At 36.7% G+C, this 72,089-nt stretch overlaps 1 pseudogene; it reads left to right on the top strand.

Annotated features, from left to right (window-relative positions):
* The first annotated feature begins 20,185 nt into the window (after positions 1-20,185).
* LOC126608928 (probable folate-biopterin transporter 8, chloroplastic) lies at positions 20,186-52,707 on the top strand (annotated as a pseudogene).
* Positions 52,708-72,089: the final 19,382 nt, after the last annotated feature.

Below are 72,089 nucleotides of genomic sequence, written 5' to 3'. Positions count from 1 at the left end.
CATAGGCTTCGTTCCGTATCTCCTCAAGTTCATTCAATTGGAGCTTCCTATTCATTCCAGCAGCATCTAAGTCCAAATTGAATGTTTTCAAGCCCAGTGCGCTTTGTGCTCCAGTTCCACAGATAGGTGACACGGCTTGCCGTAGATTAGTCGAAATGGAGACATCCCTAGAGGTGTTTTGTAGGCAGTGCGATATGCCCATAGTGCATTATCTAAACACAAGCTCCAATCCTTTCGGTTTGGCCCAACAGTCTTCTCCAAGATTTGCTTGATTTCTCTATTCGAGACTTCGGCTTGACCACTTGTTTGAGGGTTGTATGGCGTGGAAACCCGATGCTTCACATTGTACTTTTTAAACAGCGCCTCAATGGTGCGATTGCAAAAGTGGGAGCCTCCATGGCTTATGAACACCCTCGGCATGCCAAATCTGGAAAAAATGTTAGTCTTGATAAAATCTACCACCACTCTAGAATCGTTAGTATGGGTGGCTTTGGCTTTCACCCATTTCGACACATAATCAATGGCTAGCAAAATATAAGTAAAACCATATGAGGGCAGAAAGGGTCCCATGAAATCCATACCCCATACATCAAAGATCTCCACATTAAAGATGGGGGTTTGCGGCATTTGGTTTTTGGCACAGATTGTACCTATTCTTTGGCATCTATCACAAGTTATACAAAATTTTCTAGCATCCTTAAACAATGTAGGCCAATAAAAACCACTCTCTAAAACCTTAAGGGTTGTCATTTGGGTGCCAAAATGACCCTCACATGCATAACTATGGCAAAATGCAAGAATTGAATTAAACTCGGAATTGTGCACACATCTACGAATAATCTGGTCAGGACAATACTTCCACAAATATGGATCATCCCACACATAAATTCGTGCATCATTTCTGAGTTTATCACTCTTGTATTTATCTAGAGTTCTAGGAACTTGTTTTATGACCAAATAATTGACCAAATCAGCATACCAGGGCTTACTTACCTCTAGGGACAGCAATTGCTCGTCAGGGAAGGTTTCTAGAATGGGTAAGGAGTTCTCCTCGTGCACCAAACGGCTGAGATGGTCAGCCACCACGTTTTCACTCCCCTTTTTGTCTCTTATTTCAATGTTGAACTCTTGAAGTAGGAGCATCCAACGAATCAGCCTTGGTTTGGCCTCCTTCTTGGTGAGGAGGTACTTCAACGCTGCATGGTCAGAATATACAATCACTTTAGTGCCAAGTAAGTATGAACGAAATTTATCTAAAGAAAATACAACTGCAAGAAGTTCTTTCTCAGTGGTAGAATAATTCAATTGACCATCATTTAGTGTCCGGGAAGCGTAGTGGATGACGTGGGGCTGTTTGTTCCTCATTTAGCCTAAAACAGCACCAATGGCATAATCGGATGCATCACACATTAGCTCAAATGGAAGACTCCAACCTGGTGGCATGATGATGGGGGCCGAAGTCAACATGTCCTTGAGGGTTTTGAAAGTAGTCTCACACTCCTTGTTGAACTCGAAAGCTACTTCATTTTGGAGTAAACGGCAAAGGGGTTGGGCAATTTTTGAGAAATCCTTGATGAATCTCCTATAAAATCCTGCATGGCCGAGAAAAGAACGAACCTCCCTCACAGAAGTGGGAGAGGGTAAGTGACGTACAAGATCTATTTTAGATTTATCAACCTCAATCTCTTTTTCTGATATGATATGCCCCAAAACTATACCTTGTTTTACCATAAAATGACACTTTTCCCAATTCAAGACAAGATTAGTTTCGATGCATCGTTGTAAGATCAGAGTAAGATTATTCAAGCATGCATCAAATGAGTCACAAAAGACACTAAAGTCATCCATAAACACTTCAATGATCTTTTCCACAAATTCTGAGAAAATACTTACCATACACCTTTGGAATGTGGCTGGTGCGTTGCATAGCCCAAATGGCATGCGTCGATAAGCAAAGGTACCAAAGGGACATGTGAAGGTAGTCTTTTCTTGGTCATCGGGAGCTATCACAATCTGATTATAATCCAAATATCCATCAAGAAAACAATAAAATGAATGACTGGCTAACCTTTCCAGCATTTGATCAATAAAGGGCAGCGAGAAGTGATCTTTTCTTGTCGTAGCGTTGAGCTTCCAATAGTCAATACAAACTTTCCATCTGGTTTGGATTCAGGTAGGCACAAGCTCATTATCTTCATTTTTTACCACAATGACTCCGGACTTCTTAGGAACAACTTGGACCGGCAAGACCCAATGGCTATGAGAAATTGGGTAAATCACTCCACAATCTAGTAGCTTGATGATTTCCTTCTTCACAACGTCCATCATGGGTGGATTGAGCCGGCGTTGTGCTTCTCTAGATGGTTTGGCTCATTCTTCCAAGAGTATTCAATGCATGCAAGTGGTAGGGCTAATTCCCTTGATATCGGCCAATGTCCACCCAATGGCAGTTTTGTATTCCCGAAGCACCCTCACCAACTTGTCCTCCTCTTGTGCAGTGAGTGAAGAAGAGATGATGACGGGCATCATCTTTTGCTCTCCCAAAAACACATATTTCAAATGGCTAGGCAATGGTTTAAGCTATAGGGAATAGGGCTGGATTACAAAAGGAAGCAACTTGTTAGTCGAAATGGGAATTGAAATTAGGTTAGGAGACTTACCAATATGCCTTGGATTTGACTTTAGGGCAGCAACCATCTCTACCAGTTCTTCTTGAATAGGCACGGCAAGATGTTCCTTGTTGTTGCCGTGTGCATGCCTAAATGATAACCCTTCGTTTTTTAGTCCAATGCTTTGCGTGAGAGTCTTTTCAAGTGCATCCTCATTCAAATCATCAAGGAATTCCTGCACCCAAGAGTCAATCACATCAATAGAGAAACAAGAGTGACCATCATGAGGATATCTCATAGCATCAGAAGTATTGAAATCAATAACTTCCCCATCAAATTCCATGGTCAATGTTCCCTTGAATACATCTATCTTTGTACGGGTAGTCTTCATGAATGGTCGGCCAAGTAATATTGGTAATTGAGAGGAATGGTTCGAGTCTTCCATTTCAAGCACGTAGAAGTCCGCCGGAAAGACTAGGTGATTCACCTGCACTAAAACATCCTCCAAAACACCTTTTGGATACGCATTAGATCTATCGGCCAGTTGAATGATCACTCTACCATTTTTTAATTCTCCCAAGTTCATAGATGCATATATTGAATAAGGCATGACATTTATTGATGCACCTAGATCTAACATGGTAGATTCAAAGCAAGTATTTCCTATAACACAAGGAATTGTAAAACTGCCTGGATCTTTGCACTTAGGAGGTAGTTTTCGTTGCAACACAGCTGAGACATTCTCACTTACCCTTACCACTTCTTTGTTTGAAGCCCTCTTCCTTGTAGTGCACAGCTCATTCAGGAACTTAGCATACTTGGGGACTTGTTTAATTGCATCTAGAAGTGGAATGTTGACTTGCACCTTTCTAAATGTGTCAAGGATGTCTTTGTCACTCTCATCCTTCTTTGATTGCATAAACCTGCGAGGAAAGGGTGCATTGGTTGGAATGGAATTAGAAGTCATGGAATTTGAACCCAACTTACCTTTGGTGGTCGAATTAGGGTGTGTAGGTGGCTGCAGCAAAGATTGCTCAATCCTTGCTGAGGGTAGACCTTGCTCCTTCTCCTCAGATTGCATCTTTTCGTCCTCATTTTGATTGGATTTAGATGGGTTGGGATCAGATCCAACTTATTGTCCACTTCGTAAGGTGATGGCTTTGGCAGATTCGAAGCCTCCATTTGGATTCACATCCGTCGAACTAGGTAACTTACCTGGCTCTCTACTAAATTGCCCCATGAACTCAGCCATTTGTCCCATCTGTCTCTTCAATTCAGTCACCTCTCGAGCTTGATTTTGCACTTCCTTGGCGTAATTGTGCATATCTTTGGCTTGATTTTCCTGACCCTTCGCCAATGTAGTTAGTAACTGAATAACTTGAGCATTATCAAAAGACGAACCTGAGTTATTTTGGGCAGGTTGTGTTTGGGGTTGTGCGGGTGCATACGACCTTTGATAGAATCCCGAAGGTTGTTGTTTGAATGCACTTTGTTGTTGGGTTTGTTGGGGCTCCCTCAATTTGAAATTTGGATGATCTCTTCAACCTGGATTGTATGTATTCGAGAACGGATCATTCCTTGGTTGGTTTTGACTCCCAAAACCCACGGCGTTGGCAGATTCCCACCCTCCGTTCTCGATCAATTGAGGGCATTTATCCCTGAGATGTCCATTCATTGAGCACATGCCACAAGCAGCTACACTTTGTTCTTTTGGTTTTTCAAGCACCTGTGAAAGAAGAGTAGTAAGATTAGCCATTTGATTTTGAAGTTCGGAAATAACACTTACCTCATTAACTTGTTGCTACCGTGGGTTGTCTCTTTGACCAACGCCTTCATATTGTTGAGCATTCAATGCTCGATTAGCAATTAAGGTCTTGGCAGCCATGGGTGTTTTGTCTACCAAAGCTCTTCCCGCTGAGGCGTCTAACATTTGGCGTTCAATTGGTAGAAGCCCTTCATAGAAATATTGAAGAAGAAGCTCCTCCTTCATCTGGTGCTGTGGACATGAAGCAACAAGGGTTTTAAAACGCTCATAGTAAGTGGGAAAGGATTCACCTTGGTTTTGCTGAATACCACTAATCCTTTTGCGTAGTAGAATGACTCGAGAAGTTGGGAAAAATTTCTTCAAAAATGCTCGTTTCATACTCTCACATGATGTGACCGTTCCGGGGGCTAGCTCATACAACCAATCTTTAGCCTTTTCCAAGAGAGAAAAGGGAAAAACATTCATTTTCAGAATGCTCCCATCAACATTCACAGGGGTCATGCTCGAACAAACAACCTCGAACTCCTTCAAATGTTTATTAGGATCTTCCATGGACAACCCATGGAACTTAGGAATATGATGCAATAAACTGGACTTTAATTCGAACTCGTTGGTCTTATTTTGGGCCGCCCTTGGATATTGAATGCATAAAGGCAGAGCATTGTCCAATCCCGAAGCAGAAAGCTCCTTGATTGTTCGATTGTCTACTGTCATATCTTGGACTTCTTCAAAAGTCCTTGCCGTGGCCTCCTCTTGCTTTTCTACTTTGTCTTTTTCAAGATCTGGTGCAGGCGGAGATGGTTGGGGATCTTGTTGATTGCTTGCTGGTCTCAAAGTTCGTTCAAAATCGTCGTCAAAGTCAAAGATGTGCTTATGAACAGGTTGAGAACTTCGAGTCATAAACCACCTAAAACAAGAAAACAAGTAAAATCAGCAACTAGGAACAAAAACACATGAAAATAAACAAAAAGAAATAACAAGGGATGAGCAAAGTTGCTAATCCCTAGCAATGGCGCCAAAAACTTGATGCGAAAATTAACTTAATACACAAATTTAACCCTCTTTTGACAATTGTAGTATAAGTATAAGTAGGGATCGTTCTGGACCGGGGATTAGGAGGGCTTGCTAATAACCTCTAAACTAACTCAAAAACATAAAACTAAACTTAAAAACACTTAACCAGACTCACAAGACTCAAAGCAAACTTAAAATAATCAAAACAGCTTAAAACAACTAAATAAACGTAAACTAGACACTAGGAATGACTTTGGTTACTTGAATCAAAACACTTAAAAACACAAACTAAAACAGATTTGAAACACTTTGAAACAAGAAACTAAAAGGGGGGTTTTGATTTGGATGAAGTTGAAACAAACAAACAAGTATGAAAAATTAGACAGATTGTAAAATAAATTTGAGAAATAAGATGATGGATAGGATAGCTAGAGGCTTTTTCTCCACACATGACATGTATGCAAATAACTCGATTTCCAGTTACTACTTCATTGGATTATGAACGACAATGCTCCAAATTAACCGTGACATCACTAGTTAACTCTAAGATTTTCCTTGTTTTATTGGATTGGATGACATCATTCGACAACCCAAAACATTCTTCAAAAGTTCCCTACATGACATCATAATAGAGATACAATAAAAGATCATTACGTTTAATGAAAATCATAAGCATTGACAAAGCACTTGCAACTATGACATCATGTCACTTATGCTAGGAATTGAACTTAACGCGATCGTTTATAAGCGACCTTCACTACATGTGAATATAAGTTTGTAACGATTATGTGAAACTTCCTTATATTCTAGCAATGGATTTATGCATGCCAATTAAGTGTCGACCCTTAATTAACAAATACAAATAAGTTATCAATCAAATAGTTAAGCCAATTGCATTTACGATTCAAGAGTTCATAACTGGAATTTATCAAATCATATTACACACATAATCATGGCTTTGAAATCACCCCTAGCCAAGAGGGGTTTAGCCACTCATATTCACAACAAAACAAAAGAAAATGAATGTAAACATTGGAAACAAAAGAAAGAAAACACCTAAACGCTCCAACAATCCAAGTTGGACAGCGAGCATGTCCAAGCACTTTCCTTCCCTTCCTTTGCTACAGCACAAGGTGTTGGTAAGTGTTTGAAGGTTTGTTTGTATGGAGGAATGGATGTGAAGATGAATGGATGTATTTGGATGAAGGTTGTATTGAATGCGGCAAAGAGTGGAAAATTGTGTAGATGATGTGTGTGTGTGTTTTGGATTGATCTATCTCCCATGATGAAGGGTGGATGAATGTATTTATAGGCTAGGGAGAGGATGTAGTGGGTGGTGGTAATGAGTGGATGTAGTGGTAGGTGAATGTGTTGGGTGGTTGTAATGAGTGGATGTAGTGGTAGGTGAATGGATGTGTTGGGTGAAATGAGTGGATGTAGTGGTAGGTGAATGTGTTGGGTGGTTGTAATAAGTGGATGTGTTGGGTGAAATGAGTGAATGTAGTAGTAGGTGAATGTGTTGGGTGAAATGAGTGTGCTAAAATGGTTATTTATAGGGAGAGGATGATGCACAAACTTCAAATTTCGTCCATTCCTTTTGCTCCAAGCATATGCTATCCATTCCATGCCCAAAAATGCTCCAAAATGCTCCAAAATGCACTTCTTTGCCACGTTAACCCTTTGGACCTACAAACACACGAAAATAGCTTAAAATACTAAAATGACCATGAACTAACAACGTAAATGCCAATAAACAAGCTAACTAAGTCTTATAAATATGCTCCTATCAACCATCCAAATGCAAGGGTTGCATTCCACTCCTGCATCAGGGGACAAATACTACAAGAGAAGATGCCACACATGCATGGGGGAAAACCATGGAAAATACCACTTATGCAAGGGGAACAGATAAGGCAAGTGAAAAATGATACATTGAAACATGTGGAGACATACGCAACAAATATGTGCTGATTCATCCCTAACAAAGCCGAAGATTACTTGCCATGTGAAGCTCATCATGGTCCAATTTCATTCAAGCTCAAGCCTCAAAGGTCCTTGAAGAAATCACAAGTTTGATTCAAGATCAAGTGTCCACACCCTTGAATCAAATTCCACTTCAGATAAAAGGAGTAAATTCAAACATTTGATGCAAGTCTAGCAGAAAGCTGAAGGATGATTTTGTGAAAACCTGTTCATTTGAGCAACATCTATAAGCATGCAATTAACAATTAAAGGCGGAATCATGCTAGCATGCACTCAAAAACAAAACATTACCCATGAAATTCAAAGCCTAGTAGATTGGTGAGCCAAGACTCAACTCAAAACAAAGTGAGTTGAGAAATTTATACCTTTGTAGATTCCTCTTTGCATAAGCAAAGGCTAATCACCCAACGAGAGGGCCTTCATTCCTTGCATCTTAAATCTATGGATTTGGATGGATGAAAAGGTTTCTCCAAGTTCTCAAAATAGAGAACCTCTAAGTCTCCACACCAAGGTTAGATTGGAGAAGAAATGAGTGACCTTGGAGGAGTGGGATTGCTAGATAATCCCTCCAGGGGGGCCGGCGTCCTAGAGAGAAAAGGAGAGACTTGTTCTCTCCAATTTTCTCCAAAAGAACCCTTAATGAATTTAGGCTATAAAGTCCTTTATATAGTCCCTTCAAATAAGTGACCTAAAGAACCAAAAAGCCATTCTCTCTAACATGGCCGGCCATAAGGGTTTTATTGGGCTTTTGAGCCTTTGTGAATTAAGTTGTCATACAACTTAAGTCAATGGGCTTGACGTTCGAAGCCCATTGGGCCTTGAGGCCCAAAACTAACCCGTGGTCTTTTACGAACTTATTCGTTTGATTAATTAACATATTAATTAATCCTTGCCATAAATAATTAAACCATTTAATTATTCTTACTCATCTCCATTGTTTCTTCAATCTCCACCTTACACGGTGTACCATCCATTAGGTTCCTTTTAGCGAGGCAGTGGGCAATTAAAACCATTTCAAATCGATTGTGAATTGAAACCTTCTTTCAATTCTCCCTTTAGTGATTATACACGTTTAGGGCTTCCACAAACCATGAGTGACACCTAGCAGCATATCATGGTTACCCAAGCTAATCAGAAGAGGTGGATAACCTATTCAGTTTAGGATTACAAATGCAATACGGTCTTTCTCTAATACAATACTCTTGACCACATTGTTTGGTTTGATAGTTTATTCATGTCTACTATCCAATGTGATTCGTTTACTTATATGATTACCTTGAATGTGATTTGGAACGCCTTCCTAAATCTCATTCATACTCTGATCAAAGATTTTCAATCATATCATAGAGTATTCTCCCCCAAACGGTTTGAAGGTTAGAGATCCCTTGTTGCGCATTCAATTGTCTCCATGGCTAAGTGGCTTAACCACAACGATGCCGTGGACACCCGCGGATGGGGTGACTTTGACATAATCAAAGATCAAGGACTTAACCACAAGACAACTGTGATGCCTCAGGTCAAAGGACTACTTTGCATTATCCCAACCATGAGTTCTCATGTGACATGAATATGAGAACTCTTCGTTGATCGTGTTCAGTGAACTCATTCTCTATTGAGCACCTACGTACTTGTCTTGATGTCACACACACCAATGACTCGAGACTAGTCACTCTTCCTGAGAGAAGACACAGCACGTATTGATCTTAACGGACTGTCAATGCCCAATTGGCAATCCTATGATCAGGAACGTTTAGGATGTGTCTACGAAAGAATGGTCTCATGAATCTAACTTCTTTAGATTGCATTCTCCCAATCACATATTCCTTGGACTTATCGTTTAAACATATAACATTTATATGAGACGGCTCAAACAATAATCTTTGCCCTTTATATTTAAACTACATTAGTTTAACATGTGAAATGTTCGTAAAGTATCATCATATGATTGGTTTTAGGGCACATTTCCAACAATCTCCCACTTGCACTAGAGCCAATCAGCTTGGTCATCAATGATGATACCTCTTCTATAGTCATTTCATAAATGGCTGAGTAGTAGGCCTAGACAATGGATATCTATATGTTATCCATAGAAGCAACCTTGAGAATAACGACGTCACCATTATACATGATTCTCAATCATGTGGTTCAGTCTCTCATATGAGTTCGGATCTTGATGAGACCTTGATTCTCTGGCTTGAGCTATCGCCCCATTAGTGTCATAGTGTCTGTACACTAGATACACTTTCTGGTTGGAACCGAATAGAGAGTTCATAAATGAACTTTCCCATCCAAACAACATTGTTGTAAGCTTCTATATTGCAATATATTTTGCATTCATAATGGAACATACTAAAGTCATTACTTTTAATGTTTCCATCCAAATATCTCTTTAGTCATAATAAAGAGATATCTTATTATCTCTTCATTCATAATGAAGAAACATCCAATGATGGATTAGATTCATAATCTAATACATTTACGCTTCCTTTACGTTACTTTAATTCTTCCTCATTCTTTGAGGAATCTATCATTTAGTATTTCTTAAATACTTAAGGACTTACTTGACAGTTGCCATGGTTCTGATCTGGGCTTGCACTGATATCGTCTTGTACCGTTCTAGGTACAACTCATATCAATGTTTTTCATACAATATGAAATACATAAATCACCTTTATGCGTATGCATAAAGGATTCTATATACGCATTATTTCTTTGGGAGTCAAATAGTACGTTCTCTTTGAGAAGAGCAACTTCTTAGTCTCACTAGAGTTGTCCTTCTAATTGAAGTTTATCATCATATGAGAAACTTCCTAGCATCTATTGTCTATTATTAGGGATTGATATAATCCAATTATATCATGAAATATATCATTATAGATTTCCATCCCATGTATATAGACTATATCTCCCATATACATTCTATCTTCATATAATGTTTTGAAGTCATAACTTTAACGAAGAAGAATTCTTTTCATTTCCAAAATTAATATATCATATATATGTTAAATTTTAGGAATATGATTAACTCCCACTAATCTTTTGTAAACCTAGTAAACAAAAGATTCATTTACATCTTTATGAGAAATCAAACGATTTGATCCTTTTCTCATAAATGCTCATAGCTCCCACTAGCTTGCTTAGATTCATGATGGATGGATCTCTACAAATTACATGTCTTGTGATTCATAGTTTTAGACATATATTATTAAGACTATCTTAATAATGGTTTCGGAAACCCATATTATGTTCAAACATTGAATCACCATTTAGTTGTAGCTAGCTATCTTCGAATTAATTGAAACCAAGACTACGTCAAAGATGGTTTCTTCAAAGTCAACCATTCTCTTTGATTGTAGTCACCTTAAGCTACCAATTAGCTTATGAAGGTTTCATTATTTCGGGTCAAATGGTACTTTACCATTTCCTTGAGTATATATCGTATATACACTCAATGTAGTCATAAGGATTTTCATTCTTATTTCTTTCGAATTAAGAGGTGCAACTCTATGACATAGTCATAAAGTTCAAACCATTCAACTGAGACGGTTTATAAATCCTTCTTGACTACCTTGGAGCTTTTGGTATAGGAACTAGGTTGTTATATTTGTTGATTATTATCTTGTCTCTCAAAGAACCCATTCTTTGAGTTCTATCTCTCGTTCATTTGCTCTTAGGCAAATCACATTGTAGGATTACAATGAACTACCCAACAAAACAACATTTGTTAGTTGGTTTATAGAAGTGATATCCAAAAGTTAATTTAAGGATATCCCACAAGATTGTTATCAAACAAATATTGCTTATTAGCACACAACCCCAAATCTTAACATGCTTAAGATTTGTCTTTCTTTCCAACTACATCTTATGGAGTTATGAAAATTTTGGAAGATCTTCTAATTGACAATCATATTGTTTTAGAAGTATATATATATATCATATTTATGGGTAATAGATAACATCCAACGAACTAAATCTTATTCGAGTTCGTTCTTCTCCTAATGGAGAAATTCATTATCTTATGATGCTTCTTTCCTTGATATCTTTCAAGAAAACTATTCTAAAGTGTTACCATTCCTTGGATCAAATCTAAGGATGTAAATACTTTAGACATCTTACTCATCAACTTACATTTCTTGAATTCTTTGAAACCTTTTGCAAAGTATTCGGACTTGTGTTTATTTAAAATAAACTATAGTCCAACCGAGGGTGATCTTCGGTGAATGTCATACAACATGAGTAGTATTATGTTGTGGACAAGTGCCACTAACATCTAAGTGAATTAACCTCAACAACATTGTGATTCTTTATTCTTTCCAAAAGAATAAAGATTCGAACATTTCGCCTCTATACAATTTTAACAAGAAGGTATTGGATCCGGATCTAACGATCCAAAGCATCCATCTATGACCAACTCGTAATTTATGCTTTAGAGGTATCACAACTCAGTTGGGATTAGTCACTACCTTGCAACCTTTTGGGTTTTAAGCATCATTATGTTCTAAACAGTTAACACTACCATATCATCTCTACTATAGAGACAATCAATTAGATTATAATAATCCAATCATTGACTAATAAAGAACAATGTTTTGTCAAACAAAACATTCATCCATCTCTACTATAGTGACGGAATTACGTTCCTTAAAATTGGAATGTAAAGACAATCTTTGGTTTTTCCAATTTCTTTGGTAGTTCATATGAGGAAGTAAGTACTATCTGCTTTTGTAGAGATCTATATTTTATTCACGTTCCGAATGTGAAGCACCTTTTCTTCTCTCACATTTCTTCTACTTCTTATTAGTCACACTTTTACAACGATTGTAAAACATAGTTACTAATACGGAATCAAGCATTCAAGTAGAAGAACCAACTATTTTGAACTATTCAAGAACAATTTACAACACCTTCGAAAGGTGTGTTCTTGACACTTGCAAGACATTTCTTGCAAATACCCCTTCCAATGTCCATCCTTTCATAAAGAAAGTTTGTTCCCTTGGAGTTAATTTTATCTTCTTCATTTGACTTTTCCTTTGACTACAATAGTCATGGTCCCTAAACTCCCACTATCTCTCTTGAAACTTATTTCAATTGTGTTATACACATCAAACATTTTGGAGAGCATGTGTTTATTGTTCACTATATAGTTTACAATAAACTTAGTGAACCAATAGGATAGGGACACAAAGGTGACGTCCTTGCCTAGTTTCTGTCTCTTGAAGTGGTCTAACACTTCAACACTCAATGATTCAAAATCATCATAAGTCCATGTTGATGGACTATTTTTGTCAACCAACCATTATGTTCTAAACATAATTACAAACTTTCAAGAGTTGTTCAAGGCAACTCTCATTTCTTCATACAACAATTTGTAAGTGAAGAATCATGGCACATAAAGTGTCCATGCCATTGTGCTTTCTTCTCAAGTTCTTTGTTCATTTAACAAAGAAAACAAGCACTAGTGTTTACATTGACTAAGGGTTGTTCAAAACAACTCTTATTTCTTCATACAACAATTTGTAATTGAAGAATTATGACATTAAAAGTGTTGTCCTCTTTATGATAGACTTTTTCTAACATATTCTTCTAATGATACATTATCAATAGGAAGATTGTGAGGATGAGACTACTTAGGTACATTTACAAGCCATTAAAGACAATCTATGGTTTTGTAGTACCAAGTCCGGAAACTAAAGCTTTCGGCTTTTATTTGTCAAGTGTTGGATAGCGTTTGCAAATATATTGGTAAATAAATACATAACGAATATAAATTGATTGATTTTAAGCCATTTGATCCGGGTCTTTAAATCAAATAGCACCACCCACTATTTTTGGCAAATTCCATATCCCTCATTGGAATTCGAGAGTTTTGGAGGAAACTCTTAGTAGGGTATGGGAGACTCACTACTACCAAGCCCACCTCACAATGATATGATGTTGGCTAGCATTAATAATAATGAGAGAGTATGCTTACTCATTTGCATCTCTTGCAAGTACCCATCTTATTTGGCCTCTAGAGAATGTTAAGTTCTTTCCCACCATGCCGGTTTAGAAAGGGGTTCAAGTATGACCTCATGATGATACGATGTTGGCCACACTCGTTGCCTACCTTAACCTCATCAAATGCTTTAAATAAACTCCTCCTGAGTATAAGCATGCACTTTGCACTCCCCCATGATAGGGTGAAGGCGGTGTACAAGTCATAAACGATTGGAGCCTACCACGGTGGAAGGCCACGAAAGAGTGTTCAAAGCACTCTCACGCTTATCAAACTTAATAATGGTTTGGTTTGAGGGTTTTAGGTCTCATCACATATAAATATTCATTTTAATCTTTATTAAAACAATTTTGGTCCTATTACAACTATTGGTCCATTTGATTGAATTTAGTTGTATATAATACTCCCACTATGCTTATAAAACGGTTTTTAAAGCAAGAGTATATGATACTACTAACATAAACTTTGCATTCATTTGATGGACTATATAGTTGCCTTAGGGCCTTAGGATGACTATGAACCTTTGTTTAGATTCAACACGAGCCTAGTGTTGAATCTCGGTCTAGGGATGATGATTGATTTTAGTTACGAGTTTAATCACATTAAGGCGTGTTGTCTTAGGGGCGTTGGACCCAACTACTTCATTTTCATGCATATAAAATAAAGCAAGAAAGAAGTACTTCAAAGTAAAGGTGAGCTTATGCTCATTACAACATTTGAACAATTCAAATTACTTTAAAGTAAAGAAAAGCTTAAGCTCTTTTACAACATTTGATCAAATCAAATTACAACCAAAATCTAATCTACACATTCCCATGGTTCAAACAAATTTGAAACGGCCTTTCACATAGCTCAATTATTGTAGGCTGAGGTTCATAATCACCCTTTAATTAATTAACGCTTTAACTAATTAAACTTGAATGCAACATTTTCATTTGGTTTTTGTATCCATAAAATTGATTTAAATGGAGCTAAATAAAATGAAAATCCAATTCTCATTTAAAGAGACAAAACAATTTTGTTCTCAACCTAATTTGGGCCAAAATGCAATTACCACAACTTTTGGGCTATATTGCAAAAACACAAACTTTTGGGGTCACTTTGTAAAAACACGAAAGTCCACTACTTCATGTAATTACAACTAGAACCCAAAAATTTCAATAAATTCAAAACTTCATTAAAGGAGCAAAACAATTTGTCCTTTAGCGTTTTTAGGCCTTAACGTCAAAACGTAAACTTTCGGGTCAAAATACAAATACACAAAAGTATCAAAACTTTATGTAATTGCATAAAAGCCCCAAAAATACCCTATTTAATAGGGTGGCTGGTTTTAGGGAGAAAAAAGGAGTTGAGTGATAGGAGCATATTTATGCGACTTAGTTGGCTTGTTTTTGTGCATTTATGTCGTGTTTCCTTAGTTATTTTAATGTTTAAAGTCATTTTCGTGTGTTTTCAGATTTTATGGACAAAGTAGGCAAGAAGATGCATTTTGGAGTATTTTGGAGCAAAATGGAGCTTGGAATGCATGTCACATATTTGGGCCAAAGTGGATGGACGAATTTGAGAACTAAAGAGGCCAAGAATGTGAAGAATTATGGTCCAAAAGATGAAGAACTCAGCCCAAAAATTTGTCACCCCAACTTGCCTTCATTGCCATGCAAAACAACATAGAATTCCCTTTGGATTCCCATGCCATGCTTGATCACTCTTGTCCCCTACATAATTTCTGATTTCATGCTTCAATTCATTTAATTATTACACTTAATTGCTTGATACCTCTTGTTCCCTTCACCCACAAAATTTTATACAACTTTCACAACCATAACATGCACCAATTGATGCTCCATCATTCACATTTGGAATCCCATGCCTTGTGTACCACATGTTGCTGCACCTTTGACCCATTTATTGACACATTTTCACCTCCCTTTCCATCTCTATGCAATGTACACAATCATTCATGCCCCCTAGCTACAAGACCACTCCATTTTACCCTTCACACTTTGCATCATCACTTCATTTTCACCCTTGGACCATTGCACACCACATACACTCTTTGCCGTGCATTCTCCCTAGCCTAACCTGATTCTCTAAGGTTTTTGGGGCCTATATATACATGTTTACACCCCTTGGCAAAGGGTTCACACTCTCATATTCACCATTCATCACAGAAATTCGTCCATACTCACCCTAGGTAGCAAAACACCCCAAAAACACCATTCTAGTGCCTAGAAAACATAACAGCCACTCCACCTTCTTCCATCCTCTTTGCCTAGCTCTCCACCACCCTCCAACCCTCAAACACTCCTCCACACTTACCCTAAACCTTTCCATACCATTCCCCATCCATTCTACACCATAAAAACCACCCAAAACCGTCCAAAACCTCTAGTGCCGCTGCTTGCAAGGAAGGAAAGAGAAGGAACATCTTGTGCCGTGCCTATGCCCAAGCCTTGGGAGTGTTGGAGCGTTTCTAGGTGTTTTCTATCTTTGTTTTTAATGTCTAAATTTATGCATCTTTGCTTTGTAAGTATGAGGAACTAAACCCCTCTTAGTTAGGGGGTGATTCGAAACTATGTTCATGCTTGCAATATGATTTGATTACATCCAGTTGTGATTCATAAGTTGTGAATTCAATTTACTTATCCGTTCGTATAAAAACTGATTTGTGTATGTTGGTTGAGAGTGCACGCTTAATTTTTATGCATGAATTTGACGCTAGAATATAAGGGAGTTTCACCTAATTGTTATGAACTTATATTCACAAGTAGTGAAGGTTGCTAGTCACAATCACGTTAAGTAAATTCTTGGCATAAGTTTCATGCAAATCATAGTAACGAGTGCCTCGTCAATGCTTATGTTTTTCATAGAACTTAATGATTCTTGCTTGTATCTCTATTATGCAATTCATGTAGGGAACTTGTAGGGAATGTTTTGGGTTGTCGTATGCAATCATCCAACCTAATAACTTGTGGAAAAACTGAGGGTTAATTAGTGCAATTCACGGTTAATTTGGGGTGTTGAGTATTCATAGTTTATCGAAAAGCAACTGGAAATCGTTTTGTATGCAAGTGTGACATGTGTGGAGAAGAACCTCCTAGCTAGCCTTCCATCGATAAGTTTCATTCAAATTCATTTACAATCTGTTTTGTTTTACAAAGTTTGTTTTGTTTTCAAATTCGTCAAGAACCAATCTCCCATTTATTTCAAAGTGTTAGATTAGTTAGTAATCACTTTAGTTTGTGTTTTTAAGTGTCTTGAGTCAAGTCATAACCCAATTTTGTCCAATTTAGTGTTAGGTGTTCAAAACTGCCCAGAAAGTGTTTTTAAGGCAGTTTTGAGTGTTTATTTGCTGTTTTGAATCTTTTTGTTTATCTTAGTATTTTAAAGTATAGTTTTGCATTCTTTGAGTCTAATTTAGCGTTTTAAACTTTGTTTTTACGTTTTCAAGTCAGTTTTCAAGTGATTTAGCAATCCCTCCTAATCCCCGGCCTAGAACGATCCCTACTTACATACTTTACTACATTTGATAAAAAGAGGGTTTAATTTGTGTGCTTATATATTTCGCATCATGGAGATAAGTCCACAAAAATTTGGAAATTTTTTAACAAAGTCATAAAGCCTTGCAAGATATTTGTGACATAAATTCATGCAAGTGGTGTGTGTGAAAGGAAATTAATCCTTTCACACCCACCAATATTTCTTACACCTTTTAAATAAATATCTAACACATTTAAATATAAGATAAATCACTAAACAAAGACTTTATGAAATGAATCAAAACATCAAACCTTTTTGTTCTTGGCAAGAACATCAAGAACAATGAAGAACATCCATGAAAACCCATAAGAGCTCCATGAATGTTTTCAAGCAATAAAACTCAAATTTTCACCATTCAAAATGGGGCTAACATCCTAGGGTACTTAGGGGTTCCAAAAGTCACTTTAAAACATTTTTAACAAGTCAAACAAGAACCCAAAAAATCACCCTTTAGATTTGGCCGAAAATCCCCAAAAACTTGGCACCAAATTTTAGCTCTAATATTCATGCTCATATGAACTACATCTACAACATTTGAGATGGAAAATTTTCTAACAAAATTTACATTCAAAGAAACAAGAATAAAGCTTGTAACATATTACAACTTTTAAATCAAAACTATGAAATACAAAACCCAAAAGGATTCACCAACTACTAGACCTAGGCTCTGATACCACTTGAAGGATGATTTTGTGAAAACATGTTCATTTGAGCAACATCTATAAGCATGCAATTAACAATTAAAGGCGGAATCATGCTAGCATGCACTCAAAAATAAAACATTACCCATGAAATTCAAAGCCTAGTAGATTGGTGAACCAAGACTCAACTCAAAACAAAGTGAGTTGAGAAATTTATACCTTTGTAGATTCCTCTTTGCATAAGCAAAGGCTAATCACCCAAAGAGAGGGCCTTCATTCCTTGCATCTTAAATCTATGGATTTGGATGGATGAAAAGGTTTCTCCAAGTTCTCAAAATAGAGAACCTCTAAGTCTCCACACCAAGGTTAGATTGGAGAAGAAATGAGTGACCTTGGAGGAGTGGGATTGCTAGCTAATCCCTCCAAGGGGGCTGGCCTCCTAGAGAGAAAAGGAGAGACATGTTCTCTCCAATTTTCTCCAAAAGAACCCTTAATGAATTTAGGCTATAAAGTCCTTTGTATAGTCCCTTCAAATAAGTGACCTAAAGAACCAAAAAGCCATTCTCTCTAACATGGCCGGCCATAAGGGTTTTATTGGGCTTTTGGGCCTTTGTGAATTAAGTTGTCATACAACTTAAGTCAATGGGTTTGACGTTCGAAGCCCATTGGGCCTTGAGGCCCAAAACTAACCCGTGGTCTTTTACGAACTTATTCGTTTGATTAATTAACATATTAATTAATCCTTGCCATAAATAATTAAACCATTTAATTATTCTTACTCATCTCCATTGTTTCTTCAATCTCCACCTTACACGGTGTACGATCCATTAGGTTCCTTTTAGTGAGGCAGTGAGCGATTAAAACCATTTCAAATCGATTATGAATTCAAACTTACTTTCAATTCTCCCTTTAGTGATTATACACGTTTAGGGCTTCCACAAACCATGAGTGACACCTAGCAGCATATCATGGTTACCCAAGCTAATCAGAAGAGGTGGAGAACCTATTCAGTTTAGGATTACAAATGCAATACGGTCTTTCTCTAATACAATACTCTTGACCACATTGTTTGGTTTGATAGTTTATTCATGTCTACTATCCAATGTGATTCGTTTACTTATATGATTACCTTGAATGTGATTTGGAACGCCTTCCTAAATCTCATTCATACTCTGATCAAAGATTTTCAATCATATCATAGAGTATTCTCCCCCAAACGGTTTGAAGGTTAGAGATCCCTTGTTGCGCATTCAATTGTCTCCATGGCTAAGTGGCTTAACCCCAACGATGCCGTGGACACCCGCGGATGGGGTGACTTTGACATAATCAAAGATCAAGGACTTAACCACAAGACAACTGTGATGCCTCAGGTCAAATGACTACTTTGCATTATCCCAACCATGAGTTCTCATGTGACATGAATATGAGAACTCTTCGTTGATCGTGTTCAGTGAACTCATTCTCTATTGAGCACCTACGTACTTGTCTTGATGTCACACACACCAATGACTCGAGACTAGTCACTCTCCTTGAGAGAAGACACAGCACGTACTGATCTTAACGGACTGTCAATGCCCAATTGGTAATCCTATGATCAGGAACGTTTAGGATGTGTCTACGAAAGAATGGTCTCATGAATCTAACTTCTTTAGATTGCATTCTCCCAATCACATATTCCTTGGACTTATCGTTTAAGCATATAACATTTATATGAGACGGCTCAAACAATAATCTTTGCCCTTTATATTTAAACTACATTAGTTTAACATGTGAAATGTTCGTAAAGTATCATCATATGATTGGTTTTAGGGCACATTTCCAACAAAAGCCCTCCAGCCTAGTTCAAGAAATAGCCTGTAGAAAGTCAACAAGTACAACATATGTGTTACTACTCATGAGGGGGAGCATCTAAAAATAGATCAAGGTTTTAACGAGTCAATCGAAGACTTATGGCCATCAAAGGGGGAATGTTATAATATTATGAGCCATTCAATGTGTGGATGGCCAACCCATTACATCTCATTCATCCCACTCTACATGTCCTTCCATTAGGAGCTGCTACTGCTTGCTTTTGGTGCTCCTGCTTTGCCTATAAATCAAAGGAGATACGAAGAGAATAAAGAATAGACAAGAACGGAAGAGAGAAGCCAGAAGGCTCATGGCAGAAAGAGAGAGGAAAAAGAGAGGAGAGAATAAAGAGTTATCTTTGTAATCTTATTATTTCAGATTATAAATGAAAGCATCACTACTACCCCGAGGATGTACTCCAGTCACATTGACTATAGAGGAACCTCGTAAATTTTGTGTCTTGTTTATTTATTCTACTACACACACCGTCGATTTTACAATACATGATCTGTATAGACAGAGATTTTTCAGTGTGATCGAACTATGAGGTAGTACATCACATGTCACTATATAAATAGTGAGATATATGTATTCAAAAGTTAATAACTTAAGAAATACAAACCACTTATATAAAAACATGTGATGTACCACTCATATTCCCGTCACAGGTAGCCACACTCCTCCGTTTCCTCCTCATTGTTTCAATCAAAACTCCATACGATCATAGGAACTTTCATTCCATTTATTTTTTATTTTCCAAGTGCCCAATTAATATTAATTTGTAATTACCATGATTTCTTCATAATTTTCTTCTGAAAATCCATGGATATCACCACTTTCAATCTCTTCAAAAACCCCCACAATAAAAGCAACCACCTTTCCCCTCAGAACGCATCCTTTGTTTTCATCGCCAAAACTAGCAGGACCCTGTTGGAGATATGCCCTGAAAGTCAATCTTTGGAAGAAACCTTTCAGGACAATGTCTATATGTATGGAAAACTCTAATACATCAAAAGGCAAAGTCACTCATTAGGACTATCTCAATAAACGATATACGTCCTAAAAGGTGAATCCATGGACAATGGATCAATAGAAGAAGTAATCTAATGATGTTAGATTGCAGAGACCTTCTTCACATAACCATGATGTCCAAAAAGGTTCTTGGTCATAGGATTGTTAGAGGGACACTGACAATACATAGACCAGTACATATTATGTCCCCTTCCAATGGGAATGATGGAAAGTCTCATGCCATTCGTGTAGTGACACTAAGACAAGGATGTAGGTGCTCATTATGGGAATGAGTTCACTAAACACAATCAAATGAGAGTACTTGCATGGAGGTCTACTCACATGTCAATCAAGTAACTCTACTGGGTTGGAATAATGTAAGTAATTCTTTGACCTGAGACATCATAGTTGTCTTGGGGATACGTTGCTGATCATTTGATAATGAGACGTGACCACATCTCATCTTGGATGTGTTCTATGCATTGTTGGGGTCAGTGATTTATTCTCAGAGGCATGTGAATGATCAACAAGAGATCTCTAATCCTCGTTATGAGAGGATGGATACTCTAAGATATGATTCAAGAATCTTCGGCCGAAGTATCGAGCGTAATGATGGAAAGCGTTCCTATACGACTTAATAGAATCATATAACTTGATATAATCACATTAGGGGTTTGACATTAAATATCCATACCCTAGTAATGTGATTGTGAGTATTGTATTAGAGAAGGATCAAATTACATTGTAATTCCAACTGAATAGGTTATCCGAACAAATTCTACATTAGCTTGGGTAGCCATGATATATGGTTAGATGTCACTCATGGCTTGTGAGTTCTTATAGATGATTAAATAAGTAGTCATCAAAGAAGAAGGAGAATTGAAAGTAAGTTTTAATTCACTAAGTGATTGGATTAATACAAATCAATTGGATTGGTGCCAATCACCTCACTGCCTTGCTAATTAGAACCTAAAATGATTGTACACCGAAACACTCTTGTGGTGAGACAACTAAAGGATGATGGAATAAATTAATTGGATTAATTAAGTGTTATGATTAATTAGAAAGTCTAAAGAAATCATAGAAGTGATGAAAGATTGTTTTGGACTTAAAGAAAAGTTTGGGTTCATATGGGCCCATTAAGCCCAAACCCATTGGGCTTTTATGTAAGCATATGATGACTTGAATTGATAAAAGCCCAAAAAACACAAAGGGGCTGACCAAAGAGAGAGAGAGAGAGAGTCAAGTTGTTCACTCACTTCTTTGACATTTATAAAGAAAGTTTAATGAAAAGTTTCATTAGGGTTTTGTGTGTTCTTTTTCACAAAAGAGAAAAACAAGTCTCTCTCTCTCAACACACTTATAGCCAGCCACCAAAAAGAGGGAAAGCTAATCATCTCTCATCCTTTTGGTTATTCCATTATCCATCTCACTACACTAGTGGGTGTGGATCTTTAGGGGTCTTCTACTTTGGAGACTAAAGGAGAAATGAGCTCTAAATCTTTCAAGGTGGAGGAAGCTAGGAGGGAGGCTAGACTCAAGGAGTTCCAAGAACAAAGAGCTTGAAGGTGGTCCATCCTTGGTCTCAAGTCTAGATCAAGAGGTATAAAACTAAACCTTCACTTTGTTGTTCAATATTTTCTTAGATGCATCATATATGAACCTATGCTTCTTGAAGGGGATTTGCATGACTATAGCTTTGATATTATGTGATAACATGCTTCTGTTGCTAATGTATATAAATTTTGAATTGTATATGCATGCTAGTCACTAGAAATCCCACATAAATCTCATTATTTCCCTTCAGACCCATCCAACCCAAAACCTAGCTTAGAAACCCCATATCCCTAAACCCAGCAACCCAAGTTATTTACTTAAAAACCAGGAGAAGCAGCAACCGGACGATGACGATCCATCAGGAAATGAGTGGGTTTCGATTTCCCCAACTGGGTAGGCAGCAAATGTTGTTTCTGTGTGGATTTGGGTATTGGATGCAGGGTTTCAGGTGCTTTCCATGGCTGGCTCTGAACTTCCACATGGCTCACAATCTCCAAATGCATCCCTCCACATTACAGCTCGTGCAACATTCTACTAACCTTCCCATGGCGGCCAAGCCCTTGTATGGAGTCCTCTCTGATGCTCTTTATATTTCTGGTGCTCATAGAGTTCCTTACATTTCCATTGGAGGTCAATTACAATTTTCTTGCCTTATCGCCTTCGTGGTTTTCGGTCTGATTTGATTATATTTCCTAGTTTTATTGTGTTCGTATGTTAAATTTGAAGATGCATTGGAGATGTAAAGTTATATTATTTATGCATTTTAATTCATATCCAAAAAGATGAAGGCTTTGTTTTGGTGGTTTATATTGGTATCGTTCTTTTTGTTCTTTCCTTTGCTTGGTTTGATTATGGTGTAGATTTGTTGGAGGGAAATTTCCTACACGAACAAATACCTCCATAGATTTGTTGACCGTAATCCTCACGTTCACTAAATTCCTCGTAATAGGCGTCCACGAACAATCTTTCTTCGAAGCTTCGTCTAGGCGGGGTACCTGCAATAGATACTTCGATGCTCAAGTTAGTCAATTGAATTTCCGGTCTGTAGTTTGGGGTTTTGATTGCGTACCTTGCTCTTTGACTAGCTCATCTCCATATTTACAGGGCTATGACGCTTGAAGAACAAGTACCACGACATGTCCCTCCCTCCCTCTTCCTTAGTGGTCCTCCATAGTAGAGGTAGTTATCTATCTCCTTCTCCCTTTTCCGAACTCTTCATGCAACGTTTGACACGTTTCCATTCTCGTGCGCGAGTGAGAAACGAGTAAGGAGTCAACATGTTTCTTGTGGGCTTTCCTATTTAATTTGCCTTTCACGACTTTGCTTACACAACATCATCTCTTTGAATGATTGGTATTGGTCCATGAGTCGAAACTAGATTTTATCTTCCCACATTGCCCCTTTTTCCCTTTTTTTTTTTACGTATGTAAAATAGGGGAAAACTAAATTTTTTGATCGCATGAGGCCATGAAATTATTTTCTCTAAACCAAGCTAAAACTTTAAGCTCCTCTTGCTAAGGCCAAATTTATTAAAGGTAAATTTACCAAAACTTCCATTTCGTTTGCTTATGAATGTTCTACTAGCTTTCTTCCCGTAATTTGCGAAAGCACTCTTCGTATACCTTGCAAAAGTCTATTGACACTAATGGCATAACTTGCCTTCGCATAATTTACACGGTTGGCATAACTTACAAACGACACTCTTCACATAACTTGTTGACACTATTCACATAATTTACGAATGCCAGCTGATATCTTCGCATAATTAACGAAAGTCGATTGACACTCTTCGCATAATTTACGAAAGTCGAATGACACTCTTCACATAACTTGTGAAAGCCAACTGACTCTTCGCATAATTTACGAACATCAACTAACATCTTCGCATAATTTACGAACGTGGACTGACATCTTCGCATAGTTTACGAACATGGACTGACACCTTCGCATAGTTTACGAAAATTGATTGACGAAAATGGACTAAGAAAATTGTCTGACACTTATATATATTATATAAATCTCTATCCCCGTGTGCATACATATATATTTATATACCATATATGTTTCCTCCACACACATATAATTCATAATATTAGTCTACACACCTAGTCAACATGTCTAGTTTGCACACCTACATCTATATATATAGAACGAGACTTGGCTGCTGAAGATTTAGCAGCACCTCCTGCTGCTAACCAATCACGATTAGAAACGTGTCCAAGTTGTGAATTTTTTAATCACAACTTGGACACATGTCCAACAATGATTGGTTGGCAGTAAGAGGTGCTACTGAATCTTTCGGCAACCAAGTCTTTTCCATATATATGTATGTATGTATGTATGTATGTATGTATGTATGTATATAGGCACACCGACACTTAACACACACACACACACATATGTTAGAATAAATGTAGAAATATAGAGAATAATCCAAATGATGACTTTGAGGTACGACTTGAATCGTTTCCTTAAAGTGTTATTTGCCCTCACTCGAATGAGCTTGCTAAAGAGTTCTTGGCAAATCACTTCTAGGATACAACAAAGTATGGAATATGCAATAGCAAAATTGAATTATATTCTCTTAGAAATAACTAGAAAGAAATTGTATGAATGTGATGGAGAGAGAAGAGAGCAAGGAATATAGAAATAAATTTCTGAAATTGTGTCTCTTCTACTAATGTTACCAATACATATAGAGAGATTTACACCCATTAGACACATCCTTTGGTTTGAGTATGTCTTTTCACCATGGGATACAACTCATTGCAGTATGTCCAATAGACATATTTGATACAAAACACCAATTACCCAAAGGTCATATATGTTGTAAAACATGCGGTTAGATGCCCAATGGGTATCTCTATTAGCAAAAAGCTGCAATGCTTCGAAAAGATATAATTGTTGGGTCAATAACCCAACTTCCCGTCAAACAGCCCTGTATATATATTAATGATCCTTCCCAATTTCAATAATGTGATAAATAATATACTAACAATTCTCTCCTTATAATTAACACAAGCATACTGATATAATCATGCATACAATAAAGGTGTCTTTCGAATTAAACCTTTAATTAGTGTAAGTAATTCAAAGTTATAACGAATGCGATGGTGACCTAAGTTTAAACCAACTATTCTTATGTTAAAACCGGAATCACTACACACATGACTATGTCTTATTTCCTTAAAGAAATTTCTAAACTAATTAAGCACTATTATGGCTTTGTGCTTCATCCTAGCTTATAAACATTTACAAGAGAAAACCCAACTCTTGATAGAAGTGGCACCACTTCTTATGTTCATATAGGTGAGGTTCCTTCCCATGTCCCTGCTATTATAGACATAACTACAAATAACCTCATTAAGAGATTAACTCATCCTCCTAAACGTAGCAGTTTTGCACTGATCATCCTGGAATGAGCTATATATATTAATTTTCAATGCTTTCACAACCACTTATCGATAACTTGTTATAACCCATTAAGCTTTTAAACTAGTGATGTTCTAGAGAAAGTCGGGTTACCATTATTGGTGGCTAATTTTTAGTAAAGGGTTTTAGCCCCATTCCACTAGATGTACTAACTACCAAAGCTCTTGAAAGTACTTTCGTTAACGGATCCGCCAAGTTATTACTTGATTTAACATAAATAATATTAATAACTCCATCAGTTATTAATTGCTTGACATATTCATGTCTCAAACTAATATGTCTAGAGTTTTCATTATATACCTTATTGTATGCTTTAGACAAAGTAGCCTCACTATCACAGTATAAAGAAATGGATGGCATTGGTTGTGGCCACAACTCTATTTCCAATAATAAATTTCTAATCCATTTTGCTTCTTTACCTGCTGCCGCTAATGCTATAAATTTAGATTCCATAGTTGAATATGCTATACATGTTTACTTCTTCGAAGCCCAAGAAATTGCTCCTCCGACAATTGTAAAAATCCACCTTGATGTAGACTTATTATCATTAGCACTTGTTATCCAACTTGCATCTGAATAACCTTCAAGTACTGCTGGAAACTCAGAGTAAGTTAAACTCAGGTTAATAGTTCTTTTAAGATAACCAAAAATTCTATTTATTGCTTTCCAATGAGCAATACTTGGATGACTAGTGTATCTAGAAAGTTTGCTTACTGCAAATGCGATATCTGGCCTGGTACAATGCATGGCATACATTAAACTTCCGATTACACTAGCATACTCAAGCTGTGCAACAAACCTACCAGAATTATTAAGCAAAGCTTCACTAAGGTCATAAGGGGTATTTGCTTCTTTTATTTGTAGATACTGAAACTTAAGAAGCAAATTTTCTATATAATGTGACTGACACAAAGCGTAACCCCTACTATGCTTCTTTACTTTAATTCCCAAGATAGTTTCTACTTCATTCAAGTCTTTCATCTTAAATTTTGAATTTAGATACTCTTTAGTTTCAGATACACCTTTCATGTTTGTACCAAAAATTAGCAAGTCGTCGACATATAAACATACAACAACACCATAATCATTTGTGAATTTAAAGTATATGCATTTATCAGCACTGTTATGTCTAAATCCATATAATAAAATGACAAAATCAAACTTTTCATGCCATTGTTTTGATGCTTGCTTCAATCCATATAATGACTTTACTAATTTACAAACCTTCTTTTCATTCCCAGGGAGAACAAACCCTTTTGGTTGTTCCATATAGACTTCTTCATCTAAATCACCATTTAAAAAAGTCGTTTTCACATCCATTTGATGCACATGCAAATTATATAAAAATGCCAATGCAAACAATATTCTAATTGATGTGAGCCTAGCTACTGGTGCATATGTATCGAAATAATCTAGTCCATTTTTTTGCTTATAACCTTTGGCAACCAGGCAGCTTTAAATGTCTGAATAGACCCATCTGTATTGTATTTTCTTTTAAATACCCACTTACAACCTATTGCTTTTGATGATTGGGGAAAGTCCACTAAAACCCATGTCTGATTAGATATTACTGATTCAAATTCATCATCTATAGCCTCTTTCCAAAAGGCTGCATCTCTTAAAGTCAATGCTTCACTTAGACTTTTAGGAACCTTTGTTCTATTTCCTTAAGAACAATATGGGTATTTTCTTAAGAACCTTTGTTCTATTTTCATTCGACTAAAAATACAATAGATTGAGATGAAATAAAATCAGAGCCTAGAGTCTTTTCTTTTCTTACCCTTTGGCTTTTCTTTGGTTCATCAACAATTTCATATTGTTTTGTTTTCTCACCTTGTGAATGATTAGTAGACGGATTAGAGAAAGGTGTTTGATCATTCTCTTTTCCAGACACTGAGTAGTAGTTATAAAATTTATTTTCTATAAATTCAACATCTCTAGACTCAACTATTGTATTTGAGTCTAAATTAAGCAACCTATATGCCTTTGAATTTTCTGTATATCCTACAAATATGTTTTTAATTCCTCTTGGACCCAACTTGGATCTCTTAGGATCCAGTGCCTTATAAAAGGATACATAACCCCATACTCTCAAATATGACAAATTTGGTTTTCTTCATTTCCAAATTTCATATGGTGAGACATGTGTCTTCGTAGATGTAATTCTATTGTGTATATGGCATGCAATAAATAATGCTTCTCCCCATAAATATTTAGGAGTATTAGCATTAATCATCATAGAATTAATCATTTTAGTGAGTGTCCTATTTTTTCTTTTTGCCAAACCATTTTGTTGTGGTGTATAGGGTGCAGTTCTTTGATGTACAACACCATGCTCTTCACAAAAGATATCAAATTCATGTGAACAATATTCACCACCTCTATCACTACGAAGGCATTTAATTTTCCTTCCCTTTTGGTTTTCAACTTCAGCCTTATAGCTCTTAAAACACTCAAAAGCTTCATCTTTATTAGACAATAAGTAAACATAAGTGAACTTAGAACAATCATCTATAAATGTGATAAAATATCTTTTTCCTCCTCTTGTTAAAACCCCATTAAATCCACATATGTCAGAAAGTATTAAATCGAATAAATTTGTATTTCTTTCAGCAGTTGGAAAAGGTTTATTAATTATTTTCGCTTGAATACATGTTTCACATTTATCATTGTAATCATCATTGCAAGCAATTAAACCAAGTGTTCGCATGTATTTTAAAGATCTAAAATTTACATGTGCTAAATGTAAATGCTATAAATGAGAGGAAGATTCAACAATATAAGCAGAAGAATTCACTTTATTATTAATACTTAGTTTGAACATCCCATCACAAGAATATCCCTTCCCAACAAACATTCCATTTTTCGACATTATTAACTTGTTGGACTCTAGAACAGTCTTTATACTGTTCTTACATAATAAATTTGCAGACACAAGATTCTTTCTAATTTCTGGAATATGTAGTACATTAAGCAACATCAATTTCTTCCCAGAAGAAAACTGAAGTACAACTGTTCCTTTTCCTAGAACTTTGGCAGAATTATGATTCCCCATTAAAACCTCTTCATTGTCCGTTGATGCTTCATATATCTTGAATTATGCCTTATCATTGCACACATGTACAGTAACCCCTGAGTCGAGCCACCAATCAGATGATTTTATTGCCGTTGCCATATTTAGTTCGGTAATCATGCCAATATGCATCATTGATACCATTGCAACGATGTTATCAATTCCATAATTTTCCACCATATTGTGCTATTGGTCTTATTGGCATATTCCTCACTTGCTTTTCTGTGTCTACAATCACGAATGTAATGGCCTTTCTTTCCACAATGGTAGCAGACACCATTTGCATTCTTTTGATTGTTGTTGGAATTGGTTTTCTTAAACTTCCCTTTGTCGATTTTGACTTTGAAGTTCTTTTTGTATTTGTTTCCTTCGACAATGTGATCTTTGGAGAAATCTTGATTTGCAAAATTCTTATCATGATTTCGAGTTTCTTCTTCAATTTGAATACCCTTTTGCAAATCCTCCAAACTAATTTCTTCCACCATGTGTAGAAGTTTCTTTCTATAATTATTCCATGTTTGGGGTAATTTTACCATAATAGCCCCAACTATCATAGGATCCGGAATAACTATTTTAAATTCACGAAGCTTTGAGACCAAAACCAATAACTCATGAACTTGGTCTAGGATGGGTTTGTTATCAAACATAGTGAACTCATAATATTTGAACATTAAAAATTTATCAATACCTATTTTCTCCGTTGTGTACTTGTGTTCAAGAGCTTCCCAAATTTCCTTTGGAGATTGAATGTATGCGTACAGGTCATATAAGCGATTAGATAATGTGCCCAAGATGTGTCCTCGACATACCATTTCATCTTCTTCACGCTTCTTTCAATCGGCAACTATTTTGTCCGAGTCTTTGTCACTTGGTTCACGAATAGGCTCCAATTTCGGGTCCAACACATATATGACATTTAGAACAGTAAGCATGAAACGCATCTTTTCCTTCTATCGGGTGAAGTTTGATCCATCAAATTTGTCTAACTTGTAAACATCTTGATTGATAATCTTCAAAATGATGTTATTAGACTTGTTCTCCATGATGAAAATAACACTTTAAGGTTGTTAGAATAAATGTAGAAATATAGAGAATAATCCAAATGATGACTTTGAGGTATGACTTTAATCGTTTCCTTAAAGTGTTATTTGCCCCCACTTGATTGAGTTTGCCATAGGGTTCTTGGCAAATCACTTCCAGAATACAACAAAGTATGGAATATTCGAGTAGCAAAACCGAATTATATTCCTGTAGAAATAACTAGAAAGAAATTGTATGAAAACGGCTCGATATGGAGGATTCAGGCCACTCTCCACCATCACCACTCTTACTTGGACAACCTTTCATGAAAACGGCTCAAACCAAGATTGATGTGGCCAAAGGAGAGGTCACTATGGCATTTGGTGGTGACATGATTAGTTTTAAAGTTTCTGAATTTATTGAGACTCCTAATGTTGTTCGTTCTTGTTGTGCCATTAATGTAATTGAATATATAGGGCATGAATGTTCAACACTAATCAAGAAGAATGTACCTCGAACCACCATCGAGGAAGGAATTGGAGTGAACAACAAGGGGTGCACGGCCCCAACCTTGAAATCACCAAATCTGGCCGAAAGCACCCCTTGTGCATCTATTCATTGTGCTACCACTTCTTTGCCGTACATAGGTAAGCCACCTATTCCAATTTCGATTCCCATTTCAACTAATAAGTTGTTACCTTGTATGGTGTAGATACCTAATCGTATTCGACGTGGTGGAAGAGTTCATGCTGATTTAAGGAAGCAAAACATCAAAATCAGGAAGGATCATTATCCCCTTCCATTCAAAGATCTAAAGCAGGAACTGGTTCATAGGACAGGTTGTAAAGGAAGCACCCCTCCCTGCCGTGGGGTTCCATAAAGCTTCAATGGAGCATCGTCCGGCTACAAGACGTTAAAGAAAGCGCTTCTTGGGAGGCAACCCATGCATTCAACAAAGGAAGACCTAGGAATCACTCCAATTCCAGATTTGCGTTCCTAAACCCTTCTCTTTGTTGTTTATTTCATTTCTGCCATGTTTATTATGTTAGTTACTGTTTGTTTGTTGGTTTGTTATTTGTGTTAGTTTATGCTTGAAACATTGAGGACAATGTTTAATTTAAGTGTGGGGGGGTAACCAATGTGTTTTGATGCAAATTTGTAGGGTTGTATCACCCATAATTTCCAATGTTGTTCCTTGTTGTTTTTAGGCATTTTAGTGTGGTTTACATAAAAATCCGAAAATCCCAGAAAAAATTTGAAAAATTGTTTTGAAAAAAAAACCAAAAAGAGTCGTTTTAAAGTTGTTTTGTGTAGTTGTTTGTGTCTTAGGGTACCTTCTAACACAATGATGAGGATTCGGTTTTTAATTGCATGACTGTTAAAAAGAGTTATAAACATGGATGGAAGTTTGATTTACTCTTTGGTTTATGCTTGGTTGTGGTTATAACTTATGAATTCACATGTAATCATAAAGGAAAAAAATTAGCTTTTGTAACATGCTTGAAGGAAGGAACTCAAACTAACGCTACAACCTTGTGAGACTTGAGCCTAAACGTTTATTTGGAGAGTTAAAATCTGTGCATTATTGTTTTCTAAAGTCGTTGCATGATCTCATTATTCTTTGCTTGGTTGCTACTTAGAAGGCGTTTCATCATTTAGTTCCAAACACTAGAACTCGTGCCCATTTCATTCAAAGCATGCTATTGATTTGCATAACACATATTCAAGATGAAGTTGTGTAGTAACCACCACTTAAGCCAAATTGCCGTGTCCCCCATGTTCAATTGTTTTGTAGGTTTTAACCCCGTTGAGCCTTGTGTAGCCTATGTTCTTTGTTAAACCATATTATCCTCACCTAGCCTAGATTAGGACCATCCATACCCTTGTTCTTGAAGCATAGTTAAGCATGACTCAAGATGAATTCCTTTTGATCATGGTATTGCAGAAAACAAGTGTGGGGGAATTTGATGTGTGTGTGTGCCAAAATCTCTAATGAGGCACGAGTTAGAAAAGAAAAAGAAAAAAAAATTCGTGGAAAATAGAAAGAAAAAAAAAGAAAAGTTGTGAAAAGTATGAAAAAGAGTTGAAAAAGATGTGAAAAGAGCTTTAAAGTGTTGGTTGTTGAAGAAAGGGTCCAAAACATTGTATTTGACCCTAAGTATTTCATGAATCTTCCCTTGTGTTTAAGAGTTGATTTCTGCATTCTAAAGTGAATTCTAAGCTTCGATTTCATTGCTTTGCTTGCTATTGCTTAAAGAACCTTTGTTTATCCCTATCCGTTCTTTGTTAGCCAATACCCCAAGCCCCGTTACAACCCTTGACTTTAATCTTGAGTGTTGTGTGTTTCAATTTGTGGAGTTTAGAATTGGTATAAGCATATGGTGTCCATGGTTCTCGTATCTAAGTAGTAGCATTCCATTCATGAGATCATATTTATATACATGTTATTAACTCCGGAAATTGCTTTCTTTGTTATACATATATGTGAGCGTTCGTTTTCATGTTTACATCAATCTTCTCACATATAACTAGTATAGGGTGTGTACTTAGAAAATCTAAGTGAAAATTGAGTGCATATCTTGTAAGGAATTGAGCAAATTCTCTAAGGCATGTTATTACATTCAAAACATCGTTTTAATGGGTTAAATGTGAACTAATATGTGGTGACTATGATTAAGTATGTGCTTAAGTGTGAAGATGACTAAAATCTGTGGGAATGATGATTTTTAATATGTCATGTGCATTGGAAATCCCTAAGGCAAACGTTAGAAGGTTTAGGTTATGTTTTGATTATTGTGTTTCGTTTCGTTTTTCTCTTGTTTCTTTGTTTTGCTCGAGGACTAGCAAAAGCTAAGTGTGGGGGAATTTGATAGGAGCATATTTATGCGCCGTAGTTAGCTAGTTCTTATGCATTTTCGTTATGTTTTCTTAGTTAAAGTAGTCTTTTAAGCTAGTTTTATGTGTTTTCAGGTTTTAAGGGCAAAAGATATAAAAAGATGCAATTTGGAGCCTTTTGGAGCAAAATGGAGCTTGGAATGAATGTCACATATTTGGAGCCAAAGGTTTGGACGAATTTGAAGATTTGAAGATGATGATTCCTACTTGAACAAGGTTTCCTAGTTGAAGTAGGAAAGTGCTTACATGAAGAAGGTTTCCTACTTGAAGTAGGAAAGTTAAACCTAAGTGGCCTTAAGTTCCAGCAACAAAGAAGTAATCCAAGTCAAAGAAGGAAAAGGAATCCAAGAAGAAGAAGGATTGACCAAGACAAGCTTTCCTAATCCTAATGCATAAAGATTTCAGCTACAAAAGGGATTTCTTTTCCTATTTGGAGACTTAAAACTTGATTTCTAGAAGCCTTATCCCTTCCTACAAAGGTGCCACACCTTATCCCTTATTTTTCTAGAAATCAGCCACAAAACAACCTTTCTAGAAGGCCTTATCCCTTGTCCTACAAAAGTGACGCCCCAAACCTTTCTAGAACTTCTAGAAACCTGATTATTCCTTTCCCCCTTGGTTTCTAAAAGCCTTAGCCTTTTCCTTCAAGGATTGTGTGTTATTATCCTATACAAATTAGGCCTTTAAATCCTTTTCCTTTGCTACATAGGGGCTGCGAATTTCAGCCTATAAATACCATCCTTTGCTGCACCATTTAGTCACCATCCTCTACCATATTTTTCTACATTCGTACATCCCTCAAACACACTCATCCCTCTAGTGCCGCAGATTGCAAGGAAGGAGAAAGAAGGAATAACCTGGTGCCGTGCCTATGCCCAAGCCTTGGGAGTGTTGGAGCGTTTCTAGGTGTTTTCTATCTTTGATTTCAATGTTTAATTTAAGTTATCTTTGTGTAATTGCGATTATGAGGAACTAAACCCCCCTTGGCTAGGGGGGATTCGAAACCATGTTTATGCTTGCTATATGATTTGATTACTTCTAATTGCGTTTCATAAGTTGTGGATTCAATTTGCTTATCTATTCGAATTAAACTGATTTGTGTGTGTTGGTTGAGAGTGCACACTTAATTTTCATGCATAAATCTAATGCTAGGATGTAAGGGATTTTCACCTAATCGTTATGAACTTATATTCACAAGTAGTAAAGGTTGTTGATCACAATCGTGTTAAGTAAATTCTTGGCATAAGTATCATGCGCTTTCATAGTTACGAGTGCCTTGTCAATACTTATGATTTCCATTGAACGTAATGATCTTTAATTGTATCTCTATTATGCGCTTTCATGCAGGGAACTTTTGAGGAATAATTTGGTTGCGATGCGCTTTTTCCATCCAATTCATTGACTTAAGGGAAATCTGAAAGTTAATTTAAGCGTATCTAATTAACTTGGGGTGTTGGGGATTCAATGTTTATTGAGAAGCAATTGGAAATCGTTTTGTATGCAAGTGTGACATGTGTGGAGAAGAACCCCTTAGCTAGCTAAGGGGGGTTTAGTTCCTAATAATCGCAATTACACAAAGATAACTTAAATTAAACATTGAAATCAAAGATAGAAAACACCTAGAAACGCTCCAACACTCCCAAGGCTTGGGCATAGGCACGGCACCAGGTTATTCCTTCTTTCTCCTTCCTTGCAATCTGCGGCACTAGAAGGATGAGTGTGTTTGAGGGATGTACGAATGTAGAAAAATATGGTAGAGGATGGTGACTAAATGGTGCAGCAAAGGATGGTATTTATAGGTTGAAATTCACAGCCCCTATGTAGCAAAGGAAAAGGATTTAAAGGCCTAATTTGTATAGGATAATAACACACAATCCTTGAAGGAAAAGGCTAAGGCTTTTAGAAACCAAGGGGGAAAGGAATAATCAGGTTTCTAGAAGTTCTAGAAAGGTTTGGGGAGTCACTTTTGTAGGACAAGGGATAAGGCCTTCTAGAAAGGTTGTTTTGTGGCTGATTTCTAGAAAAACAAGGGATAAGGTGTGGCACCTTTGTAGGAAGGGATAAGGCTTCTAGAAATCAAGTTTTAAGTCTCCAAATAGGAAAAGAAATCCCTTTTGTAGCTGAAATCTTTATGCATTAGGATTAGGAAAGCTTGTCTTGGTCAATCCTTCTTCTTCTTGGATTCCTTTTCCTTCTTTGACTTGGATTACTTCTTTGTTGCTGGAACTTAAGGCCACTTAGGTTTAACTTTCCTACTTCAAGTATGAAACCTTCTTCATGTAAGCACTTTCCTACTTCAACTAGGAAACCTTGTTCAAGTAGGAATCATCATCTTCAAATCTTCAAATTCGTCCAAACCTTTGGCTCCAAATATGTGACATTCATTCCAAGCTCCATTTTGCTCTAAAATACTCCAAATTGCATATTTTTATATGCTTTGCCCTTAAAACCTGAAAACACATAAAACTAGCTTAAAAGACAACTTTAACTAAGAAAACATAACGAAAATGCATAAGAACTAGCTAACTACGGCGCATAAATATGCTCCTATCATTAGAATAAATGTAGAAATATAGAGAATAATCCAAATGATGACTTTGAGGTATGACTTGAATCGTTTCCTTAAAGTGTTATTTGCCCCCACTCGATTGAGTTTGCTATAGGGTTCTTGGCAAATCACTTCCATAATACAACAAAGTATGAAATATTCGAGTAGCAAAACCGAATTATATTCTTGTAGAAATAACTAGAAAGAAATTGTATGAATATGATGGAGAGAGAGAGAGAGAGCAAGAAATGTAGAAATAAATTTCTGAAATTGTATCTCTTCTACTAATGTTACCAATATATATAAAGAGATTTACACCCGTTAGACACATCCTTTGGTTTGAGTATGTCTTTTCATCATGCGATACAACTCATTGCAATAGTATCTGATACAAAACACCAATTACCCAAACATCATATATGTTGTAAAACATGCGGTCAGATGCCCAATGGGTATCTTTGTTAGCAAAAAGTTGCAATGCTTCGAAAAGATATAATTGTTGGGTCAATAACCCAACTTCCCTTCAAACAGCCCCATATATATTATTGAAATCTCTAACAATATATGTGCATATCTTTTCACACCGACATGAGTATCTCTGCACACACTTTTTCCATACATATATATGTATATATATATATATATATATATATATATATATATATATATCTCTCTATGCACATGCATATATACATATGGCTTTTTAGCCAAAATGGTCCGAAGATTTGCATAACGCATCACTTTGGTCCATGAGATTGAAAATCAATAGAAATGGTCCCTGAGATTGTCCACCATCAATTATTTTGGTCATTTCATTAAAAACTCCGTTAAGTGTCTCGAAGCTCTTGGCCGAAAATTTGGGCAAATTTCAAAGCTTTGTAACTCAATCGTTTCTTAAACAAATTCGACCCATAATATATCAAAATGAAGATAAGAAAGTGTAGAACAAGATTATAGCTATTTGAAAGCCCAATGGTTACCAGAGATGGTCGGACAATAGTCTGAAATGTGACTGGTTCGCGGGAAAACTGGAAAACTCGTCGGAAACTGGGTAAATTTTAAACGTTCATAACTTCTTCAATACTCAACGAAATTGAGTGATTCAAAAATGAAAATCATACTTATTGAGAATGGTAACTTTATTGATGACTAAATCGCCATGGTTTGGCCGAAAAATGCTCGAAAGTGGTTGTCTTGATCTCGAGTTAGCCAATTTTGAGCCATTTTTCAGCCAAACCACTGCGAATTAGCCATAAAAAAGGTACCATTCTCTTCGTCTCATTGAGAAGTATGATTTTTGTTTTTCAATCACTCGATTTTGTTAAGTATTGAATAAGTTATGAACGTTTAAAGTTTGCCCAGTTTTCGGCGAGTGATCCAGTTTTCTCTCGGACCAGTCATATTTCAGGCTATTTTCCGGCCATCTCCGGAAACCATTGGGCTTCCAAATAGTTATAATCTTATTCTACACTTTTCTATCTTCGTTGTGATACATTATGGGTCGAATTTGGTTAAGAAACGATTGAGTTACGAAGTTTTGAAAGTTGCCCAAGCTTCTGGCCAAAAGCTCTGGGACACTTAACGGAGTTTTTAACGAATGACCAAAATAATGGATGGTGGACAATCTTAGGGACCATTTATATTGATTTTCAATCTCAGGGATGAAAGTGATGTGTTATGCAAATCTTAGGGACCATTTTGGCTAAAAAGCCTATACATATTTATGTGTCAATTACCTTGGTTTCAACATGTTTCATAATTTCCTGCCCAGTTAAATTCTGTCATCACTTGCACTTCTCCAACTTTGGAACATCTGCTCCAAATTCTGTCATCTCATTGTTAAATTGTCATCTCTAATAGGTCGGACTTTAGTTCCTTCAAACACATAAATGAGAGTTGTATTTGGCCTTATCTCTTTCTCGTCCAATTTCATCATCCTAAAGGTGCTCTAGAATAGAACATCAATGATGCTCCCCCCATCAATGATTATTCTTTTCACTTTTGATTAGCAACGCGTAGGGTCACGACCAATGCATCATTGTAAGGGAATTGAATCCCTTCAAGGTCTTTTTGGCTAAAGGAGATGACTCTAGATTCTTTAATGCTTTGGAAGCTTCAGGGGCTGATGTTATGTTGTGCACTCATCTAGACTTCTTGGCTTCTTGCCTTTATGACTAAGAGCATGCCTCGCGTCCTTTAAGGGGTTGGGGTCCACCATGTATAGCATTGATATCCAATAGCCTTTCTTCTGCTCCGATGTTTCCTATTATTGCTTTAAGTCCTTAGTTGCTCTTATGTTCGTCTCTCGACTGTGAGTCTGTGACAACATCCCTTTCTTCAGCATAGCTTCCATTTGGTTCCTCAGGCTTCGACAATCGTTAATGGTATGACCAAAGTCGTCGTGATGAGCACACATCTTGTTCCTGTCTCGCTTCTCTAACAACACTCAAATCGATGCTGGTGCACAAGAGATTCCCATTCCCTTGTTGTAATGGAAAATTTTGGCCAAGCTCATCGTCATCTTGGTGTGTGGGCAATCTTTCACCAAACCCATCTTTCGAATCATGTGACAATCTTTCTTCTTGCCTTGATTAAGTTGTGGGTTTCAAGATAGGCATGGTAGTACTCGTTGGGGATGCAACAATAGTGGCGGTGGCTTACTTTGATTGAATAAGTTCTTCTTCTTCTAGTCTGATGATTCCATCAGCTTGGGCCATCACCTCCCTCATGTCAAGGGGCGAAGTTTCGATTAATGACCTACGCATCTTCGTTCTAGGCAACACCCGTTCTCGGATTGCCAAAAATGCAGTGTGAAAATTACATTCTTCTAGGGTTGACATTTCTTCCATGAACCTAGTCATGTAGCTTTTAAGGCTTTCGCCAATATTTTGTTTGGTGTTGAACAAGATTGTAGTATCTTTTCTTGGCTTTCAATTGCAGATATTTTGAGATATAAATGCTTCACAAAGCTTCGTGAAACTTCCAATAGACTTCGGTTTCAGTTGTTTAAACCATGTTAAAGATGATCCCAAAAGGCTTGAGGGGAACAACTTACATTAGAGGACCTCATCGTCTCTTTCAAGTGCCATCTGCTATTGGAAGTGGTAAATGTGCTTGACGGGGTCAGTTGTGCCTTCAAATAGCTTGAACTTTAGTTAGGTAAACTTGCTAGGTTTCTTAGCTTTCAAGATGTCCTTTGTGAATGGCGAGTTACAGATCCCTCTGGCCACTTCTAAGGCAAGTTTTGATGCTTTTATCCTTTCACAATTTGTTTTCAGTTTTCTCTCGCAGATTGACATCCTTTATCTTCTTCGATCCTTTTTCCTTGTGATCATCTTCCCCCTGATTTTTCATTGCCTCAACGCGGTTGCTGGATGGCGCGTTATTGGAGCTGCTTTTCTTATCTTCTTCTTTTGCACAATCTCTTGGTGCCGGTCACATCTTCCATTGTGTTTCTCGCCTCAGCCTTCTTCAATGCTTCTTCTGCTGTCATTTTTGTTGCACGTAATTCCTTTGTTAGTTTTCTAAATTATTCCATGGTGGGACTGGGTTCACTATTTTGGGATTGAGACCTCGCCTGCCCTGATCAATTTTGTGCGTCTTCGAAAGGATTCATAACTTCTTGTGTGGATTCAATCATGTTTGTAACTTGATTTTTTTCTGTTCCCACAGACGACACCAATTGTTAGAGCGAAATTTCTTACATGAAGAAATACCTGCACAGATTTGTTGACCGTAATCCTCACGTTCACCAAATCCCTCGTAAGAGGCATCCACGAACGATCTTTCTCTGAAGCTTCGTCTAAGAGGGGGTACCTGCAAGAGATACTTCAACGCTCAAGTCAGTTAATTGTATTTATGTTCTCTAGTTTGAGGTTTTGTTTGCGTACCTTGCTCTTTGACTCTTCTCCATATTTATAGGACTACGACGCTTGGAGAAGAAGTAACACGACATGTCCCTTTCTCCCTCTTCCTTAGCGGTCCTCCGTAGTGGACGTGGTTATCTACCTCATTCTCCATTTTCCAAACTCTTCGTGCAACGTCTGACATGTTTCCCTTCCCATGCACGAGTGAGAAAGGAGTCAACATGTTTCTTGTGGGCTTTCCTCTTTAGTCTGCCCATCACAGCTCATCTTACACAATTATCTATTTGGATGATTGGTATTGGCCCATGAGTCGAAACCAAATTTTATCGTCCCACAATTGGAAAAAGTGTGCAGAGATACCATGTGTGTAGACTAGACGTGTAGAATGGGTGTGCATACTAGGTGTGCAGACTAATATTATGGATTATATGTGTGGAGGAAACATACATGGTATATATATATATTGTCACATCTTGATCCGGGGTCCACCACATCTTAGGCTCGACTCTGCCGTACCACGATATTGTCCGCTTTGTGCCCCAACCACGCCCTCACGAATTTTGTTTTTGGGAACTCACACGAGAACTCCCTAGGGTCACCTATCCTGGGATTGCTCTCGATGCGATCTTGCTTAACTTCGGAGTTCCTAAGGAATCTGAAGCCAGTGAGCTCCCAAAAGGCCTCGTGCTATATGGAGGTGAGCATGTACATATAAGGCATAGAGGATCCACTCCCCTGGGCGATGTGGGATCTAACATATATACATATATATACATATATATACATGTATATATATATATATATCCATCATATATGTATATATAGGGAATTGTTACTAGCACTCCAAAATTCTCATTCTACACTCCAAACTTTCTGTATTAGGAAAGAAAAATACACTTGCGAGGAGTGTAGAATGAGATTTTTGAAGTGCGAATAACACTTCCAGTTAGAAATAATTGCCTTAATTGACTCAGGTGCAGACTTGAATTGTAGCCAAGAAGGTTTAATTCCCACTAAGTATTTTTATAAATAAACAGAAATTCTTAGTGCTGCAAATCAGTCATCAATGCAATTAAAATATGAATCCCAAAAATTCATGTTTGTCAAAACAGTGTTGGCTTTAAAACTCCATTTGTTTTGATAAAAAATATTTTAGACCTAGTCATTCTAGGTCTCCCTTTCATAGCTCTCCTATATCCTTTTAAGGTACACCATAATCGTATAACCACCAGAATGTTAGGACAAAAAATCACATTTGAGTTCTGCATGGAAACAGATCTAAAAAAATTAAGACAATTACAAAAAGATAGCATCTCAAAAACCATCAATTTAATTACCAAAAAATCACAACAAATTAATTTCTTAAAAGAAGAAATTAATTACAAAAGAATTGAAGAATAATTAACAAACAAATCTTTGTTACAAAGCATTGACAATTTTCAAAAGAAACTTATTAATGAAATTTGTTCGGATATTCCCAACGCTTTTTGGCATAGAAAACAACACATTGTTAGACTTCCTTACAATAAGGAATTTAATGAAAAGAAAATACCAACAAAAGCCAGACCAATCCAAATGAGTCAATAAGTTATAGAATTATGCAAAAAAGAAATCCAAGAACTTCTCAATAAAGGAATCATTAGAAAAAGCAAATCACCTTAGTCTTGTCTTGCTTTTTATGTCCAGAAAAATGCTGAATTAGAAAAAGGAACTCCCAAGTTAGTCATTAATTACAAACCTCTTAATGAAGTCTTGGAATGGATACAGTATCAAATTCCCAACAAAAGAGATCTAATTAAGAGACTTAGTTAAGCTGTAATTTTCTCAAAATTTGTCATGAAGTCTGGATTTTGGCAAATACAAATTCATGAGGATGATAAATACAAAACAATATTTGTCACTCCTTTTGGTCATTATGAATGTAATGGAATGCCATTCGGTCTTAAGAATGCACCCAGTGAGTTTCAGAATATTATGAACGAAATATTTAATCAATACATTCATTTTTCAATTGTTTATATTGATGATGTTCTCATTTATTCCAAATCGATAGATGAGCATTGGAAACACTTAAACATATTAGCTAGGATAATTAAGTCAAGCTAATTAGTTGTCTCAACAACCAAAATTAAGTTATTCCAAACCAAAATTAGGTTTTTAGGATACAATATCCACCAGTCAACCATTCAACCAATAGATAGAGTAATTCAATTTGCAGATAAGTTTCGAGATGAAATCATTGACAAAACCCAATTACAAAGATTTCTAGGATCTTTAAATTATGTTACATAATTTTATCCACATCTTAGACAACAATGCAAACACTTGTTTAATTGTCTAAAAGAAAATCCCTCATCATGGTCAAATACTCATACTTCCATAGTGAAACAAATCAAATCACATGTTAAGACTTTGCCCTGTCTTGGCATTCCAACTCCCAATTCATTCAAAATTGTTGAAACTGATGCCTCTGAAATTGGTTACGGAGGTATTCTAAAACAGTTAATTTCTTTCGAATCCCTTGAACAAATTGTTTGTGTCCATTTAGGAGTATGGAATCCAGCACAAAGTAATTATAGTACTATTAAGAAAGAAATATTATCTATAGTATTATGCATTAGCAAATTTCAAGATGATTTATTAAATCAAAAGTTTTTAGTCAGAGTCGATTACAAATCTGCGAAACATGTTTTACAAAAAGATGTTCAAAACATTGCATCAAAACAGATTTTTGCATGATGGCAAGCTATATTAAGTATTTTTGATTTTGAAATCGAATACATCAAAGGTAGTCAAAATTGCATCCCTAATTTCCTAACTAGAGAATTTTTGCAGGGGAAGAATGACAACAAGAATACCTGATCAGAGGAGGTTTCCAGCCACTCTACCACCACCACCAGTCAAACAAGAATCAAGCCCAGATTCTTCATCAGCCTTAGCCATTACCAACCGATTCACTCCTTTAGGTTCCACGACAGGAAACCTTAAGCCAAACTATCAATCACCACATCCCAATTATCAAACGGCCTCAGTTAATATGACCCTTATTCAACCCCAACATACCAATCATCATCATCCCAACCAGTCAATTATACCAAAACATCACCATATGTCAAGAAAAACCCCAGTGAATATCTTTTCAGTATCCCTTTCAATCTCAATCAAGAATAAGCACCATAAAAATTAGCCAAAACAGTCTTTCCACCTAATTTCCATTATCATCCTACAAAACTACATAAAACACTGAAATACTATCAAGTCATCCTCAGTGAAATTGAGTCCATTTCAATCAAACCTCTCTACAGCAAAACCCATGAAAACATAATCCTCTACCATTCTCTTTACATTGGAAGGTTTTTAACAGAATCAGATTAGGGAATCCCCCTTTACAAAACCAAACCTCTTCATACCCAATATATCCTTATTCCCAACAACCATTACAATTATTTTGATTACATTGATGTATGGACTAACATCTTTCTCCATTAAACAGAAGATTTTAGTCATTCCACGACCTAACAACCAATCTCCTACCAGAAGAACTTATGCATGTTCTATTTGCCAGTTTCCAACAAAAATTTGACAGAAGCCACTTCAACTACAGAATTACACTTCTCCCAATATTCATGGCCAAGTACAAAGTCCCATGGATCTTGAAGTGGAATTATAAAGTTGAAACAGGTGAAGTTTACAAAGCCAGATCAGTCAAGTGGTGGGAAATTCAACCATTAGAAGACCATCAGTCAGGTCCTCACCGATTTTCCCATTACTCCATTCCCAGTCATTCTGGCACAACCATCACTGCCAGTCACCCCTGAACAATCATTATCAGACATTAGTCCATCTTCGTCCCTTAAAGGAACAGTCAAGTTTACCTAATCGTTAGGCTCAAAGAAAAATAAAGCCACTTAGCTTGAAAATTTAACATAACAATTACTTGCAGAAGCAGTGATGCTCTATATTGAAGACGAATAAGCCATAGACTGTGAATCTTCAGACACATCCTCACAGCAACCATCCAACTCAGCAAGCCAAAACACAGTCAACTAAGTGGGCCGACTACTAGGATTCCCAGGACCCATTTTCTTAAAGCCATATGAAAACTTTAGTCCTGATGTCAAGTCACCATGTGAACACAGTCATTTGCCATGGGAAGCATTCATAAATTATTCTCACCAACGATTCTAACAAAGTTTGAAGTCATTCATTCATTCAGCCATCTCGTGCTTCCATAGTAATGGTAGCAAATATTCTTCCACAGTAAAAGCAACAATTATTCCAACAAATTTCACTATTGATCAATAGTGAAAGCAAGTCATCATTCAAAGTCAACATTCATCAATAGTGAAAGAAAGTCTTCCAAGACCTTTTCCAAGTCTGTATGAAGTGAACTACGGATGAGAAGGTTTCAAGTTTGGAATTTCCACAATTTCTTAATCAAAAGTTTCTTTGAGTTCACACTGTACCCAAAGAAATAAAAAATTGTAAACACTTTTCATTTTAGAATGTCAAGGATGCATGCGTGCACCAATATCCTTTTCATCAGTCATTTTCTTATTGGCTGACTCAATCGTCAGTAAATCAATTGTAAGTTCCGGTGCAAGTTTTGCAATAAAACTTATTTTTAAATTATATTTGCATCATTACTTTAAATTCATTATTTTCATTATGAAGAATATTTTCATAACAACTGATTTTGAATGGCATAAAATTTTTATTCACAGTCAATTCATCAAATACCTCAAGTTCAAGGTAAACACCGATCAATCATTTGTTCAATTCTTTCTATTTGTTTATAACAGTTGGTTTCATTGCATTTTTAATCTTGGTTATCCTCCACATCAAGTTCCACATAATTCAATTAACAATTCATTTAACAGTTCATTCAACCCTAATCATCATTGCCCTTGGTATAATTGTCCTCATCATTATTATTATCATTAGTTTCGCCTCATTTGGTATCAGAGCCAAGTGAGTGGTAACTGGTAATTAAGTTATCAATTTTTAATCACTACATTTGTTCATTATTCAGTTTTCATTTATAGCTTATCTTATTTGGTAACCTTTTAAGTATGATTGTTTACTCTCAACCCAAACAGTAAGGCGTCTTCCAAACAATAAGTCCATAGGATTGGCATGAGTGGAGAGGGAGTTTAGAAAATACACGAGGTAGGTAATAGCCAGTAAGATTTTCTGCATATTGAAAAACTGCATTTTGAACAACACGAGTAGATTATTTAGATCCAATTCAACTGCCAACTCTAGCTTCAGAACCAATTTAAGTAGAATTCCAGACATAGTAAATGAAGAACAAAAGTTAGAATTTCAAACGGATGACAATGTCGACTTTGGAGATTGGAATATCCCCAAGGTTTCTAGTAAAAACATTTACAAAAAGAAATGGTTAGTATCCTCTTTTAGAAGTGAACACCACGTCAAAACAGTTGAAAAAGCTTATGCTCTTAGTAAAGAACATGAAACTTGTCAATTATTCACACCAGAACAAATCAGAACTTATAGAAAAGATGGTTACAATTACATTCACATAGGTTAAGTCCAAATAGCAGTCAAGCCCTTAACAAGAAGAAGCCTCAATACCTTTATTTTGTTATGTCTCCGAGATGCAAGATTCACTGACTTCAGTGATAGTATTCTTGGAATGATTGAGTCAAGTCTTTACAATGGACCAATTCATTTTGATTGCTTCCCATATCTCACAATAAGTCTTTCAGACCCCCACATGCTGAAAGCACTCACATTAAACATAAAAACTTCAGGGTACCAAGTCTTTGAAGGAGTCCAACCATTAGCTTTAATTTTCAGAGTTTACTACAAAGTCACAAGAACAAACATGAACTTCCAAACCTTATTTATCCTCGAGACTACATACTCTTGATACAAACCAATCAAGAAAATGCCAACATTAAAATACCCAGAACCATTAGGTGGTCAGATATCAGTCTACCTTCAGATTGGTGCTTGATCAATGAAAGCAAACCAGTTAGTATCCAAAATAGTTTAGTCAACCTAGACAACATAGAACAATATTTTGACAGAATAGTTAAACTCAACTTTGACTGTCCAGCCAAAAAATCTAATGTCCACTTACACGAGTTAGCTCGGTCACACAAATCTTTAGAACCAAGTAGGAATTCCTTTTCTGGATTGATGAGCGCATATTTTACTAATTATTTTACTCCGTGTTGATGCACAAAACCGGAGGTCTTGGAACAACGTAAATCCGACCGTGAATCTACAGAAATGTAAATAACATAAGATGTATCATGGTTCACCCCAAGATTTGGGCTATGTCCACACTGATTGTATTTCTGAGGGAGAGAGAGCTCTAAATATGAAAGTGAGAGCTTTGAGAGGATGAGGGAGCTTAAGGCCTAAGAGTTTGCCTCTGAGGGTGAGAGTGAGGCATTCCCTAATTGTGAGGGTGAGTGGTCTTTTTATAGAATAAAGGCTCCTCACTTCTTACATATTTGCCCCTTCCTTTATTACATAATTACATTTAAATCCCCCGAGTATTTATACGAGATCTCAATACGAAGGCCCTAAGTATGGTATAAACACTCCGAAAGCTACATTTTCTTGTGTCATGTTTGTTCTAAACAAATGAAATTACATGGTTTTGAGAAAAATATGAATTCAATCCTTTTAAGTTCAATTCAAGTAAAGTAGCTAGAATTTGGTTTTGTTTAGTAAGTGGATTGAGTTGAAGTGTGTTTGTCATATTTTATTTTTTTTTAAGTCAAAATTTGGTTTTGTTTAGTAAGTCGATTAAGTTAAAATTTTAATTACATTTTTGGCTCATCCAAATCTTATGCAAATCTTTCCCTTAGAAATTAGACAGTAGCTTATTTGGTTGAACTTTTCTGTAGGGATCATATTGTTTTACAAGTCTAAAAGGAGCGTTGACTTGTCAACTAGACCATTCACTTGCACGTGGCTTCTTACCAATTCCATGGGAAAGAGCTTTTATTGTTTTCTGTTCCTAAAGAAGGGAAGGCTGCATTCACCTCTTGGCATTCTGCAAGGGTAGCCGACCAATTCCATTTCAAGAAAAAGAAAAGAAAATGATAGTGTTCAATTCCACACACCACCAGAGATAGTACTTCATCCACCAAATTTTCAATCGGTGGATCTCTGTGAGAAGATGAATCTAGAGCATTGGGTTGATTATCTTAACTTTTGGAATCTAGGCAATTTTTGAAAAGTGGCAAAGACGACCTGGAAGGTGAAATTCGAGTTGCACAGTTGGGGGAGAACAAAAAAGGAAAGTAGAGGAATGTTATTCCCATATTTCCTTGCTCCTAATTTGTTTGATTTTCTTGTGCTGTGTTCTCTTATATTATGGGTTTTGGCGTGAAGGCATTAAAGAGAGATTTGGCTATTGATGTTTAAAATGGATTAACTGAGTTATCGAAATCAAGGGGCAAACAACAGTAGGGAGATCAAAGGCACAAGTTTGATGCTAACAGATTCAGAATTCATTTGGGTGCTTTAATGTACCAAAGAGTGGCCATCACATAATTGAGGATTTCTACTGTTTCCTCTCTTTTACTGTCAGAAATCAATTGGGGTTAATCTTTCGTCAGTTAAGGAAACATAAAAGGGGAAAAGAAGGATAGAAACTGATCAATTATTTTCTATAGAAGTAGCAGAGACACACGGAAGATGGGATTGGCAAGAAGAAAGGTTGCGGCAGAGCAGAGGAGTTTATAGGGTTTTCTAAACTCAATTTTCTTCTCGTTTTTATTATGAATACAATTACAATTTCATCTATGTTTCGGAACTAATTTTCCTTAGTTAGGGCTACGATGTAGCCATGACTATGAATGCTTAAATTCTGAATTGAATTATTTTCAAGTTTTCAATTTCATTGAGTATTGTTTGATGTGTTTATATGCTTGGTTTTAGTCTTGGTGATTAGCTACCATCTTGACTTTTACTTAGTAAATGTGATGCAAGTTGTGCAAATGCCATGTTTTCAACTTGAGTGATAGCTTCTTGCAAATAGATACCATAAATTACCTAGTAGTAGATGCCATACTCTAGGATTTGTGTAGTCTTTATATAAATTTCCACTTATCGTAATGAGTTTTATGATGTTAAACTATTTCAAATGCCATGGATGGTTGCAAGTTAGGATATACGTAATAGTCTAGATGCCATAGATATTACATGAATTAGGAAAATTTGACTATTAATGAGATTGAGTACTTGTTAATAATTCGTTGCAGGAAATAAGTAGGATTGGTTATGGTGAGTCGGACGCACTAGTGTTTTACTTGATTGAATTACAACTTGTTTTTCTTGGCTGCCACTTTTTGTATCGTGATCAAACTTTCTTATTTTCATTTGTTTTTATTATTAATTTCAATTCTCGAATCCATCTTTCATCAATCTTTTCTAATTTTACTTCATGCAATTAGATTTAAGTTAGTTGATAAGAATTAAATCATTTTATGAGGGACGATTTTAAGTGCTTGCTTTCTATACTATCTAACGATTCATACACTTGCAAGCATAAAATTTGGAACTAAGTTGGACTAATTTTGGTTAGTTTAAATTTTGCAACATGGATCCACATCAGCTGATATGGTGGGTCGAGATCAAGATTTAATAAATTCCTTAGTCAGTAGAAAATTAAAAGCAGTAGAAACTAGCTCAGCAGTCACCCAACAAGAATTAATTAATGATTCGATCAACATAAAATTAAAATAATTAGAAACAACCTCTCAGGTAACTCACCCACGATACTAGCCTAACACTCAGAACCAAGGAGAACAAACCTCTCCAACAAAATCCGACTTCGAAGCAAGTCAAATTAACCACCAATTACTCATACTGATTAAACCATTCAAAATTTGACGGAAGAAACTCAATGTTGACATTTAAGCAACAAAAAATATTCCCAGAAGAAATATTTTTTCGAAATAAATATACAAAAGAACAAAAATTGGACATTTACAATAAATGGACTAATTTCATGAAAAAGCATAGGTTTGAAGTATTTTTCTTCGATTTCATTGAAAAATAATACAAGTCTGAAAAGAAGATAAAAGTCATCACCAAAGAAAATTGGGTTCAAGAAGACAAAACCATAGTCTCTTCTAGTCACCCTCCACAAGAAACAATTTTAATTACAATTGCAAACACACAAGTACCAGCCACTCTTTTTCAACTTCTCAAAGAAGATGCAGGAGTCAAGCCAGTCATTGAACAAAACAATTTTACAAACCAAAGTCTACACACCATAGGAAAACAATTAGACAAAATGGAAACCAAAATAGATAGACTTTCTCAACCAAAACCAACAATTAGGGAAAAACCCTTAGTCAACTTCCCAAAATCTTCCTCTAGCACAATAGCTTTAAAAATAATTTCCACAAGTCAAAAAATAGATCAAATGTTACAAGAATTAAAACAAGAAAAAACAGTCAATGTTTTACAACATCCAGATGAATCTCAACTAGGAACAACTTCTACAATATGGGATTCAGAATACGAGAATGAAACAAATTCCATCATAAAAGTAGAATAAGCTTTTCAAAATCTTGAACTAAAACGAATCACGAACAAACGAGTCAATCCAACAACTCTTACCAAAAATTGGTATCCAAGGCCAACACCTTCGGATATTCAATTTGAAGAAAGAAACATCCAAAATCAATTCTCAGTCTCAGCTGAAAAACTCTATGAATGGAACATAGATGGATTATCAAAACAAGAACTTTTGAATAAATTACAACACATCTCCATGGTTGCTAATAGTTATATTACCAATCATAACCTCAATCAAACACAACTTGTTGACCTTTTGGTCACTGGATTTACAGGAATGCTCCATTCCTAGTGGGAAAAACATCTTACTGAACAATCCAGAAATGAAATTAAAAATGCAATCAAAAGAGACGAAGTTGGAACACCCATCTTTGATGAGCATATAAGCGAGGAGTCCCAGACGCAATCAATACATTACTTTTCACCATTATAGAACATTTCATAGGGACACCTAGTAATGTCACCTCCAGAATTCATGACCAACTTAGTAACTTAAGATGTCCAACCCTAAGCGATTTTAGATGGTACAAAGATGTTTTCATGTCTACAGTCATGCTTAGAGAGGATAGTAATCAACCATTTTGGAAAGAAAAATTCATTAACAGATTACCAAATCTATTTGCCCATAAAATTAGAAATGTTTTAGTTAATGAAGAATGTATCATACCATATCATACCCTTACTTACGGAAATATTATTAATATTATCTAGAAAGAAGGATTGAAAATGTGTATTGCTATGAAAATTACAAAACAAGTCAACAAAGACAAGTCAATAGCCAAATATGAATTAGGAACATTTTGTGAACAATATGGATTACCTCCTATTGCTCCATCCAACAAAAAGAAAAAATCAGAAGCCTACAACAATTACCCAAATAAGTACTCAAGTAGGAGACATCCCAAATATAAAAATTATAATTTTGAAACAAATAAATTTTACAAGAAACCTAAGCCCAGTAAGTGGAAGAGGAAACCCTTAGGAAAATTCTACTCCAAAAACCAAGAATGAAAAGGAAATTGCTATAAGTATGGCAAATTCGGTCATTATGCAAATAAATGTAGAGTCAAGAAAACAATCAACTAGTTGAAAATCTCTGAGGAAGAGAAAACCTAGTTAATCCAGGTCTTAGAATTTAGAGACACAGACGATAGTTAATCCGAAGATGATTTAAGTTCTAATTCGTCTTCTTCCAATAATTCCTCAAGTAGTCTTTCATCCCCCGACATTAAAATAGGGTGCATTCGTACTTGTTGTAAAAAGATTTCAGTCCTCAATAAACAAGAAGAAGAAGATGATCTTATCGAATTAATCAGCAAAGTAGATGACCCTGAATTAAAGTCATTTTATTTAAAGAAACTTAAGAAGTTAGTCTCCCCTGAAGAAGCCAGTACTAGTCAATCCCAAGAGGCCTAAAATATGTCTTAGCACAATCCTAGACAGGTTTAATAGGGCTAAGAAAGAAATTACAGTCAAAGATTTACAAAGAGAAGTCAATAAAATTAAGAAATTAAGTCCTTAAAATATAAAAAATATAGAAATTCGCTCTCATCTCAGTAGTATCGAAACACAAGCACTCATTGGCAATAATGATGAAGAACACAATAGTTCTTCCTCCGACCAAGAGTCAGAATCCAAATCCATAGAAAACCCAACAGAACATTTAGTTTTAGGATTACTACAAAAAATTAGGATCCATAAATGGTGTGTGTATATATATAGTGTCAAACAACTTTCTCAATCAACTTTCGTAAACTATGCAAAGGTGCTTGTCTACGTTCGTAAACTATGCGAAGATATAGTCCACATTCGTAAACTATGCGAAGATGTCAGTCCACGTTCGTAAATTATGCGAAGATGTTAGTTGACGTTCGTAAATTAGGCGAAGAGTCAGTTGGCTTTCATAAGTTATGCAAAGAGTAGACTTTCGCAAATTATACGAATATGTTGGCATTCATAAATTATGCGAAGATGTTAGTTGGCATTCGTAAGTTATGCGAAGAGTGTCAGCAAGTTATGCGAAGAGCGTCGTTCATGAGTCATTGTCAGTTGGCTTTAATGTGCAAATTATGCGAATAGTATCAGTTGGCTTTCGCAAGGTATACGAAGAGTGCTTTCGCAAATTACATGAAGAAAGCTAGTAGAACATTCGTAAGTTTGGCAAATGAATGAAGGTTTTGGTAAATTTATCTTTAGTAAATTTGGCTTTAGAAAAAGTGGCTTCCACAATTTGACCTTAACAAGATGTGCTTAAAGTTTTAGCTTGGCTTAGAGAATATAATTTCATGGCCTCATGCGATCGAAAAACTCAGTTTGCCCCTATTTTACATATGTAAAAAAGGGGAAAAGGGGCATTGTGGGAGGATAAAATCTAGTTTCAACTCATGGGCCAATACAAATAATCCAAAAAGATGATGTTGTGTAAGACAACCTATGACAGGCAGACTAAAAAGGAAAACCCATAACAAACATGCTGACTCCTTACTCGGAAAAGGGAGGAGGAGGTAGATAACCACCTTTACTACGAAGGACTACTAAGGAAGATGGAGAGAGGGACATGTGGTGGTACTTGTTCTCCAAGCCTCATAGTCCTATAAATATGGAGAGGAGTCAAAGAGCAAGGTATGCAATCAAAACCCTAGACTAGAGAACATAAATTCAATTGACTTACTTGAGCGTCAGAGTATCTCTTGCAGGTACCCTGCCTAGACGAAGCTTCGGAGAAAGACCGTTCGTGGATGCCTCTCACAAGGGAATTCGAAGAACGTGAACATTACGGTCAACAAATTTGTGGAGATATTTCTTCGTGTAGGAAATTTCACTCCAACAAGATTCTATTTGTGTACTGCATTTGCATATTCGTTTGATTGACAATCGAAAGTAAAAGTTAGATTCGTAATATAAGAAAAGATTTTTGGTTCCTATAATAAATTTTTCTGTATGAGTTTCATTAATTCTACTAGTTTTATGCTGTAATTCCTATGAAAGACTGGCTTAAGCTTAACAACACTGTTTAGCGGGGTAAACAATGCATCGATTAGAAAATAGAATGAACTAAATTTGGGTTTGGGAAAGGCAGAAAAAGAAAAAAAAAGTGTATATTTTCTATGTGAAAGTCAAGCCTCTTGGCTTTGGTTAGAACCAATTGCTTGGAACAACTTCTCATGAGTGAATCTGATGGAGTTCAAACTTGTCAGTTGTTCTACAAGTTCTGTCGTGGGGGCCAATGACACTGATACCTGTTGCAGCTCGAGCTCTTCCTAACCTGATGGCATGCATTTTTCTGAGTAATCTTGGAGCATCCTTTACAAAAGTAGCACAGGATGCTCTTGTTGCAGAGTATGGCCAAGAGGAAAATATGACTGACCTCCAGCCTTATGCATTCATGGCAGCAGCTACTGGTGGAATCCTTGGCAACTTAATAGGTGGATATATCTTGATGAAAAAGCCGCCTAGAACCTTGTTTCTTGTATTTATAGTTTTACTCTCTGCTCAACTTGCAATTTCGTTGAGAATACGAGAGGAATCTTTTGATTTACCACAATTACCAGATGACAGTCTTATAAGAAAACCAATCTTTGAAAGTATCAGGAAACAATTTTCTGAGCTGCAGATGGGAATTCAAAAGGAAAGTATAGTTTGTCCTCTTATTTGGATTGTAGCTTATATTGCCATGGTCCCAATCCTATCAAGTTCCATATCTTCTGCTATCAAACACAATGTCTACATCTCGATCCTGCAAAAATTGGCATTTCTTGAGTGGTCGGTCAGTTGGTGCCTCCACTGCTGTACTTTATGACCGTTAATGGAAAAAAGTTCCGATAAGAATGTTGGTTGGTCTTGTTCAGCTGGTGTATGCCTTTTCCCTTCTTGACCTTGTATTAGTGAGACAGATCAATGTTAGACTGGGGATTCTGAATGAGGTGTTTGTCCTTCGTTTTTCGAGGTTGGCAGAGACTATTGCCCAGTTTAAGATCTTGCCTTTCACAGTACTATTTGCGAATATATGTCCTCGAGGATCACTGACTTCTTTCTTAGCATCAGCTTTGAGCTTATCATCAATAGCTAGTGGGTTTTTAGGTGTTGGATTGGCTTCTCTGATAGGAATAACGGCAGGCGACTACTCGAGCCTAGTTTTAGGGATTATGGCACAGTTCCTTGCTGTTTTACTGCCTTTAGGATGGCTTCATAATTTACCAATGTCAGAAGGTGTTGTTGGGAAGGAGAGGAAGAGAGGTTTCTATAGAAGAAGTTAGAAAAATAGAAGGGTTGATCGAGTGATGTATGGTACAGTACTTATCTACAAACGCGAGAGAGAGTTAGACGCCCAAGAGTAAAAGAACAAACTTTTACGATCACCCTTTTTCAGATAGCAAACGGATTGAAAATGGAAGCATATGTACCGGAGAGAGAATCTGTAATGTAGAGGTGAAGCAGCTAATACTTCTATGGTTGCATCTCTTGGAGAGAGCCGAGGGAGTGAAGGATAAGAACCGGAGGAATCTAGGATTGCCTTTGTGGCGTTCATCTTCCTCATGCACTCAGACGACTTAGAATGAGGCTTTATCGCAGACATCAATGCCAACGACAGGTTCTGTAATGATGCTAAAGTTGTTACCTCATGTTAAATGGTGCTTGTTGGATATATGTCAACAATCTATGATAAACTTATATATACTAATAATAAATGCGAATAAATATATTACAGAGAAACAGAAGATCGAGGCTTGAGTACCGCAATGTTCTTGAAACAGAAGTTTCGTCCCTACTTAGTGCTTGTAGTTTCTACTTCACCAAGATTCAACGATGAAAGTTAGAATTTCAGCACCGGAAAACTAAACTTCTGGCGAATTTGTTTGTGGTACTCTCAGTATGCTTGGTATATAAGGATTGATGATTTTCAGTGTCTTGAATGATATGTAGATGCATGTATTATGTCTGTTTGCAACATACATGTTTTTGGGAGGCGACTGTTCAACACAAAGGGTGTGTTGCTTTATCTGTTTCTCAAATATGTTCATATGCTCTCAGACTTCATTAGAAATGATGAGTCTTTTCATAAAAAATAATTTAATTAAATTCGAAATTAATTATATATTAATTATATATTAATTTATCAATTAATTATTACACCCTTGGTTGGCCTAGCATCTCAATGGTATTCTTTGTTGCCCCCCCCCCCCCCCCCCCAAAATTCTATTGCTAACTGGGGGCAAATGGAGATGGCTTTCCATGAGCAGCTCTATAGGATGGAGCCTGAAATGTCTATCAATGACCTAGTGGAGGTGAAGCAATACGAACATGAGTCTACAGAAGACTTCATGATGAGGTTTAGAAGGACAAGAATTAGGTGCCAATTCTCTATCAATCATACCCAACTCATATCCATTGCTCATAAGGCTTTAAGGCTGCCTTTGAGGAAAAAGTTTTATGATGTACAGTTCAATAAGTTACAAGAGTTAGTAATTGCTGCCATAAAGTACGAAAAGCTGTTGCTTGAGGAACAACAAATGAAGCATTCATCCAAGGCTCCTCCTTTTTACAAAAATAAAGCTGCATTTCACCAAGTGAACTTTGAAGGAGCGGAGCCAGAACAAAATGATGGCCATGGAAGAGAAGGGATGAACATGTGTGCGGCAGAGATGACTACCCCTTTTAAACCTTTAATAGTGAAGGGGTTAGTCCAACCAATCAAGTATCAGAAAGTGGTGATGAATGATCGTGGATTTGTCCCTATGAAACCCCCTAAATACCAGAGTTATTCTTTTGATTTAACCAAGGTCTCGAAGATCTATGAAGAGTCGGTGTGGGCAAGAGTGATTGTGCCCGACAGCACCAAAAAGATGCTTAAGCCAAAAGAGTTAAGGGGAAAGAAGTATTGCGAGCTGCATTATACCTTCAATCACTCCATAACCAACTGTGTCCAGTTTAGGGATTGAATACAAGACCTCATATGGAAGGGAAAACTGATGTTGGAAAAACCACAAGCCAATATAATGATTAACACTGATCCCTTCCCAGAAGCCCCAATGAACATGATCAACTTGACGTGGGCTGAGAAAGGGAAAGGAAAAGCCACTTGGGAAGTGAAAGCAGAAAGGAGGCAAGTTGACAAACCAACAAATGGAACTATCAAGCTGCTCGAGAAACCCAAAGCAGCTATAGTTAAAGGACTGGTGTTGTGTGGTAAGTGCCAAGGCAAATGTGAGTTAGAAATACCAACATCATGAGCTATTATTGATCAAGAATTGATCAGAAGATGAGAGAATGAGGAACAAGAAGCCCGCAGAAGTATCATGTAGGCAGTTGAGAAATAGACCTCCAGAAATGTTTTCTAAAGGTTGGGAAGGGACTCTCAACCGAAAGGAGTGTTAAAAGCGTTAAGAGATTATGAGGCCTCTGAAGAGGTGCAAGACAGAGAAGCTAAAATACCAAAATGGGTGGATGTAAGGCCTCCCCAACCAAGTTATAATGATGTCAGAATGAAAGGAAGAACAAAGAACATATCCTCATTCAACAAGAACGATTATGCCCAACTCGGGAGGAAATGGTACGTAGTAGGAAAAGATGGGAGGTCTGTCAAAGAAATGGGAGCCTCTATGATCAAAAGAGTTCAAAGGCTACACAAAGCCCACATGAACTCATTAAAAGTCCCCACTACCTTGGAAACCTCTGAAAATGTGAAGTTTGATAAAGTACCTCATGGGGGAACAAATCAACTTCATTGGAGAAGCAAAAAGGAGGTAGAAAAGGCAAATAGCAAGATTGAGGGGGAAAGAGATCATGTGCCATAAAATTCTCATCCAGGAAAGTACATAATCTTTAGGAGAGCTCAGGAAGACATGGTAATGATACCAACACCACGATGGAGCCCCGGAACTAATATGTTTTGGAACTATCTAGCTCGAAAGAAGAACGCCCTCACCTTTGTTGGTTGATACTCTTTGCAAAGTTCCAGAACAAATGCCAAACTTTGGTATAACTCGGGAGGAAAGATTGCCTGAGTTGATGTTGCCAAAAGAAGCACAGGCCTGGTTAGATGAATTCATGAACCACATTGGGGGCAAGAAGGAAGACTTACCGGAACCTAGCAACCTTCATGTAAAAATGACATTTGCTTTATCTGCCATATTTTGTCTGAAGCATGATCAACCTACCACAATGGAGGGTGATTACTTGGCAACAGAACTTATGATGGCACATGTTAATGTTGAAGAAGTAGGAAAAGAGGAGTCGGGCATAATAAGTTTTCTCGAGCTCACACACAAAGAGCCCGAGAAAGTGTACTCAGACATCATAGTCTTCAACCGCCCGAGTTTGACCCTAGCCAACCATCTTAAGCCTATTTATGTAACTGCTCATCTAGAGAGAGTGCCCTTCAAAAGGGTTTTAATTGATGAATAAGTTGTGGTCAATGTGTTACCATATAAGCAAATGAAAATGGTGTGTAGAAGTGAAGAGGATCTTATCCCCACAAATCTAACAGTTTTCATTTTCTTTGGAGCCATCACTAAAACTCATAGGATATTGCCCTTAGAGGTTGACTTGGGCTCCAAGCAAATCATGCTAGCATTCTTCGTGGTGGACAACACTTCCACCTATGGAGCTTTACTAGGCCAAGATTGGATGCATCAGAGTCTCTCTGTGCCTTCCACCCTGCATCAACAAGTAGCAGTTTACCATGAGGAATGAGCCATGGGACCAAGATTTTAGGAGATGGTGGAGGCCGAGTCATGGCCATTCCTCCCCATTGCCAATATGGGACAAACCTGCTTTTATAATCCTAGTATTGGGATTCTCCAGTGCTTATGAGCTGATAAGAACGGCCACCTAACTAAGGTGATGGCCCAAAAGTTTTTGGAACAAGGGTTATTCCTCACCAAGGAAGAAATAAGATAGACCCTATATTATCATAAATCCCCAACACCAGTGATGTCAGAACAAAAAAGAAATGACCAAGTAGTTGTAGTCAAGTCCTTAATCAAAAGACTATTAGTGTATGGAAGAGAGAGAAAGTAGGAAAAGGAAAACTTGGCAGAAGAACAAGAGGAAAAAGCTTCAAGAAACCAAAACAAAAGTGAAAAAAAGTTTTTTGGAAATGAGTTAGAAGCAGTTATCCAAATGGCTAAATGTATATACGACTTGGATGGGCCAGAAGACTTGCCCGAGAGTCCAGAGTTAGTCAAATTTTTGTGTACAGAGCTTGACAAGCCACCACTAGAGGTACAAGACCTTTTAGAAACCATTTATTTGGGGACTGAGAGAGATCCAAGGCCTATACAGATCAGTGGCCTGTTGGAAGTTGAAGTTCGAGCAAAGATAGTCAGTTTTTTGCATGAGTTTAAAGACTGTTTTGCTTGGCATTACATTGAGATGCCAGGCTTAGATTCAACCTTAATAGAACACAGAATGCCTATTAAGGATGGATATAAACCTGTGAAGCAAGCACTAAGGAGGATGTCAAAAGAAATCGAAGAAAAAGTCAAAGAAGAGATTGAGAGGCTGGTAAAAAGGCTGGATTTATTAGGCCCGCCAAATATGTTGAGTGATTGGCCAACATTTTACCTATATTAAAGGCTATAACTAATGCAGTTCGGTGTTGTGTTGACTATAGAAACATTAATGGAGCTACGCCTAAAGATGAATATCCCATGCCCTTGGCTGACTTATCCACAGATGCAATTGCCAAACACAAAGTCCTATCTTTCATGGATGGGAATGTCGGTTATAATCAAATAAAAATGGCTAAAGATGATATTCAAAAAACAGCTTTTAGGTGCCCAGGTCATGTTGGAGCATATAAATACTTGGTAATGCCATTCGGGCTAAACAATGTTGGGGCAACCTATCAAAGAGCGATCACTACTACAAAATGGTCTTATAGTGTCAGTAGGTGGTGTCGGTTTAATTTAATATAGTGGCGGATAAGACAGTTGCGACACTAACTGAACATGACGTCGGATTTACTGTCGCTTAAAAGCGTCATAAAGTACTAGTATCACTTTTAAACCGACATAAATATACATTTTAATACTTTTAAATAATGGTGTTGCTTTTAATCCAACGTAAACATACATTTTTTTTAATATTTTTTAATACTAGTGTCGCTTTTAAACCGACGTAAACATACATTTTAATATTTTTAAATACTGGTGGCTTTTAAGCGACATAAAGTAGGAAAGCTTTTCAATCATTGTTGCAAAAGCTTCCTTATTTCGACGCCACATGAGGCTCACGTCGGTTTAAACCGACGCAAACATGGCCTTATTTCGACGCCACACAAACTTGTCCTTATTTTTTTAAATATTTTAAAGCCTGCGTCGGTTCTTAGCGACATAGATTTTAGTTTTTTCAAATATTTCAAAATCTGGTGTCTGTTGTAAGCGACAGAATAATTGTTTTTATATACTTTCCCCCATGTTGTCTTCTTCCTCTCTTGCATTTTTCTTATTCGTTCTTCCAATTTCAAACCCTCCTATGTTCTCTCTTGCTACTTTCTTATTTGTTCTTCCAACTTCAAACCCTCCCGTGTTCTCTCTTGCACCTTTGTTATTTGTTCTTCCAACTTCATTTGTTCCTTCTTCACAAGTAAGTTTTTCTTGCTTCTAATATTTTTATTTTCTCCACTTATGTTTAATTTTTATTTACAATTTATTTTTGTAGGGAATTTATTTGAGCTGGTTAAGTACATAAAGATTTGATCAACGACGGAATTCTTCCATAATTCAGGTTTCTATCACTAAATTCTTTAATTTTTATATTGTATAATACACAAGTTTATTTATTTAAAAGTTCTAATTTAAGTACTTAGATAAATTTATACTATTTTTGTTAAATTAATAAATATTTAGTCGAATTAATTAACTTTGTCACTTGAATTGTTATGAGAAAAAGGAAATGAATAATATTTATAAGCATTTATGTGAAATTGACATATTAAATATAACATACACTTATAATATTTAATAATATAAGAATATATTATGTTAAATTAATTTGTTTTGCACTCTAATTGTTATTTTGATTTGTTTTTGTTGTTATTTTGATAACTTTGATAACTTTTGGTTGTTATTTACTAGAATGGATTAGATGAGCATAGTTTTGATAACTTTTTGTTGTTATTTTAATTTGTTTTTACTATAATAGGTGTTGAAAATTAAAAGATTGCAATCGTGATAGAGTTCGAGGGTTGAAAGATTGAAATTGAAAATTCTAATAGTTATGCCTACATGATAGGGATTGAAAGATTGTAGGCATTTTAGTGTCAACGTAATATTTTGCCCCCGTAAAGCGGTAAAACATGGACAGGAGTTGGATGACGATAGCTTGAAATTTGGAAGCTTATACAACTGGAATTAATTTGTTTTTGGACCAAGCAGCTGCAAATGGTGTTGGCCCTGATAAGTTTAGATGTCCTTGCAAAAGATGTTGTAATCGATATACTTTTGTTAGGAACACTGTTGTTGAACATCTCATATTGTATGATATGGATAAAGATTATAAAAACGCTTGGTGGCGACATCATGGTGAGAAAAACATTGGAGAGCAAAATGTGGCAATCGGAGAAGAAGAAACAGGAGATGTGGTGGCTGGTATGCATGATTTTCTTAATGATGTATTTGTCCAACCATTAACAGAAGAAGGTGTTGGGCCGCCTACTGAACCCCCTATTAGGGAAAGGTGTCCAGAAAAGGTGGAGACTTTTTTTAGGTTACTTGAAGAGGCAGATTAAGATTTATGGCCAGGATGTAAAGAGTTTAAGAAATTGGAAGCAGTTGCAAGACTGTATCAGATCAAATGTTTAGCGGGAATGCCAGACGAGATCTTTACCACTTTACTGGAGTTAATTAAAAGAATGTTGTTTGAAGGGGATTGTTTGCCTAATTCCTGTTATAAGGCAAAAAAACTTATAAATGACTTGGGTCTGACGTATGTGAAAATTGACGCATGTCCCAATGATTGCATGATCTATTGGAAAGATACTTCGGAGTTGACCGTGTGCTCGGTTTGTGGTGAATCAAGATATAAAATCACCAACGCAGAGGATAGCTGATAGGAGCATATTTATACAACTTAGTTAGCTTGTTTATTGGCATTTACTTAGTTTAATTCTAGTTATTTTAGTACTTTAAGCTATTTTCGTGTGTTTGTAGGTTCAAATAACAAAGTTGGCAACAAAGTGCTATTTGGAGCATTCTGGAGCATTTTTGGGCCAAGATTGGATAATGCAAGCATGGAGACATGAGGATGGACATTTTTGAAGATTAGAAGGCTAGAAACCAGCATGTGTGTGTGCAAGTGTGTTGACCTCCAACTACAAACATCCATCCACTACACCCATTACATCCACTCATTACCAAACACTCACCCACTACACTCATTACATCCACTCATTACCAAACACTCATCCACTACACCCATTACATCCACTCATTATTAAACACTCATCCACTACACCCATTACATCCACTCATTGCCAAACATCCATCCACTACACCTATTACATCCACTCATTACCAAACACTCACCCACTACACCCATTACATCCACTCATTACCAAACACTCATTCACTACACCCATTACATCCACTCATTACCAAACATCCACCCACTACACCCATTACATCCACTCATTATCACAACACTCACCCACTACACCCATTACATCCACTCATTACCACAACATACACCACTACCACCTTAATTAGATGGTGGTCATCTCCCAAGCCTATAAATACATTCACCCTTCACCATAACAACGGGAGAAAAAATCCATCCAAAGACACTACATTCACATCTCACAACTCCATATACTTGGTTAGATCATTCACTCCCATTTCAACACAACCTTAATCCAAACACATCCATTCCTCCATACAAACAAACCTTCAAAAACTCACCAACACCATGTGCCGTAGCAAAGGAAGGGAAGGAAAGTGCTTGGACGTGCTTGCTGTCCAACTTGGATCGTTTGAGTGTTTAGGTGTTTTCTTTCTTTTGTTTCTAATGTTTAACTTCATTTCCTTTCATTTTGTTGTAAATATGAGTGGCTAAACCCCTCTTGGCTAGGGGTGATTTAAAAGCCATGATTATGTGTGCAATATAATTTGATAAATTCCAATTATGAACTCTTGAATCGTGAATGCAATTGGCTTAACTATTTGATTGATAACTTATTTGTATTTGTTAATTAAGGGTCGACACTTAGTTGGCATGCATAAATCCGTTGCTAGAATATAAGGAAGTTTCACATAATCGTTACAAACTTATATTCACATGTAGTGAAGGTCGCTTATAAACGATCGCGTTAAGTTCAATTCCTAGCATAAGTGACATGATGTCATAGTTGCAAGTGCTTTGTCAATGCTTATGATTTTCATTAAACGTAATGATCTTTGATTGTATCTCTATTATGATGTCATGTAGTGAACTTTAGAAGAATGTTTTGGGTTGTCGAATGATGTCATCCAATCCAATAAAACAAGGAAAATCTGAGAGTTAACTAGTGATGTCACGGTTAATTTGGAGCATTGTCGTTCATAATTCAATGAAGTAGTAACTGGAAATCGAGTTATTTGCATACATGTCATGTGTGGAGAAAAAACCTCTAGTTATCCCATCCATCATCTTATTTCTCACATTCGTTTTACAATCCGTCTAGTTTTTCATACTTGTTTGTTTGTTTCAACTTCATCCAAATCAAAACCCCCCTTTAGTTTCTTGTTGCAAAGTGTTTCAAATCTGTTTTAGTTTGTGTTTTTAAGTGTTTTGATTCAAGTAAAAGTCAATTTTCGTCCAAAGTCATTCCTAGTGTCTAGTTTAAGTTTATTTGGTTGTTTTAAGCTGTTTTGAGTATTTTAAGTTGGCTTTGAGTCTTGTGAGTCTTGTTAAGTGTTTTTAAGTTTAGTTTTATGTTTTTGAGTCAGTTTAGAGGTTATTAGTAAGCCCTCCTAATCCCCGGTCCAGAACGATCCCTACTTATACTTGTACTACAATTGTCAAAAGAGGGTTAAATTTGTGTGTTAAGAAAATTTTTGCATTAAGTTTTTGGCGCCGTTGCTGGGGATTAGCAACTTTGCTAATCCCTTGTTATTTCTTTTTGTTTATTTTTGTGTCTTTTTTTTTTAGTTACTGACTTTGTTTCTGTTTGTGTTTTGTTTTTTTTTTTTTTTTTTACTTTTGATATTTGATTTAGTTTTGTTTCCTTGATTGCAGGTACTAGAGAAGTAAGACATGGATTTTGCTACCATTCAAGTTCAATTGGCGGAACTTACTTCTCAATTGTCACAATATGCCGAAAGGACCACAATGCAAAGTGTCCCTACATGTGGTGTGTCATATGGGCAAGGATATCCAATTCAGCAATATTCTCAATTCGCTGCGAATGAAGATGCTTGGGGGTATCAAGGCCATAACCAATCATGGGACAACATGTTTTCCAACGCTTACAATTCGGATTGGAGAGATTATTCAAATTACATAGAACCTCAACAATTCCAACAAGATGGATATTGGCAGCAAGAAGAAGAGTTCCATTCAAGACCTATGCAACCATCACAACCTTATATACAATATGCTCAATCAAACTCAGGTTCGTCAATAGATTATGATCGAATTTTTGATGTAATAAATTCTTTGGTGCAGGGCTTACAAAATCAAGCCAATGAGGCTTAACAAGATGGATATTGGCATCAATCTAAGGAGTTTTATTTAACACCTATGCAGCCACCACAGCTTCCCCTCTAACAATTCCAATCAAATTCAAGTATGTCCACGGATAGTGATCAAATTTTTCAATTACTAAACTCTTTGGTGCAAGGGCAGCAAAATCAAAATGAAACAATGCTAAATCAAGCTAAGGAGATGAGCGAATTGAAAAATCAACTTGGAGAGATTATGGAGTTCACGGCACAAATTCAAGAGCAAAGTGAACTCTCCAACTCAACTATTGAAAATTTGAAGGAAGATTTTGAAATCCATGGTGCTATCACTTTCGGAAGTGCTATGGAGGTTGGAGGTGAACCCAAGACATCCAAACCAAGCCAAAACATGGATGAATAGCTGATGCTCGAAGAAAAGGAGAATAACAAGGCCACGGTAAGGGAAGAACCACCCTTGCCGCAGCCCCATATGCCCTCTATGTCGTCCACTACAACCAAGGTAAGCCTAAATTCAAATCGTCTTGACCCCGTTTCACCAAATGTCCTTATTCCTTGCAGGATCATGCAATCCAAGAAGAAGAGGGTGAGAAAGGCATCTTCGAAACCTTTCCAAATAATCAAGAGCAAGAAGTGGATGAGGAATGTCTAGAATTCATCAAAGAAGATACATTTGAGACGAAAATTCCCAAAGAAGTTGGATTTTATGACACGGGAAAAGTCATAACTCTCAAAACACCAAATCTGGCCAAGTCCCATATCCCTGCAACCTTCAAAGATGTGGTGTTCGTAATTGAGTTTGTGTTAGAGCAAGCAAGTAAGCCATCTTTTCCAACTTCGATTTTATTATATACTAACTTGCTAATTTCGATGATTCAGGCACCTACACTAGAATTTAAACCATTGCCGGATCACATCAAGTATAACCTTCCATTCAAGGATCAATTCCATGCTATGGGCCCTATCCAAGTTTAGAAGGAAGTTTCATCCGGCTGGAAGACGTTAAAGCAAGCGCTTCTTGGGAGGCAACCCATGTATTCAAATGAGGAAGATTTTTGAATCGCTCCACAATTAGTTTTGCAATTCTAAAAACCTTCCCTTTTCTGCAGTTTTATTTTGCCATGATTGTCATTTTTATTTGTTGCTTGTTTAATTTTTTTTGGTGTGGGTTTATTTTTGAAACATTGACAGATATGCAAGATATTTTTACATTCATTTTCATGAAAAAAAAAACGAGGAACATTAAGCAGAAAATACAAGAGGAAGCCTTCACAAAGGCTGCTTAGGAGAAGTCTTAGTAGTCGGCGGAGCCTCAGCAGTCGGCGGAGCCCCAGAAGGATGAGGCATCGGAGGTTGATCATTTGGAGCTTCATTACGCGATACAGCCCTAGAAGACGAAAACAAATTCTATTGGAACAAACCCACAAACCTCTGATAATCAAGTAAAATCTTACCATCAGATTCCTGCATTTGGTCAATCTTCCTCTTCATGTTTGTAGCATAGTTATGTGCGAGCTTATGCAACTGTTTATTCTCATGCTTGAGCCCTCTAATCTCCTGTTTAAGACTCATCACTTCAGCCGACAACGATTCAACTTGACGGGTTCGAGCAAATAGGCGTTAGGCCATATTAGACACAGAACCTGCACACTGCACACTGAGAGCCAAAGAATCCTTAACAGACAACTCATCAGACCGTTTGGAAAGTAGTCTATTATCTTTGGGAGTGACAAGGTTTCGAGCCACCATCGCAACGGTCATATCATTCTTCATCACTGAATCCCCAACGGTAAGATGACCAGTAAGGGATATGAAGGATGGGCACCATATGTTGTCTGGAGAAGGCATGGCTATCTTTTCACCAAGGTTCAGGTCAAAACGATGGTCGGAGGGGCCAGACATTTTCAAATGTGTTGAAGAAAGAAGAGATCGGACAAGTCAAGATCGTAGAAGTGCAAGAAGGGAGTTTCTACAGGCAAAAATTCAAGTGTGCTCTGAAACGTACTGCGCCCCTCTATAAAAACCAGCACTCGACAGGATTTTAGAGATCGAAGAGGCGGGCTCAGAAATCAAAGAGGCCAATTCAAAAATCGAAGAGGCATTAGCTTTCTCAAAAGCTAGGCTTGCTCAGAAACCACGGACCAATCTTCTTTTCCAGATTTATCTGCACTTGTCACATGCAACCTCTGCACTCGACGAAGCTCAGAACTCGAAGAGGCAAGCTCAAAAATCGGAGAGGCATCTGCTTTTCCAGACGTGTCAGCATCTGTCACATGCACACTCAACTTTGCGGAAATCACGGGCAGTTTGTCGAAGCACCGATTCCAGATATCGAAGAGGCACTTGCTTTTCCAGACGTGTCAGCGCCTGTCACATGCACACTCAGCTTTGCGGAAATTATAGGCAATATGTCGAAGATTTCTTGTGAAGTAGAAGGCATGTGAAGTTTACTGTTAAATCATCCAACGATTGCCGACAAGAGTGAAAGAATAGTACCGGTTATTAATTCCTATAAATGTCAACCTTCACCCTTCATTGCAAGGCAGACATACATAACCTTTCTTCATCTCCGAGAATGCATTCCTAAGGAAGCCTCTCGAGTCACTCAGTGTTCCTTATTCCTTGGGGTACCTCTGCAAACAATTCATAGAAAGCAAAAGTATTTCATATCATGAAGGTTGAAAGCAAGAGTATCTCATATCATGCTTTCTCCATGTCCTTCTCCTTGTCGTTGTTTTCATCTGCGAGACAAGGAGAAAGAGAGCAATCAGCCAGCACTTGGTATCAATCTTCCGATCTGGAACCGACTGCCTGAAACCCCTTCCTGATTGCTTACCTAGCCTTGCTCTCGAGTACTCATCTTCAACATCTTATACTTCCTCTTCGTCTACCACATCTGCCTGGGAATAGATAAGGGAAGTGAAAATGATACCTCGAAACATGTGGAGACAATGTGCTAATTCATCCTCAGCTAGGGACAAAGAGAAAGAAAGCAAATGGTGGGCACTTGGAAAGATTGAAGAAAGAAACAGATCATCGCCTCTACTTCGTGCCTGCCTGCTGTGCAAAAGAAACAAACAGAGAAGAATGCAGACTGCACAATCAAATCAACCCAGCAGAAAGAGTCTGATTTGAAACCAAGGAACTCTGATATTCCTTGCTCAGAATTCCAAACCAGTTCGAGATCAAAGCTGTGGAAAGTCGCCAAGATCATTTATCTCCAAAACCAGATTTGCATTCTTAAACTCTACTCTGTCTGGTTTTTACTTTACCATACTTGTCATGTTTATTCGTTGTTTGTTTGTTTGCTTGTTTTTGTGTGAGTTTATGCTTGAAACATTGGGGATAATGTTTGATTTAAGTGTGGGGGGGGGGGGGTAACCAAGTTGTTTTGCATGAAATTCGTAAGAGTTTATCACCCATTACTTCTAGTGTTGTTCCTTGCTGTTTTTAAGTGTTTTTTTTTTTTTTTTTGAAGCTGTTTTGGAGTGTTTTAGTGTGTTTTGACATAAAAATCCAAAAATCTCATAAAAATTTGAAAAAAAAAAATTGTTTTGAAAAACCCAAAAAGAGTTGTTTTTGTGTGTTTATTTGTGTCTTAGGGTACCTTCCAACACAATGATGAGGATTTGGTTTTTAATTACATGACTATTAAAGAGAGTTATAAACATGGATGAAAATTGATTTACTCTTTGGTGTATGCTTGGTTGTGGTTATAATTTATGAATTCACATGCAATCATAAAGGAAAAATCAGTTTTTATAACATGCTTGAAGGAAGGAACTCAAATGAACGCTACAACCTTGTGAGACTTGAGCCTAAACGTTTATTTGGAGAGTTAATAATATGTGCATCATTGTTTTCTAAAGTCGTTGCATGATCTCATTATTCTTTGCTTGGTTGCTACTTAGAAGGCGTTTCATCATTTAGTTCCAAATGCTAGAACTCATGCCTATTTCATTCAAAGCATGCTATTGATTTGCATAACACATATTCAAGATGAAGATGTGTAGTGACCACCAAAGCCAAATTGCCGTTCCCCTATTTCATTATGTGTTTAAGTTTAACCCTGTTGAGCCTTGTTAAGCCTATGTTCTTTGTTAACCCACACTATCCTTACCTAGCCTAGTTTTAGGATCATCCATACCCTTGTTCTTGAAGCATAGTAAAGCATGACTTAAAATGAACTCCTTTTTTATCAATGTATTGCAGAAAGCAAGTGTGGGGGAAGTAATTCTTGTGTGTGTGTGTACCAAAGTCCTTAATAAGGCACGGGTAGGGAAAAGAAAAAAAAAAGTATGAAAAAGAGCTCTAAAGTGTTGTTTGTTAAAAAAGGGTCCAAAACATTGAATTCGGCCCTAAGTGTTGCATGAATCTTCCCTTTGTATTTAAAAGTTGATTCTGCATTCTAAAGTGAATTCCAAGTGTCTATTTCATTGCTTTGCTTGTTATCGCTTTAAGAACGTTTGTTATTCCTATCCTTTCTTTGTTAGCCATTACCCCCAAGCCCTGTTACAACCCTTGACTTCAATCTTGAGTGTTGTGCGTTTCAATTTGTGGAGTTCGAAATTGGTATGAGCATATGGTGTCACTGGTTCTCGCATCTAAGTAGTAGCATTCCATTCATGAGATCATATCTAAACATGCTTAATAACTCCAGAAAATTGCTTCCTTTGTTATAACATATGTGAGTGAAAATAGAGAGTATCTTGTAAGGAATTGAGCAAATTCTCTAAGGCATGTTACAACATTCAAAACATTGTTTTAATTGGTTAATTGTGAACTAGTAAGTAGTGACTGTGATTAAGTTTGTTCTCAAGTGTGAAGATAACCAAAATCTGTGGGAATGATGATTTTTAACATGTCATGTGCATTGGAAATCCTTGAGGCAAATGTTGGAAGGTTACGTTGTGTTTTGTTTGTTTTGTTTCGTTTTGTTTCTTTTGTTTTGCTCGAGGACTAGCAAAATCTAAGTGTGGGCGAATTTGATAGGAGCATATTTATGCAACTTAGTTAGCTTGTTTCTTGGCATTTACTTAGTTTAATTCTAGTTATTTTAGTACTTTAAGCTATTTTCGTGTGTTTGTAGGTTCAAATAACAAAGTTGGCTTGGAGCATTTTAGAGCATTTTTGGGCCAAGATTGGATAGTGCAAGCATGGAGACATGAGGATGGACATTTTTGAAGATTAGAAGGCTAGAAATTAGCATGTGTGTGTGCAAGTGTGTTGACCTACAACTACAAACATCCATCCACTACACCCATTACATCCACTCATTACCAAACACTCATCCACTACACCCATTACATCCACTCATTATCAAACATTCATCCACTACACCCATTACATCCACTCATTGCTAAACATCCATCCACTACACCCATTACACCCACTCATTACCAAACACTCACCCACTACACCCATTACATCCACTCATTACCAAACACTCATCCACTATACCCATTACATCCACTCATTATCACAACACTCACCCACTACACCCATTACATCCACTCATTACCACAACATACACCATTACCACCTTAATTAGATGGTGGTCCTCTCCCAAGCCTATAAATACATCCACCCTTCACCATAACAACGGGAGAAAAAATCCATCCAAAGACACTACATTCACATCTCACAACTCCATATACTTGGTTAGATCATTCACTCTCATTTCAACACAACCTTCATCCAAACACATACATTCGTCTTCACATCCATTCCTCCATACAAACAAACCTTCAAAAACTTACCAACACCATGTGCCATAGCAAAGGAAAGGAAGGAAAGTGCTTGGATGTGCTTGCTATCCAACTTGGATCTTTGGAGCGTTTAGGTGTTTTCTTTCTTTTGTTTCTAATGTTTAAATTCATTTCCTTTCGTTTTGTTATAAATATGAGTGGCTAAACCCCTCTTGGCTATGGGTGATTTAAAAGCCATGATTATGTGTGCAATATAATTTGATAAATTCCAGTTATGAACTCTTGAATCGTGAATGCAATTGGCTTAACTATTTGATTGATAACTTATTTGTATTTGTTAATTAAGGGTCAACACTTAATTGGCATGCATAAATCTGTTGCTAGAATATAAGGAAGTTTCACATAATCGTTACAAACTTATATTCACATGTAGTGAAGGTCGCTTATAAACGATCGCATTAAGTTCAATTCCTAGCATAAGTGACATGATGTCATGGTTGCATGTTACTTTGTCAATGCTTATGATTTTCATTAAACGTAATGATCTTTGATTGTATCTCTATTATGATGTCATGTAGTGAACTTTAGAAGAATGTTTTGGGTTGTCGAATGATGTCATCCAATCCAATAAAACAAGGAAAATCTGAGAGTTAACTAGTGATGTCACGGTTAATTTGGAGCATTGTCGTTCATAATTCAATGAAGTAGTAACTGGAAATCGAGTTATTTGCATACATGTCATGTGTGGAGAAAAAACCTCTAGTTATCCCATCCATCATCTTATTTCTCACATTTGTTTTACAATCCGTCTAGTTTTTCATACTTGTTTATTTGTTTCAACTTCATCCAAATCAAAACCCCCCTTTAGTTTCTTCTTGCAAAGTGTTTCAAATATGTTTTAGTTTGTGTTTTTAAGTGTTTTGATTCAAGTAAAAGTCAATTTTCGTCCAAAGTCATTCCTAGTGTCTAGTTTAAGTTTATTTGGTTGTTTTAAGCTGTTTTGAGTATTTTAACTTGGCTTTGAGTCTTGTGAGTCTTTTTAAGTGTTTTTAAGTTTAGTTTTATGTTTTTGAGTCAGTTTAGAGGTTATTAGCAAGCCCTCCTAATTCCCGGTCCAGAACGATCCCTACTTATACATGTACTACAATTGTCAAAAGAAGGTTAAATTTGTGTGTTAAGAAAATTTTCGCATCAATAGCTCAAGAAAAAAGATCGCAGCTAAGGTTATATGGTATTTTCCTTTAAAACCACGATTGCAAGGATTTTTTATGTCGAAGCATACTGCTGAACATATGAGGTGGCACGCAACTGAATGTCCTAAGGATGAGTTTATGAGGCATCCTTCAGATTTTCCAGCAAGGAAGCATTTGGATAATTTATATTCGGATTTTACGTCTGAAATTCGAAATGTCAGATTAGGGTTGGCCAGTGATGGATTTAATCCTTTTGGGAAAATGAGGCATGACCATAGCACATGGCCTGCGGTGCTTACTGTTTACAATTTGCCGCCCTAAATGTGCATGAAGCAACCAAATTTGTTGTTGTCTCTATTAATACCAGGACCACGCAGTCTTGGTAATGAGATTGATGTATACATGCGTCCACTGATTGACAAGTTGAATGAGTTGTGGGAGGTGGGAACTCCCACTTATGATGCATATTCCAACCAAAGTTTTACAATGAAGGTTGCCGTCTTATGAACTATAAGTGATTTTCCAGCTTATGGAATGTTGTAGGAATGGAGTACACATGGCTATAAAGCCTGTCCACATTGCATGCATGATAAAGAATCTATTTACTTGCCGGCGAGTCGTAAGATTTGTTATATGGGGCATCGATGTTTTCTTGAAGATAATCATAGGTTTCAAAGGCAAACCATAAATTTTAATGGTCGTCGAGAGCATCGTAGTGCTCTAAGGCAGTGGACTGGTTTACAGTGTCTCGAAGAACTTTCTACATTGAGATTTACTTTTGGAAAACCAAAGAAAGATGCTTATGTTGGGCAGCGCAGAAAAAAAACTTCAGGCAGTACAAGTAGTAACAGTCAGTGGAAGAAGAAATCTATTTTTTTATGAACTACCTTATTGGAGGCATCTGTTGATTAGACACAATCTCGATGTTATGCATATCGAGAAGAATATATGTGACAATGTGGTGGGAACATTACTAGATATAGAAGAGTTTAAAGATGGATTGGCTGCACGTGCAGATCTTGAAGTCTTGAACATAAGACGTAGTTAACACCCACGTAGAGAAGGAAATAGAACATTTCTACCTCCAACATTGTTCACGTTGAAAAGAGAAGAAAAAACTGTGTTTTGCAAAGTGTTGTCTACCATTCGGGTCACCGATGGATATTCTTCAAATTTATTGAGATCTGTGCACGTGAATGAACAAAAAATACATGGGTTGAAAAGTCACGATTGCCATGTTTTAATGCAACAATTACTCCCGCTTGCAATACGCCCGGTTTTGCCTAAAACTGTTACTATGGTATTATTAAAGTTAAGTGCAATTTTCAGATAGTTGTGTTGTAAGAAGGAGTCTGAGGAAGGATTCACGCAACTGAATTCAAGAATTGCCTTGACATTATGTCAACTTGAAAAAAATATTCCCACCTACATTTTTTGATATAATGGTGCACCTTCCAATTCACTTGGCAGATGAAGCAGCTCTTGCAGAGTCTGTTCAATATAGATAGATGTATCCAATTGAACGGTAATTAATAAATTTTTATAAATTTTTTACAATTATAGTCATAGCTTTAATTTATAATTATAATAATTTGTGTTTTGTTTATAATTGTAGGTATTTGCAAACGTTGAAGCGCTATGTTTGTAATAAGGGTCATCCTGAAGGTTCTATTGCTAAAGCATATTTGGTGGATAAGTGCTTGTCCTTCTGTTCCATGTATCTTAGAGATGTCAAGTGTCGTCACACCCGTGAAGGCCGAAATGAAGATGGTATTGGATGTGAAGTGTCTGGTGGGTTATCAATTTTTTACTCCAAACGATGTTATATGGGTTGAGGAGAAAATGTGGAGCTCGATCTAAATGTTATTGATTAGTGCCATAGATACATTCTAAATAATTGTGATCAAGGTCACCCATTTAAAAGGTAAGAACGTTTAATCTTATGTCTTAATGTTTTATTGGTTTTCTTAACTTTGAAAAATTAATTATCTAAATTTGGACATAAATGCCCAGGCAGCATGAGGAATTCTTGAAAATGAAACATTGTCGAGATAGGTTAACTATGCGACAAATTCAGGAGCTAAGTAAGAAAAAATTTCTAGAATGGTTCAAGCAACATGTGAGTTGATACAACAATCACATTATTTATTTATATTTTTACATTTTAATTATAACATGATTATAGTTATCATGTTAACTTTTGTCATCATTTTTATTACAGATGAATTCAAGATGTCATCCTAATGACACGTTGATATCTCAAGACTTGCGTTGGCTAGCTAATTATCCTAGCAGGGTTGTGAGTAGATATAAAAGTCACATTGTTCATGGGTTCAGATTTCGTATAAAATCTGTGGATGACAAGCATAAGAATCAAAATTGTGGTGTCTTTGTACCTGCAAATGTTCCTGGTGCAATTGGGCAAGAGAATTGTTATGGCAGAGTTGTAGTTATGTTCGAGGTTAAATATTGTGGTCATGCTGAGCCAGGAGATAGGGGTCGAGCTGTGATGTTATTTAAGTGCGAATGGGTTAACAGTGAAAGTCCACGAGGAATGAAGACTAATCAATATGGATTTACTATGGTGAACTTCAATCGATTAGGATTTAAAGGGGATCCTTTCATATTAGCATCACAAGCATTACAAGCATTTTACGTTGAGGACACAATTGAAAAAGATTGGCACGTAGTTGTTCGAACGCAACCAAGGGATTTGTTTGACGTATTAGAGGATGGTGATGCAATTGAAGATTATGCGGTACCAAATTTGGATGATCAGATACTTGACCATGAAAATTTCCATACAAGGGTTGGCGTGGAAGAGACTCCTTTTCATGAATCATTACCGTTGCCTACCCAGTTCGCTAGCAATGCCAATGCTGACGAAGACACGACAGATGATGACATGGAATAAATATAGTAACTGTTTTATGTGTTTTAAGTATTAATTAGACAATATTTTTGTTTTCTATTACGTATATGGTTTAAGTTCAATTTTATTCATTAAAATCTTAAAATGTTTTATGAGATAACCAAAAAAAAAAACCTCGATATTTATTTTTTATGGGTTAAGCATTTTTTTTTAAAACTATTTTTCTGTTGCTTTTAGGCGACGGCATGGGTGAGGTAGTGTCGACTAACACCGACGTAAAGTGGACTT

Source organism: Malus sylvestris, chromosome 16, assembly GCF_916048215.2.
Source record: "Malus sylvestris chromosome 16, drMalSylv7.2, whole genome shotgun sequence".
Classification (NCBI taxonomy): domain Eukaryota; kingdom Viridiplantae; phylum Streptophyta; class Magnoliopsida; order Rosales; family Rosaceae; genus Malus; species Malus sylvestris.
This window is presented reverse-complemented; position numbering and strand designations above follow the sequence as displayed.